General features: G+C 39.7%; 2 protein-coding genes across 5 annotated transcripts; one reads left to right on the plus strand and one right to left on the minus strand.

Annotated features, from left to right (window-relative positions):
- Positions 1-6772: 6772 nt before the first annotated feature.
- LOC131018698 (uncharacterized) lies at positions 6773-9276 on the minus strand. The gene is made up of 3 exons (XM_057947412.1): positions 9053-9276; positions 7013-7792; positions 6773-6971 (listed from the first exon to the last, which is right to left on the minus strand). The coding sequence occupies exons 1-3, from the start codon at positions 9274-9276 to the stop codon at positions 6773-6775; spliced, it is 1203 nt and encodes a 400-aa protein (XP_057803395.1).
- Positions 9277-10073: 797 nt separating this feature from the next.
- LOC131016430 (uncharacterized) lies at positions 10074-13517 on the plus strand. Of its 4 annotated transcripts, none has more exons than XM_057945122.1 (4): positions 10074-10476; positions 10585-10654; positions 10815-10906; positions 13201-13517. In XM_057945122.1, exons 1-3 carry the CDS (start codon positions 10201-10203, stop codon positions 10868-10870), a joined length of 402 nt encoding a protein of 133 aa, XP_057801105.1. In that variant the 5' UTR covers positions 10074-10200; the 3' UTR covers positions 10871-10906; positions 13201-13517. The 4 variants fall into 4 exon arrangements, 3 of the variants coding, with proteins under 3 accessions (XP_057801105.1, XP_057801106.1, XP_057801107.1); XM_057945123.1 differs by having other exon boundaries at positions 10077-10476; positions 13177-13517; XR_009098993.1 differs by having other exon boundaries at positions 10102-10476; positions 10815-11827; positions 12227-13517.
- The last annotated feature ends 58572 nt before the right edge of the window (positions 13518-72089 follow it).

Below are 72089 nucleotides of genomic sequence, written 5' to 3' on the forward strand. Positions count from 1 at the left end.
GGTGACAGCCTCTACTTCGATCCATTTAGAGAAGTAATCTACAGCAACTATAAGAAAGCATTTGCCTCCCGGAGCAGTTGGTAGTTTACCCACAATGTCGATTCCCCATTTGTCAAAAGGATGCGCAGCATACATGATCCCCATTTCTTCCCCAGGTATGTTGATTTTGGGAGCGTGTTTCTGACAAGCCTCACATTTTTGCACGAAGGCCTTCGATTCTTTGCTGATTCTGAGCCAGTAGAATCCTGCCCTGATTATTTTCCTTGTCAAATCCCTGTGTCCACCGTGGTTACCACAGCACCCCTGATGGATCTCTTTTAAGGCGAACTGTGCTACTTCAGGGGCCAGGCATTTCAAAAATGGGTGTGTGAAGGACCTCTTATAGAGCTGATCGCCGATGAGGCAGTAATTCTCGTATTTAGCGTATCATGAAGTATCCTCTTTCATTCGTTTGCCATTTTTCAGATAGTATATGATGGGAGTTTTCCAGTCATCCTTGGTTTCAATGTTATATACCTGCGCAACCGCTTCTCTCTTAGGTTCGAACACCAAGGTAATGTCCTCGCTCCAAGTTTGTTCGACTGCGCTGGCTACTTTGGCCAAGAGGTCTGCTCGCTGGTTTTCCTCCCTCGGCACTTGTTGTATTTCGAGTTTCTCAAACTTCTTCCCGATCTCTTGGATTTTGTCAGAGTAATATTTCATTCTTTCTTCCTTTATCCCGTAGCCTCCTGTTAATTATTATACCACCAATTGAGAGTCGGTTTTAATCACCACATTGTCGGCTCTGAGTTCCCTGAGTATGTGGGCTGCCCTTAACACTGCTTCATATTCGGCTTCATTATTGGATAACTTATCTTCGAACTTGACAGCGAATTGATAGACTTCCCCTTCAGGCGAGGTGATGTAGATTCCCACCCCACACCCTTCTTTAGTGACCGATCCATCGACCTGTGCTGCCCATGGTCCCCTCATAGGCCACCTTGTTGTTTCTTGAATAAAATCCGTTAGTGCCTGCGCTCTAATGGTAGTGCGCGGCTCAAACTCGACCTCATATTCTCCCAGCTCTATGGCCCATTTCACCATCTTCCCTGCTAGATCAGGTCGCCCTAGGATTTGTCTGAATGGTATTATTGTCCTTACAATGACCTTGTGTGATAAGAAATATGGCCTTAACTTTCTGGCCGTGATCATAATTGTGTATGCGGTCTTCTCAACCTCAGTATAGCGCAGCTCTGCACCCTGGATGACCTTGCTTACAAAGTATATCGGTTTTTGTTGCCGGTTCTTCTCTCGGACCAGCACCGAGCTCAGAGATTCAATTCCCACAGAGATATATAGGTATAGTGGTTCTCCCGAAGAAGGCTTTGTCAGTACTGGTAGTTTGGTTAGGTAGGCCTTTAGGTCTTCGAAAGCTCTTTGGCACTCGCTACTCCATTCAAATCGACTTCCTTTCCTTAGAAATTTGAAGAACGGGAGACTTCGCTCAGCTGAGCGTGAGATAAACCGACTCAGCGCGGTAATTCGACCATTGAGTGTTTGGATTTCTTTGACATTCCTGGGTGGGGTCATGTTCAGGATGGCTTTAACTTTGTCAACATTGACTTCAATCCCCTCTGGCGTTACCCTGTAACCCAAGAACTTTCCTGATTGCACTCCAAAGGTGCATTTGGGGAGCATTAGTCTATTCTTGCGGACTACTGAGAAGGTTTCCTCCAAGTCGGCCACGTGGGAGCTGGCCTTAATGCTGCGCACCAGCATGTCGTCAACATACACTGAGATATTTCTCCTTAGCTGCGTCCTGAAAATTTTGTCCATCATGCGCTGGTATGTGGCCCCTGCATTCTTGAGGCCGAAAGGCATGCTTTCCCATCCGAAGACTCCTGTGCATACTGCAAAGGCAGTTTTGGCTACGTCCCCCGGGTGCATCTTTACTTGATGGTATCCTTGGTAGGCGTCCATCATGGACAGGAGTTCACACCCTGAAGTAGCGTCCACCAGCTGATCTATCCGAGTGAGTGGGTAACAATCCTTAGGACAAGCTGCGTTGAGATCTCTATAGTCCACACACATTCTCCACACCTTGGCTTTCTTCTCTACCATGACTGCATTAGATATCCATTCAGGATATTGGATTTCTACAATATGTCCTGCTTCTAGGAGGGCTTGGACCTGTTCCCGAATTGTTGCATCCTTCTTCGCGCCGAAGTGTCTTGTTTTCTGTTTGACAGGTTTAACCATCGGGTCCACATTAAGACGATGTTCAGCTAACTCTCTGTCTATCCCTTTTAGATCGGAAGTGTTGAATGCAAATACATCTGCATTCCTGCGTAGGCATGCGGTGACTTCCCTTTGGAGGACGGATGTCATTCCTGCTCCAATTTTGGTGGTGTATCCCTCCTTGTCAAGAAAAAGTTCGATGAGCAAGCACGCGTCACTCGTGGAAACAAGAGGTTGTTTGTCAGCTCCGTCTCTGAGTTCCATGATTTCTCTGCGTTCAGGCTTTGACGCGGTGACTATCCCCACCTTCTCCTTTCTTTGATCGTTGGGTTCCCCCGAAGTTTTTGCTTGCTTTCGTTTCTACTTTCGAGTGTTGGGGTCGTCTCTGGTATTATCCTTTTGTTGCGCAGTTTGTTGGGTTAAAGTTTGTACATGGCATTGCTTCGATGTAGCTTGGTCCCCCCACACTTCCCCAATCCTTCCACCGTCTATCGAAAATTTCATTTTAAGGTAGAATGTGGAAACCAATGCCTTAAAGGTGTTCAGAGCAGGCCGCCCCAAAATGATGTTATATGTGGGCTTAGGAGCATCTATGATTAAGAATCTGATTGTTCTGGTTTTATAACCATGCGATCGTCCCATGGTGACCGGTAGTTCTACCATCCCGATCAGTACTACTGATTCTCCTGAAAATCCATAGAGTGGTGCATTTGTTGGTTCAATATTGACATCCGAGCCAAGAGCCTTCCAGCAGTCCCAATACACAATATTCACCGCACTGCCCGAGTCTACGAAAACCCGATGGACCAGGCAACCGGCCACGTCTGTTGAGAAGACTAATGCGTCATCATGGGGGTACATTAATGATCTGGCATCCTCCGGGCCAAAGGATATGGTGGGTTCGCTGGCTGCGCTGGTAATAGCCATGACCTTCGTGTTAAAGTGTCATGTTCTTACAGCTCGGATAAGTTGTTTCTTCGCTCTGTTTGATGTGGGTGTACCATTTTCTCCGACGATCATATGAATTTCCCACTGGAAAGGTTGTCACTCTGGTACATCATTCCTTAGTTCTCCTTCGCGCCTGTCATTCGCGCCATTCCTCATCTTCCTCCCGTCACGTCTATGATTATCATGATTACGGTTGAGCCGTTCTCTGTTCATTTTCTTCGGAGGTCCAGCGACGAATCTGTCTAATCGACCTTGTCTCACCAATATCTCCAACTGGTTCATCAGGTGTCCGCAGTTCGCGGTTGTGTGTCCATAAGCGTTATGATATTCGCATAACAGATCATTTTTCCCCGGCTTGGGATTACCGCGGGTGTAGTTCCATGGGGCTCGGAACCAAGTTTCATCTTTGACAAGATGGAAGATCTCATCAGCAGGCCTGTCCAACGGATGTCGTTCATATATATCACCGCCTTTATTGCGTCGATCAGTCTGCGCAGGTCCTGGGGAAGGGGACCTGGTTTCTACTGCCATGGCTGGTATTCTTGGTGGTAGACCCTTGTATGGTGTTCTCTGAGAGTGCTTATCGCTAGGATTCATCCCGTTGTCACTTTTCTTTACGCGGAGTTTATTGGCTTCGGCCCTTCGTGCGGCCTTGGCGTCCTCCAATTGCAGGTACCCTGGTAGTATGGCCATGATATCGTCGAACTCCTTGGGTGGTGTTATCTGTAACGCGTCAAAAAGAGGACCTTGCTTTAACCCTCGGACAAATGCATAACACTTGATTTGTGATTCTGCCTCTGGTGTATCCAGCACGGCCATGTTGAACCTGGCCACGTACTCCCTTAGAGATTCCTGCGGTTCCTGTTTGACATCCATCAGAGATATAGCAATCTTTCCCATTCTCTTGGAACTAGCAAACTGTCGCATAAACATGAGGTATAAGTCCCCGTATGAGTAGATGGAGCTACTTTTCAAGTTGTGGAACTATCTTTGGGCCATTCCTGATAAGGTGGTGGCAAAAATTCGGCATTTTATGCCTTCTCCATATTGGTGTAATGATGCCAGGCCTTCGAACCGTGCCATATGCGCCTCTGGGTCGGTGGTCCCATCATATTCGAGGGAGACTGGGCGATAGTTCACGGGTAGGGGTTCTAGTAAGATCTCATCTGAGAATGGACTATTGCTTAATCGCGGCACCTGTCGGTGAGGCGCGTTCCTCTTTCTTCCCCCTGACGTAACCACGACCCTGCGTTTGTTCTGAATTTCCTTTCGGGGTTCTTCCCCCTGGTCATTCGATGAATATGCTTCCTCGTCGGAAACTTCGTTCCTTACGGTCTCTTGGGGGTGTTCTCTCAGTTCCGTTTCTAGGCTCTTCAACTAACTTTTAAGGAATGATACTCTCTCTTTGAGTCTAGTGTTCTCCCTTTGAGTGCCCCGACTGCGCTGTGGAGTGGTGCCGCTTGTAGAGTCACCTACGTCTTCGATTTGGACACTGTTAGTGACAAATTTTCTCTTGTTCTTCCCTTGTCCTTCTTCGGTATTCCCCATTCCCCTTTGCATGACTGGTTGTGATATGTTAGGTAATTCGTGTTCCCTGTCCTGGGCTGGCACTGTGGTGCTTTTCTTGTGTGTTACGGGCTCGACCTCTCTCAATGTGGTCGGGGTAATAAGAGGGGGCTGCACCCCTGCCAGCTGACGGATTGTGGCATAGTTAAGCATCACCAGCATTTGCTCAGTGATCGTGACATTAAGGAGCCCTTGTGTGGAGGTAGGCACTATGCTGACTGGTGCTGAAGTTCCAATCAGAGACTGTGTTGTCCCTGGAGTGGCCCCGGGAGGCCCCGAGGCCGGATTGTTAAAAGTGGTGAAACCTGGTGGTGTGAGTTCAGACAAGTTAATCCCTTGGGTCAAAGGGATCCCAGCCTTCCTATTTCCTGACTCCTCCGTGACCGTGTCGAAATCTTTAGCCAGATTCCTATAAGGATCATCAGTTCCCATGGTTGGTACCTGAAGAATAAGAGCATTAGCATAAGTATATATGAATAATTATTCCTGCGCAGTCGTCTTGCGCAGCCTTGTTTTCTCCACTCTTAGAATCATTGACTGCAATGGTGGGGCCCGTAAAACCCTAGAGAAACCCTGAAAAGATTCTTGAAATGTACAGTTCATAAAAGCCCAGGAACTTCGGCCCATAAGATAATTTAAGATCAAACATACGGATTTATCGAAAACAAAAATTGCGTAGAAAATCCTTCCTTATGACTGTTTATGATGGATATCTAATTTTTTGGGAAATAAACCCAGGAAATCATCGTCGCACCTGTTCTCCAAGATGCACCAGAATCACTAAGATGATGAAGAGCTCAATCGCAAAGTAACCACGACGAAGGGAAACAGATATTAGATAACGAAAATATCAAGAGGAAAGAAAGAGTTTAAACAACCTCCCATCGCACACCAATAGGGAAATTGCAATGGTTAAACTATATGAACACCTCCTGACAAGGGCTTAAGCATATTAACAGAGAGTCCACCATGGGCTCACCGGCCAAACACCATTCGGGAGAAAGAGAATGCACAGAGAACCATTTGTGAACGACATGTAAACATAACAAGGAAATGTTGACGAGAACCTCAAAAGATAGAATAAAGATAACTTTACCAAATACATCAGGGATCACATAAACTCATTACCTCCAGTACTTATCAAATACCGAAAATTTCAACTCATCATGTAACGAAAATTTCGTTTTGCCATCATTCGAAAAGGAAAGTTTTCATGCAAACATTCAAAGGGAGGCCAAATTTGTGTGCATGTGAAGGGATCCGCGCTGATTTGTGTTCACCTACCACGGATCCATGTTGAGGAAGAACAAGAACAGGAAAAACAGGACTCACAAATCAACAACAACTCACGCCTTAACTCAAATTCCCACAGACGGCGCCAGTTGGTAAGATGTCAACTCACCAACGTCCTAAAACTAGAAGATTAATGGAAGATCGGAACCTGAAGAATAAGAGCAGATGGATACTTCAACGTTCTTGAATGGAACAGTTCTTCAAGAATACAAACGTATATTGGTAAAAACTAGAATTTGGTCCTCTATTCTATTACAGATGTGTTATTTATAAGGGACAAAGATGGAGGGGTAGAGTTGTCTTTTTCCTTCATGGCACGTGCTCGGTGCGTCCTTGACGTCGTTGTCATCGGTAACTGTCCTTGCTCCATCGGCCTTGCAGCTTTTGCATCCTCCAGAAAGTAGTTGGGAAACTCTTGCCCGCGCTAGCATCTTCGGGCATTCACATAGAGATAAGCCTGAGCTGTCTTCTTGGCTATGCTGACGTCTGCACTGCCCTCTTGGCTACGCTGAGGTCTGCGCTGCACTCTCGACTACGCTGAGGTCTGCGCAGCACTCTCGGAGACGCTGATGTCTGCGCTGTCTTCTTGTCCACGTTGGCGTCTGCGCTGTCTTTTAGTCAGCGTTGGGATCTTCACTCTTTGTCCTGCACTGTTAGTTTCCCAGTTTGTACAATAATCATTATAATAGTCAATCGTTAATGCTAGCAAAATGTGAAGTACGAATCAGGTGCTGCGCTGATGAGGGCCTTATCCCTCATCAATATTATTGTCTTCAAGCACACCACCACCGATCAACTGATCTATATTATCTCCTTTTGGGTCTTCAAAGAAGTCGGAGACATCTAAATGAGTAGTATCAATTGGACCGTCAAAGTCAACATTATTGAACTCCTTCTTGCCTTTTCCCTTGATTGAATCTTGATATAGATCTGCAAGGTGTTTTTTGCTGTTCGGCAAGTACGTGCCCAATGTCCTGTCATACCACACCTTTGGCATTCACCTTCCTTTTTGTATGAATTGTGCTCGTTGGATGCTTTATGCTTTTTGTTGCTAGAGGTTGCATCATGTGGTTTACCACGTCCATGACCGCGACCATATCCACGTCCACGTCCACGTCCACGCCCACGACCACGTCCATTATCATGGTTGAAAGTTGCATTGACTTCAGGCAATGCAGCGGAACCGGTTGGGCGGAGTTCGTGGTTTTTCAAGAGCAATTCATTATTTTGCTCGGCAACCAACAAACAAGATATTAATTCTGAGTACTTTTTGAAACCACGCTCTCTATATTGTTGCTGTAACAGCACATTAGAAGCATGAAAAGTGGAGAATGTTTTCTCAAGCATATCAGCATCACTGATTTTCTCTCCACAAAGTTTCAATTTAGAAACAATTCTAACTAATTCAGAATTATAAGCACTTACAGACTTAAAGTCTTGTAGTCTTAGATGCATCCACTCGTAACGAGCTTTAGGAAGGACGACAGTCTTTTGATGATCAAACCTTTCTTTGAGGTTCGTCCACAATTCTTGTGGATCTTTGATAGTCAGATACTCTGTCTTAAGGTCATCATGAAGGTGATGACGAAGGAATATTAGTGCCTTAGCGCGATCCTGGTCGGACGCTTTGTTTCCTTCTTTTATAGTTTCTCCTAGACCCTTTGAGATCAGGTGAATATCAGCATCAAGAGTCCATGACATATAATTCTTGCCCGAGATGTCAAGGGCGATGAACTCAAGTTTGGCTATGTTTGCCATCCGTGCAATTCTGCACAAAATAATCAAGGATATGTTATCCAAATGTTTAATTTATTTTGCTCATAGAGCATGCAATATTCTTCAGGAATATTACTTGTGCTACTTTAATAGCATCAATTTAAGATCTTGAATGTAATATTCTTCAGGAATATTACTTGTGCTATTTAAATAGCATCAATTAATTTTTCAAGATTATTTCGGAAGAAAAAAATATATATACATATATATATCTAATATATTTCAGAATATAACATGTCAAATAACGAAATTAAAGCACAAAAAAAATACGAAATTTGACATATAAAAAATTGACAATAAACTTCATAGTAAACAAATTGATTTAATTTATTTTAATGAATATCAATTCGTCGGATTGAAGAAAATTATAAAAGAATAAATTTGATATGTGATGTGTATCTTTAATGTTTTATCTTCTGTTAAGCTAATCTTGTGTCTAGGCAGAATCTAAATTAACGAAATTTAAATAATGCTTTTAAGTAATAATCAACAGATTTAGATTAAATCTCGTATCGTGTTTTATTAGTAATTTAATAAATAAATAAATAAAAGAGTGGATTTTGAAAATAGCCACTTTTATATAGTAAAAATAAATTTTACCCACTAATATAAAACTTTAAAAAATACCCACATTTACCATTTTGCCCTTACATATAAAATTTTACAAATACCCACTGTTCAGTGGTTGTGAATTCAACTCGAATTCACAACTAAATTCAAGTATTGGTTGTGAATAACAAGTGTTGGTTGTGAATTCGCGTGAATTCACAACCAACACTATTTCGAGTTGTGAATTCACAACCGATAAAACTTGAATTCACAACCAACATTATTTCAAATTGTGAATTCACAACCAATGAAACTTGAATTCACAACCAACACTATTTCAATTGTGAATTCACAACCAACGCTGATAATTCAGTTGTGAATTCATAAACCTGGTTGTGAATTCAAGAACATTTGTACAAAATTGCGCGATTTTCATCAATTTCTAAGTTATGTGTCAGCTGCTTTACATTATACCGCATATTGATCAAAATAATTATGAAAGTCAAATAAAATGATACTAATAAGTATTCGAAATCCCAAGAAATAGATGGTGGATAAAGATGACTGATGTCTGACTCGTCTCGCTAAAACAACATAAAACAATGATTTTCGCCACCCGGTTTGGTTTTAGTTGTTTTCAAAGCGAGGCAATCAAATGAACAACACAACCACACATTTGATTAATTAATCAACCACCGATTACGGCAGTTGGCCGGGGAGGATCTCGGCATGCTTCGCACCTTCTCTTCCACCATCATCAACTGCTCGAGATCTGATCGCCGAGATTGATGACCTTCTCCGGAGCCTCGACCGCGGCGAGGGGGCGGACAACGCCGGAGGTGCGTGTAGACAGAGGAAGAAGGAAAGAGAGACGCCGAGATTGGAGATGAGGAGAGGAACGCGCGGCGGCAACGCCGATGTCGCCATGGCCGTCCTCGACCGCCACCGCTGTGCTCCAGTCGATCCGCCGCCTCAATAGCCGCCCTCGGCCGCCACCGCCGTGCTCCCGTCGATCCGCCGCCTCAATCGTCAGAGAGAGAGAGAGAGAGAGAGAGAAAGACAGAGAGAGAGCACTGAGGAATGAGAGAGAGGAGAGAGCGGGTAGAGAGAGAGAGAAATGAGAGAATGAAATGAAATTAGGGTTTGCCCATTTATATAGAAGGGTAATTTAGTCCTTTAACACAAAAAGTGGGTATTTTTTTATGTTTTTATTTGAATGGGTAAAATTTATTTTTACTATATAAAAGTGGGTACTCTTATATATTAACACTAAATAAAAAGCATTTGTCTTCTTTTCAGTTTTCTAAAACAAGCAGTAGTCAAGTAAATAGATTGAGAATCAAATCGAAGTATGACAATCACATTACACAAATCAGAAAAACATACGAATACGAGAATTTTGTAAAATCAAATAGATATGAAGTTATTTGATTAACACTCTTGTATGATTCACATAAAATCGACATATATTGATAGCACAAAAATTAAAGTAGAATTACGATTGAAGGAAGATGAGAGAATTAGAACTATCGTGCTGATAACGTGTTATAAACTAGAGAGAAGCGAGAGAATAGAGAAGAGAATACGAATCAAGTGTATTCAATATGGAGGCTAAAGGGCTCTATTTATATAAGTAGGAAGCTAGGGTTGTAGGGAGATTTCTTGGTCAACGCATATAAGATATATCTTATAGATATATTTACAACAAGATGGTAAATATAATTGTTAATAAAATTATTTTTGAAATAAGTTAGCAAGATGTTTTTGGGAGCTAACCAAAATGTGGAGAGGAAGAAAAATATTTGGGAGTAGTAAATTGGTGCTATTTTGTTTGTTCCTCCAGTCCACTACATGGGAAAATCATCTCCGCAGTTGAGCGGAAGGCGGCGGGAGCTAAAGGGCGAAACCTCCGACGACTCCAAGGGTAAGAAACCGGAAATGGAGCCTGAACGCGGCGGCCAGGTGCCGGAGCAACGAAGGCTGCCGCTATCGGAGGTGGTTGACGACTGCATACACCGCTGGTTCCAAGACACGCTCAAGGAGGCCAAAACTGGCGATATCAACATGCAGGTGCTCGTCGGCCAGATGTATTATTACGGCTATGGCATCGCCAAAGACGCTAACAAGGTTTAGTTGCTAAAGCTTGCTCTTTCCCCCCCTCAATTTAAGATGCTTGATTTCAAATTCTTTTCGCTTTTAGGGATTTTTACTCAATTCTGAACTCTGATAATTTAGGGGAGGATTTGGATAAGTAGGGCTTCGAGAGTTAGGGCTTCGGTGTGGAAAGTTAGCAATAAACGACCCGGTTAGCTCTCTATGCTCTCTGTGTTTCTATATTTGTGTTGGCAGAATTCAACTTGATTTTCTTATTAATATTTTTGCTGCGTTCCGTTTCGTGTCATGTATTTGTTTGATATGGATAGAAGTTGAGTGTGAGAAGCTGTGGAACTTGTTACCCTGTACAGGTTATAATGCGAGTGATTCAGATTCAGATTCAGATGAGTTGGTGGGTAATTCTTGATCCAGTCAGCTCTGTGCTTTGTTGATCAATTTGGAGGTGAGTAGCTATTCAACTTCTTTATGCCTGTCTACATCAGCGTAGCTTGATTTCAATTTTCCTTTTAAACTGTAACTTTGTTTCTGTGATTTCATCAGTTTTTGTTTTGGCTTCTGAATCTACTCGACATCTTATTTCTTGCTTCTTGTTAATTGATTATCTTTGTGCCGGTTCTACTTACTTATATTGATGTGCTTTTTTCCAATTAAAAGAGAAGTCAGCTTGTCTTATTTCCAATGGCATGGCATTTGGATTTTGGGTCTGGGAAAGGAGAGTCGTAGGTAAGTAGCATCATTATGGTGTTTAGAATATCTCAGTTGGAAATTACAGACTATACACTTGGTTTGGTTGTTTATGCTCACTTAGAGGCCAATAGGGATAGGGTATTGCTAACAGTTTACACTATCATTTTGTAAAATTTGAAGAGTGTTTGAAGAAAGTTGTTTGTGGGAATTGATAGGGCAGCCTATCACACTCCAATAGTCTCCTATCTGATGCATGATTCCCATTCTGAATGAGTTGATGTGCTTCATGAAGCTGATACTAGTTTGTGAGTGATATCTTGTACTTTAGCAACTGCTGCATCCAAACTGAAATAACAATCTTTAAAAATAAGTTAGAAGTTATTCGTGGTATGCATAAAAGCTTCAGAGAGAAGATTTCGTTTATGGATATCTCAAGTGTTGAAAGAATTAAGAGGTAATAATAAAGTATTACTATTTGCTGCGGACAGAAAACTTGAGGAGAAAAAACCCGTTGCCCTTAAAAATATCCAATTCAGCCACCATTTCAAATAATTTCACATTGGAAGTATATACCATATAGTACTAGCTGCCATAATGTGTTACAACGGATTCAGATACTCCATCTTGTGCCTTTAAATTTTAGACACTTGCCTCCTGTATAATATTATTTTAATGGGTTAATTGCATCAAAATACCTTACCTTTTCCCAAAATTTGGTTTTTTGACAAACTTTTTAATTGTAGCAAAAATTTTAGCTACGTTTCAATTTATTGCAATGTCCGTCCTGCGTATATTTCTGGCCAAATCCATTCATTTCCGGCCAATTTATTTTAGCTACGTTTCAATTTATTGCAATGGATTTGAGACGATAATGTTTCATTACCCGGCACGACATGCCACCTAAGCTTTACGGAGGTCCACCTCAACATGGATTTGGCCAGAAATATACGCGGGACGGACATTGCAATAAATTGAAACGTAGTTAAAATTTTTGCTACAATTAAAAAGTTTGTCAAAAAACCAAATTTTGGGAAAAAGGTCAGGTATTTTGATGCAATTAACCCTATTTTAATAGTTGAGAGCATGATGAGTGCATTTAGGGAAAATAATTTATTGGTGTGTGTCTACTTACACCCATGTAATATCTCCATACACCCACCAATTGATGGTATATGAGGGGCCTTTTACTCAATACACCCCAAACTATCCACTCAACTCAAATGATAAGGATCCTCTTAATTCATCTAGTCTTGTTCTTTATTTATCGCAAGTTCCTCTTGGATTAGTTATGAGTTGGGATATTTCTGAAGTGTAGGTATTAAGTAGTATTTAAATAAGGCTGAAATCATTAGTTAGGATTTGGCTGGGGATTAATTTTGTAATCGGAACAATTGCTGGGCAGGTGGTACACCTGTTATTTATGTTTCTTTTCTATTTCTTTCTTCTTTGTTAATAGAAACCATCCACCTAGTGCTATATATTTAGGGAGTTGATTAATGATATACGGCAGGAATGGGGATGGTGTTGGCTTGTTCCCGTTAAGGAATTCATTAGCATGTAGTTTGGTCATTATAGAGGTCACTCTTCTCTTGGTACTCTTTGAGTGTATGGAGATATATTCCGAATGTGTAGGATAGCACACTCTTCATTTAATGTGGTAGACTCACAAATGAAGAATAAAAATTGCTCCAAGTCTCTTAGAGAGTACAAATAAATGTAATCAGTCTAACAGTAAGTCATAATTAAGCAAGAAACGTACAACTGAGATGGAGCTTTCGTAGTGGTCTTCAGTCCTTATTCAAGAAGTGACACGTTTGAAATATTTTCCACTTCTCTCCTTTTCTCAGAGCTTACATTTTGTCTTGCATTTGTTCTCCCTTTTTATGTTATGCTCTACAAACTGTGAATGTGTAGTTCCATAGAGCACAGAACTTGCACAGTCAACGACTGTGCATTACCTGCCTTCGGTTGCAGGATACTTGAATCCTCGATTTTCTGATTTGAATCGGATTTTTGATGATCCAGTCTGTGGTGGGAAATCTAATGCAGGGTGATAAAGATGTTGATTCAGTTTGTGCTAAATTTATTCGTCGTGTGCTTGATGGCTTCCTTAGCTTGCAGTATCCTTGTTGAAGTTGCTGCGCCTGGCGAGCAAATTAGGATGCTGCTGTGTTTGTGTACTCATATGTACTTTATTCATTTGACTCATGTCAAACTATTATTTAGCAAATCTTTTTAATACGCTTGAACGATAAAGAATGTAAAATTAGTTCATGTGTTTTTCAATTCTTTGTGTAGCTTGAAATTAAAAGCTTCAGAAGATGATTGGAGCATATATTATTTACTTTAATATTATGATTCCAAAACTGAGATGAGCTTTCCTTAATCTTTTGTACTTGGATAATTGACAAAGATTATGGTTTCTGGGCCCCAACCAAATTCAGATTTGCTACTAAATCATAATTCGGACTTGTTATTAATAAGTTGTAACATTGCAGGCTATGATCCAATAGTTGCCCCGACGCATTTCGGGTTGCTTAATTAGTGGAAGGATTTCATAACTTTAAAAAGATGTTTAATTAAGTGGTGTTTGGTTTGATGGATGAGACACTCTTTTTGTCCATGATATTGTTTTTATTTTTATCATTTTGATCCGTCTATAATATTATTTTTACTTTCATTCATAATTATGAGTTCACAAATTGCACTCACAAGTGGGACCGAAATTACACTCACAATAATATCCACTATTATCTACTGCTTTTTTAAAATTTATGTTATTTATAAAGTGGAAACGATATCGTGGACGGAGGGAGTAGATAAAATTAAAGGATGATTAAATAATTAATCTAACTTTGGAATAATATAATTAAATGATTAGAGTGTATGTTGAACTATTTATTGTGTGATGAATTATGCAAATCAAATATTTGATTAAGATGAATTATTTCATCAATCATGTCTGTATCATTTAAATTAGATGTTTCCTCAGTGGAATGGACGATTTCATGACATAAAAGATCACGAGACTGATTTCAGCTCATATTTTCCAAGTCGATCTACTTGAATTGCACTATTCTAATTGTTGACGATCTTATGCAACTAGCGCTCAACCTTGAATAACATCACACCTCCTATTAAATACTATAAAATCTAGACAAAAAAAATTAGCAAGTTGCAAATTGGGACACAACATCTGACTCATCACTATCATAGGATAACACTGTGGGAAAAGAAATTGATTACTACTATTTAACTCATGACGGAAGTTTCTGTGAAACTCAAATCTATAGAGTTGAATTGGTCTCAAAAAAATAATTACTCTCTAATCTCCGTGCATGATTGTAGATGATGCCGTACAAGACGATTATATCGTACGGTGTTGAAATAAATCATCATCTGACTTGTAAATTATAATGCACTTATTCGAACTTTCCAATCACTGAAACGGACCTTCTATTAAAGTAAGTCTTTTGTATACATACTTTTTTCAAAATTGATTACTAGTATTTTATAATATTTGGAGTGGTTTGTCTGAATTCAAATAATCAACTACAATGAAAAGTTGACATTCAAAGATGATGAGATTGCCGACTCTTTGCTTACTTGGTGATTTTTCTAAGTTGGGTGGTAGCTGGTGTAGGGGATATTTGGTGCAAAATCATGCTCAAAATTATAAACAATTTTTGTCCAGATAAACCCATCTTTCTTTATTAATTTAATCGGGCTGGATGTGAACTTCATTGGATTCATCACATGCCTTTTGGTATGAATAATTGATAATTGAGAAACATAAATTTCTTTCTCTTTTTTTATTTATAAATTAACAGTATTAAATAAAAAAAAATTAAAGACCGTGCCAACAGAAGACTCGAACCCAAGACCTTTGACCTTAGACATTAATTTCTTACCGCTTAGCCAACACACGTACACTAAAACATAAATTTGTATTTGCACATTCCAGAGCACTCACATAATTTAGGAAGATAATTATAAATATTATATTAAAATATACGAGTGTTTCTCACATAAAAAAAAATTCAATGATAAATATACATGATCTTGTATTGTGGAATATATACTTATAAACGGCAAATTTCATCCATAAAGTAAGCGTGCAAATCAAATATTTTCTTTTGAATTCTTGAAGTCAAAATACCCTCGGAGATCATTGTCTTTATATAAATTATTACACTGAAGTTGCTAATATCTTGTCTTTAGAAAATATTAGTATGTCTTTATTCCTAACTAACTAACTAAGTTATTTATATTCTCAACAGAAGAACTTATGCAAAATCAATAAAAATTACTCCATTCGTCCATGATAAAATTTTTATTTTTATTTTTTGAGATGTTCACATAAAAACTTTATACTCCCTCCGTCCCAAACGAAATGTCCTATTTCTGTTCGGCACAGAGATTAAGAAATGTATATAAAGTAGATAAAGTGGGTTGATGAAAATTATTTAAATATTAAGTATAGAGAGAGAGTGTATTGCCAAAAAAGGAAACAGGACATTTCGTTTGGGACAGCCCAAAAAGAAAAATAGGATATTTCGTTTGGGACGGAGGGAGTATATTATTTTTGTATTATATCTCACCACTTATAATATATATTTATTTTTAATTTTTATATTTTCGCTTCTTTTAATATTAATTATAATATATTTTGACAACTCGCAATACACTCAACAATCAATCCCTCTTTTGGCGGCTTCGAAATCGGACTTCAGATAGATCCCTCCTTGGCGATTTTCTGTCGGAGATTCATCACACATGTGCTTCTTTTGGCTGCTATGTTTTTAGCTGGACTTCACGGGAAGGCAACTCCATGGCTGATAGCTTAGCTAAATCTGCTCTTTCAGATTCTGTCCTTATGTTTTCTTCTGAGGTGCATCCTCATGTGTTAAACTCTCTTGTCTATATATATATAAAAGTGGAACCAATATGCCTATACTATTTTTCCGCCCAAAGTGTAGCATTAATTTTAACCTTAATTAATCAATTTACACAATTCAATATTAATTTCAACATTTATTTACATAATTAATGCTGATTTTTATTTATACTAGCAAGTTCTATTTCTGATCTATTAAATTACGACTACAATTTGTTCTCATTTTCAATATAAATGCTCAATTGAATTAGCATTTATATTTATCTTAAAATATTGGATTTCATGATAATCAATACTACAAAAGTATAAAGATATTTTTTTGGTAAAAACTAATCTCTCATACAATACACTTATAACATTAGGTTCTTAAACCACATTAATTTATTCTAAACTTAATAATTATCGTCAAAATATATAAAAAATTGTTTTCATGTAAAATGATTATATGGATAGGAAGTTAGTTGAAAATATGTTCACTGAGACATAAATATAATTAAAAAAATATTTAATTATTTATATAGGTTAAAAGATTAAAAAAATAAAAAATCAATTTCACCCTAAAATTGAAAACGATGACATGGAAAAAAATAGTTAAGATAGAGTATTTTTTTTAGGTAGTATGCATTTTCTTCATGAAATTAGATGATAATTGTTAAATTGTTTAGATTTTGAAACAAAATAATCAGCAACACTAATTTTTCGTTTATAAAAATAGGTAAACAATTAAACAGAACACAAAAACTTAGGTGCTATTGGGTGCACTGTAGAATCGGGTTACACCCGCACTCAGACTTTAACCTGCATTTTGATTTAAATCATGTAAATGACACTATTTAGTTATACAAATGTCACTGCCTATAATTGACATTATTCAGTTATACAAATTACACTATAACATTTTGAAACATTATAGTGTCATTTACAATTTTATGATGTCAATGACAGGAAGTGTCATTTACAATATTATAATGTCAATTATATGTGGTGTCATTTGTATAACAGAATATAATCAATTACAGACAGTGTCATTTGTATAACTGAATAGTGTCATTTACAAGGTTCGAATCAGGAAGCGGGTTTGTATTTGAGCGCGGGTCAGAGTTTGAACGCGAGTGCAACCGTCTAATCAGAAAGCTACATTTATATATAAAAGCAGATCATGTGTTCATTGAAAAAATTGTAAATACATTATTTTTAATGGCTATGATAAAATCAACAACAAAATATGTTTAATTTTATGGATTTCAATAATAAATTATCGTTTGCATAATTATTATTAAATTTTAAAACAAGTGTATAAAATAAATGTTGTGTACATAATAGTGAAGCTCAATAAATATGATCGCAACTCATCGTTTAGTTAATTTCACTTTAAACTTTTTTTTAGACAATTTCACTTCAAACTATTGATATAGTATATGATTGGTGATTTCATGTCACTTACAAAGATATATTCCTAAATTTATACCACTTCAAAAAATAATATTAACTCATCACAATCACATTATTTTTATATAATATATAATTTAATACTAATATAAAATAAAAAATATAATAATTTTTTTAAAGAAAAAAATACAAATTATAATATCTAAAAAAATATAATACCCGTGCATCGCACGGGCAAAATACTAGTTTCTCTTTAATGCAAGCTTCCCCTTTTTCTCTCAAAAAAAAAAACAACCCCATCTTAAAACTTGTGCCACCTCCTCCTATAAATTTTTATCACGGAGAGAGGGAATACAAATTAGTAAGGATTAGAACATATTCCCAAAGATATAAGAATGCAAGATACCTAGTTATTTAATGTTATTTATTATCAATGAATTATGAATATATGTGCTCACTAAACCTATTCCTAATTGTTCAAAAAAAAAAAAAACCTATTCCTAATTACCAATTATTATAAGGGGAAGGTTATATCCGATTTTTAGATTCTACCAACATCACGTGTGAGCAAATCCGAGCAATAAACTTTCTACGATTCTGCCTAATCTATATGAGATCAAATCAAATTCTAGTGCTTAGTGACTCAACCTAAAACACCTTTAGATTGACTTGCAATAGGACAAGGACACTCTAGCAATGGTAAGTTGACCCAATGTCGTCTCTCAAGGAAGATCTTAAAGGGCTTCTAATTGTATCACAAGAAAGCGGTAAAGATCGGATTGAAAACAGTAAAATTAAACTAAAGCTTGGAATTAAAACTTAACTAGAAACTTAAACTTAAGAATTAACTAGGCAAAAAAGAATCAACTAATGCTTGTAAATTAAACTTAACTTAAAATTTAATCTTAAAATTAACTAGGCAGAAAAGAACCATTAACTAGGCAGAAAAGAACAAAACGTAAATATTCAAACATAAATAAATTACTAACCCTAGGCAGAATTAAACGATCAAGTAAAAGCTACTAAGAATTTAAACGCTACGAGGCTAAGAATTTAAATAACTTTAATTAAAAGCTTCTAATCTAAACTAACGTAAACTAAATTGCATAATCGAAAGCAAAACATAATTAAAGTAGAAGCAATGAATTAACGTAAATAAAATAAATACCGAAACCGTCGAGAAGCAAATCTGTCACTTGATTACAACTCAGACAAAGAACTAACTAAAACTGAATTGAATGCTAACTAAGAACTAACTAAAACTCGAAACTAAAGAACTATGAAAAACTAGAATTAAACTAAAGATTGTTTTGATTGCCTAAGGTCTAAGCTATTCTTGTTCCGAAGGCTAAAAGATTATTTTTCATGAAGAACATTAAACCCTATATATAGACTACCGATCAACCCTCAAACTGGGCCTAAAAGATAAACATCAAGGCAGCGTGCGCGCACAGGGGATTGCACTGGATAACTTGCTGTAGAAGTAGTCAGCTCTGGAGCGTTTGGTCAGCTCTGGATTAGTCGGCTCTGGAAATGTAAGTTCAGCTCTGGCATATGAAATTCAGCTCTGTCGAGCTTGGTCAGTTCTGGCATTCCACTTGGTCAGCTCTGGAACTTTAGCTCTGTCGATTTTGGAATTCAGCTCTGCCGACTCTGGAATTGTTAGCTCTGGCTCTGGCACGGGAAATCCACTCTGACGATTGGACTTCAGCTCTGTCAGCTCTGGCGAGGCAGCAGAGTATGCGCCGTCAGCTCTGGCACCACTTTAAGCCCAAAATACGCAATTTTTGATCCAAAAACTCCAACTTAGCATTCTTCCTTCTGTTTTATCAAAAGCTCCTACAAAGCATTAAACAGCCCATAAACGCACCAATTTCTAGAATATTTAGTTCAAAATTGGCACAATCAAACTCCCAAAATATGAACAATTAGGCTTAAATCACTTAGCTACTTCAGGAATTATCAAATAGAATTTTGACAAATTTTAAAATATTTATATGAAATACACAAGAAAAACCTTTATTTTGGAAATACACCTCAGAAAATCACAACACGAAAGTTGCATTTTCCTGCCCAGCAAAAGCCATCATTAGTCTCGACCTCCCTAACAAAATCTATCTCTCTCTAGAGATTTGCTACACATTTTTTTAAAAAATCGTCATGGTTCATGCGATCATATATTTTAGGATTAAGCACCGTATATATTTTAATATTTATAATAAAAATAAATAGATTTTTAATGTTATACTTTGTACGATTAGATTAATAATGTTCATAAATTAAGGCAAATATGTTTCCGATATTTATAAATTATGACAAATAAGTCTCATCGTGTAACCGTTGTTAATTCCCCATCAAACAAATGGACTTATTTGGCCCAATTCGTAAACTTTAGAGACTTATTTATTTTTCATTCTAAATGTTATAGTGTTTATATAGGATTAGACTCTATGGAGAATTATATTTTTCGAGAGAATTGAGAATAACGAATAAATTTATAAATTTTAGGAACAAATCAACATTACTAATGAACAGACGTATTTTTTTTTTTTTTTTGAAGCAAAAAATATAGCCTTGTATTAAGAAATATCAAGAGTTACAATCTCCCTCAACCATGAGGGGAAGTCCTCCGTCCAACTGACAGTATCAGGACAATTCTTAGCTTAACTGAGCGAGCATATGCGCAACCATATTAGCCTCTCTATACACATGTTAATTAACATTGAGGAGAAAATTATCTCGCGCTACATCAAGGATATCTTTGAAATCGTCCGGCAAACATCGCGTCTCTTCCTCTTTGCTCACCATTGTTCTCACCGCTATGATTGAATCAGAGAAAATTTCCACAGGAGCAAGCTGGTGTTCGACGCAAACAATAATGCCTTGAATGATTGCCATAATTTCTGCCCATCATCACACTTGACGTGGGATTCATTTTCTTCGCTACCGCCACCTTCACCACACCCTCGTGATATCTCGCTATAATGCCCACTCCATATATTCCTTGATCCAGGTCAAAGCTCGCATCAACATCCACACGCAATCTACCCCGAGGCGGTCTTTCCCAAACTTTCTTCCCCAACTTAAACCCCAGTCATGTATCCGTCATATACGTTGGTCGCGCAACCTGGTAAACCTCCAAAAAAGCACAACAATCCTCTTCCTTCGGGGCTTCATAAGTCTCCTTACTACCATGCTTTAAATTGCATAAGTAAGTTCAAGTTCTCCACAACAGTACACACCAAACATCATACTCATCTTAATTTACCGCTCTCTTCCCATATTGCCTCAGCAACATCTCGAAGCTCAAGACCTTTAGCTCGTTTTAATAGTTCCCAGAACAGACGTATTTAGTATATATAGTGAAAATCTCCCCCCCCCCCCCCCCCCCCGAGGATTCGAACTCAGGTCAAAATAATATGCTTGTTCATATGGTACATTGATTTGTTCATCGAAATTATAGACTTCTTCACTATTTTTTCACGCATTCTCCATTCTCTAAATATTTAGCATTCTGCATGGAACCTTACTCTCTCTCTCTATCTCTTTATCTCTCCATGGGCTAAAATAAATACACCTCTTAAAATATAAAATAGGAACCATTTTCGGCCCTTAGATCATCAAAATCTACAGTTGATTCATCACCTTGTTAGATAAATTCATGGTCCTGAGTTCGAATCTCATATGTAGAGATAGTCCTTAAGTCGGTGATGGCCACTAAAAATTCGATATAGGATTCAATATTTTAAAAAATATATATGTATTAAAAATGCACAAAATGATAATTTTAAGATAAATAATATGAATAGATGGTGTAAGAGATACCACGTAGGACCTTGAATTAACGAGAATGCTCAAATCACTAATTTTATTATATATATGATTATATAGTATCACAATAAATGATACATTATCTTGAATAAATGCACAAATTACGCTTAGTGCAATAACTTATTCATAAAATTACTAGAAATATAATATGAAATTAAGAAGACATAACTTCAAATTTTAGAAGAAGAAAGAAGAATGATTAAGTGGCAAAAACACCTCCAACATTTTCAGCAAAAAATAATTAAATTTCTATCGTTTACAAATAGGACCAAATAAATCTCTTATATCTAGGGATGTCAAAAAAATTAAAAATCGACGGATCGACCCGAATAGACCGATAATTTAAAAAAATAGGATCATGGCTGAAACTTTTTAGCCCGAATGGCCCGAACCAAAAATAGCCCGAGCCCGATAGAGTTGGCCCGAAAATCGAGTGGGTTGGCCCGATTAACCGAACACTTTCTCAATAATTGATTTTTAAACTTTAATACTTTACTTTTTAATTCGATAATAACATTTTGATGTTTCTAGAATATGTTTTGATTTTTTCCAACAGTTAATAACAAACATCTATAATATAAAAGTCAAAAAATGGTAGTTATTTATATTAAATCTATATATAATTTTTATCGGAAACAAAGTGAAAGTTAGATATTATGTAAACGTACTTTAAAATAACATTAACTTTTGTATCTAAAACAAGACGAAATGTCTTAATTTAAAAAATACGACATATTTTTATTACAAGAATATGATTATCTATAAAAAAAATTTAAACATATAACAAAATAATAAACTTGCAGACGCGAACGGGCTAGCCCGAAATCGAGTGGGTTAGAGTTAGGGTCGAAAAATTTTAGCCCGAAAAATAAAATAACTGACTAGTCGAATCGAAAATAACCCGAAACTGAATGAGCTGGCCCGAAACCGAGTGAGCCGACCCGATTGACATCCCTACTTATGTCTAACGAGGAGTTAACAACAGTTAGACATGGGGTACTTATTTGAACCAACTGCACAAAATATAATACTCCCTCCGTCCCACAAATCTTAACACGTTTGGTTTTGGCACATGAATTAAGGAGTTGTAGATTAGTGTTTTAAGTGTGTAGTTAATAAAATATAAAAGTGATAAAGTAGGAGAGCGAAGATAATAAAAGTGATAAAGTAGGAGAGAAAATGTAATAATTATTACCTTATTTGGAAATGTGTCAAGATTCGTGGGAGGGAGGGAGTATTAAAGATCTATTTAATTTTTGCTATTATCATTAGGGATGTATTTATTATTTAATCCTGTATTTTATGTAATTTTCTTATTGACGACTTGTGTGCTACTGAGAGTCTCTCCATCACACGTATTTGACTATTAAAAAGAAAATCACCATTTTTGAAGGACAAAAAATGTACGGGTGATGAGTAGAAGTCTTCGATCTGTTTCAACCATTTATTTGCAAAAGTTAGATAAGAGTATAATTGAGTTAATTTGAAACAGATATATTTATGAATAAGATTCGATTGAATGTACAAATTAGAAATATGCCCTGCACATATGTTTACAACTCTCCAAATAAGTTATCCTCATTTTCTTTACGCGATTCTTGTTATCCATTTAACTTAAAAAAAAAAAAAAAACACTCTTAATCACTGTCAGATGTTAATTTTGATAAATAATACTCCCTCTGTCCCATTATTCATAGCACACTTTCCTTTTTGAACTGTCCAATTATTCATGGCATGTTTTCTTTTTGGGAAAAAATAAGGGGTGAATTAAGCATTAAAATACTCCCTAATTACCCTTAAATAAATCATACTCCACCGCCTAACTCTATTCTCTCTATCTCCTCCCCCCACCAGTCGCCGCCTGCCTCCCTTCTCTCTTCAAACACCACCGCCCGTCGCCTCCACCGCCACCATCGCCCTCGCGCCCCCACCACCCGGTCGCACCCGCGTCGCCGAAGGAGGGCGGCGCCGCCGACAAGAAGAAGAGGCGCGCCGTTCATCTTCTCCTTCATCCCGCGTCGTCCTTCCACGTCATCCACGTCCGCCGTCCATCTTCTTCTTCCTCCAGCGCGCCGCCCTTCTCTAGGGCTCCAATTTGTGGAGTTGTGGATTCGAGAGGAGGCCGTGGATTTGGGAATATAGGGCTCCGATTTGGGGATTTAATTTCGAAACTTGTTTGGAATTAATTTCGATCTGGTTTCTGAAAAATTTGTTTGGTTTCTTCGATTTGATTTCTGCAATTTCTTCAATTTTGGGAAGAATTTTTAATTTTTGTTTGGTTTCTGCCATGGAGAGAGGGAGAGAGGGAAGGGAGAGAGAAGACGGGGGGGGGGGGACGGAGAGGAGCCGACGAGGCGGCGCTCGCCGCCGGCGCCGCCGTGTACCGGTGAGGCAGAGAGAGAGGGAGTGTGTGTGACTGTGTGTGTTTTAATTAAAATAACACTACACATCTAATTCCCTTAATTCTACTCTTCTTAATCTCCGTGCCGAACAGTAAAATCTCATTATAAATTTTTTTTTTGGTAAGAAAAGATTTAATAAAGATTAAAAGACGGTACCAGAGGTACCAAGGTTCAGTTACAACAACCAAACCGAAAGAATACAAGACATCCAAGATTTCAAATTCACATCACTCTCAATGAAATTAAAGATTTTGTTCCAGCTCCACATCGTCGCCTTAATCTCCATGATTGCTTCCTTGACGTCCCAATTTTTTCCTTCCCACCTACTCTCATTTCTCCACTTCCAGATCAGCCAACACGTGCAACACCATACAGCTTCTAACAACTTTTCCGACCTCTTCCCCTTTCCGAGCTGGACGAACTGAGTGAAATGTGAGGCGACACAAGAAGGGCGGATGAAACAAATCCCCAACCACTGAACAATACCTTCCCAAACTTTTACCGTCTTTGGACAATGAAGAAAGGTGTGATTTGCTGTCTCCAGATTCAGGATGCAAGCGTTGCAGCTGCAATCCGTTTCCTCCACCAATATATTTCTTCTTTTTAAATTGTCACACGTTGGAAGTCGGTTTCTCAACAGCCTCCAAGCCAATACCATTGCTTTGTGAGGAACCGCCATGCCCCAAACCTTTTGCAGAATATCCTCGAGAGGGGGTTGGACTATCACTTCATTCTTTATCTCTCTAATGGCTTCGTACGCCTCCTTCGTTGAGTAACATCCGTCCCTAGCACCGCTCCAACTCCAGCTATCAAGGATTCCTGCGCTTGGAGCAAAGTTAGTGATAAACTGCAGAAAATCATTAACTGCTACCTTCTCTCTCTCCAACAGTTCCCTTCTCCAGTTAAACTTCCACTCCCATCGCCCATCTTCCCACTTCCCCATTTCACTAACCAGCGCTTCTTTGTTAGTACTCATGTGAAAGAGTCTAGGATAAGCGAGTTTAAGAGGTGTCGAACCAGCCCAAATATGACTCCAGAACTTAACACTCTCTCCGTTCCCCAACTTACGTCTGACCTTATCAGCAAACCAAGCAGAATTCTGGTCTCCCCCCACCGCCACTATCCTCGGCCACCATCCGAAACCGGATCTACCTAGCCCCGAACATTTTGGCCCCTGAACTCCCCACTCGACCTCACCATGAATAGATCTTACCACTCTAGCCCACATCCTTCCTTCCCCGTTCAAGTATCTCCACACCCATTTGACAACCAAAGCCAAGTTAAACCACTCGAGATTTCTAAACCCAAGACCCCCCCTATTTTTTGGAAGGCACAGCGCACTCCATTTAACCCACGCGACTGTCCCAGTGTTCGTCCTCCCACCCCAAAGAAAGTTACTGAAAAGAGAGTTGAGGGTTCTTACAGTTGTTTTTGGCATGAGAGAAAACGAGAGCTGATAAATGGGTATAGATTGCAGTACCGCTTTCACCAACGTGATACGCCCAGCAAGGGAAAGATTCGAATTTTTCCACCCTCAGATCTTTTTTTTGACTTTTTCGACCACGAAATTCCATTCCGCGACTCTATTACTCCGACTCCCTACTTTGATACCGAGATACTTAAGTGGAAAAGATCCCACTTTACAACCCAGAACCACCGCCATTCTTTCAACTTTACTGTCATCAACTTCGATCCCCAGCAAGGTGCTCTTGTTGAAGTTAACAGACAAGCCTGAGAGGAGTTGGAAAATTTTCAGAATGCTCTTTACCGCCCCTGCATTACCTTCATCATCCCCTAAGAGGAAAATTGTGTCATATGCGTATTGCAGATGTGAAATCATCAAGTTCTCTCTTCCGATGACTGCCGGTTGGACCAGAGAACGATCAACTGCTCTGCTAATCAAAGAGTGGAGGCCCTCTGCTGCGATAAGAAAGAGGAATGGGGAAAGGGGGTCTCCTTGCCGAAGTCCTCTCTCTAAAGAAAATTCTCCCGATGGGGATCCGTTCACCAACACATTTGCCGAAGCCGAAGAAATGCAACCCCTAATCCACTTTCTCCAGAGGGGATCAAAATTTAATCTATCCATCATGATATCCAAGAAGTCCCATTCCACAGAGTCATATGCCTTCGCAAAGTCAATTTTGAAAACGATCCTATGGGACGGAGGGAGTAATAAAAAAAAAGTCTTTGTATTGTAATTGACGAATTAAACTACTTCCTCCTACAAAAATTGTGTATTTATTACTATTATCGTCCGTCTACAAAGATTGTGTTTTTTCTTTTTTTAGAACCCATTTTTATACTTTAAATCTCATTCACACTCAATATTTTACAAAATATTTACCCTTTACTTTTACAATTTGGTGGGCCCAACACTACCCTTTAATACTAAAATCACATCTTCAACTATATTATTAAAACTCGTGTCATCCACTCTACCACACACTCTTCGTGGACGAAGGGAGTACTTATTATAAATAAATTGCACTAAATTCTTTTAAAAACGATAAAAGTCAGTAGGAAAGTTTGATTTAGAAAATGATTAATCAACATTCAACTTATTCACAAAATGTCTATAATTAACATTTTTTATTCAAAATTCTCGAATTTTAGCATTTTTCAAAAATTGTACCATTATACAAAATTTGACGACAAAATGATAAATTAGTTGATGGAGATATTAGATGCAAACTTTTTTTTTTTAACCTCACTCAATAAAACGACATTATAGCAACTAAAAGTTTGACTAGGTTATCGTTCCGTCGTTAGATTTTGTATAAGAAGTCATTTTTTTGAAAAATACCACTCCCTCCGTCTACCAATCAACTACCCATTTGTCTCTAAAATTTTGTAGACCAATTAACTACCTATTCTGCTTTTTGGACATATATACCCTCCCTAACTTTTTAAATTACACTACCTTTTTAGTCTTTTTAAAAGTAATCAAAATATATTAACACTACCCTTTTAGGGCCTGTTTGATTTTCAGTATTGGATTAATCAGGATATAAATTATCCTGATAATTTAGTGTGGATTAATCATGATTTCTAATCTCATATGGGTGTTTGATATCATTGGTAATTAATCCCAAAAGGTGTTTGGTATCCATTGAAATAGGTTGGATTAACATATCAAATACCTAAATTAGTAGCCTATAGAGGGGGTGGAATAATTAGTGTGGGTTAATCCCATGGGAGAGGTGGGATAATTAGTGTGGGTTAATCCCACAAAATAAGCTAGGGTCTTGGGATAAACCTGGAGTTGACCATATTAGTAACACATAATATCAAACACTACATAAATCCATATTAATTTAACTTATCCTGCTTTTAAACCCATATCAAACAGGCCCTTAGTCTTTTACACCACTTTTACACCACATTTTTTTGCTTTCTTAGTTTCCGTGCCGACCATCAAATGGATAGTTGATTGGTGGACGGAGGGAGTAACAATTAAAGGTTTTTAAATAAATTACAAAAAGATATTTTTTTAGAAATTGTTAATTTTAAACATAATTAATTCTAATGTTAGCTTTGTTAATTTCTTTTTGAAAATCTCGATTATGTGAAACAATACATATTAACTTCCATTCATTTTCTTTTGTTTATCTCTTGGACCCTAAACCATCTTATTCCCGGCCCCATAAATTCTTCAATCTTGAAGAGATCGATGTCCAATTTGTATTTTACTCCTTCCGTCGTTATACTGTACACATTTTTCTTTCATTTTAGCAGTCTTATAAGAATGTCATTTTGATAGGCACATTTTTTTAAGCACACAAATTAAGAAGCTTACTTTTTACGAGAAAAGTGGTGTGATCTAAACTAATTAAATATATATTTTTTTTGCTTAGAGTTTACTAGTGGGACGTCCCAAAAAGAAAAACGAGTCTATTAAAATGAGACGGAGCGAGTAATATTTTTATTTTTAAATACGAATCCCTCTGTCTCATTAGACTTATCTCGTTTCTTTTCGACACGAAAATTAAGAAAAGTTAAATTAGTATAGTGAAAGTGTGTAAAGATGTGAAATCATATTATTTATATTATAAAATAATTACCAAAAATAAAAATAGAATAAAATTAATGGAATAACTCAAAAAGGAAAATAGAACAAAATTAATGAAATAGATTGAATATTTTACTATAAATCTCTTATTTTTTATCCTTATTTTATCAATCTGTTCGCAATTCTACCATACATGACCATTTTAATTTTTTATCTCACTATTATAATACTATAATAAAAATTGATCTCATTCTCAACTCTAACAGACTAATTTAAAACTCCTATATTTTGTTTGTACAATTTAGTCAGATTATTTTGATCCTATATTTGTAGAAGAAAACACACCATGGCAACACGTGGGTTACTGACTCTATCAAAGACAAATAAAAGTCGTTTGAGTGAGTGTGCGAGTCACCGCCGTTGTTATCAGTGCGTCAATGCATAAGTACGGCCGTCACACCCTACCTATAATGTATTTCCATTCTACTTGTGTTTCTGGATATAAATATATAATTCGTCGCTCTTATTCTCAAACTTATCCACATTTTTTTTGACTGAAAAATTAAAATGTCCTATTCTTTAAGTTATACTCCTTTCGTCCTATTATTGATGATTCGCTTCTTTTCCACACAGATATTAAGAAGAGTTATATTAGAGTATGTTCCATAAGTTTAATGAATCTTAAATATTGTTAACAAAGGAGACCTTTGTTTTTCCAAAAATAAACTACCGTCGTCACCGACAAGGCCGGCGCCGCCGCCGCCGTCCCTTCTCCTTATCTGTGTTTGTCGTGTCCCTCCACCTCTACACACCATCCTTTGAACAAACAAATACAGAACCAGTGGCGGAAATCCAAAAAATTAATTCAATAATAATAAAAAAAAACAGAAATCCAAGAACCAGAAAAGCAATTGCCTCCTAAAGAAATTGTCATCCAAGAAATTACCTCCAAAAACAAGAAATAGGCGAAAACATTTGCAAGAAATTAAAGAAATTACCTCATAATCGTCCTCAACAACAGAAAAGCAACAATTAAAGCAATTATGCAAATTTCTTCATCACGAACTGATCTCGAATCTCGCCGCACAGAGAGTGGCGAGAAATGAAGGCGGTGGAGGGTGGAGGCGGAGGGCGGTGCGGGCTGCATCGATGAGCGGTCGTCTTTTTGGAGGCGTAGATCTGATGAGGAAAGAGGCGGATGGAGGCTGCCGGTAGGTTTTTTTAGGGAGGGAAGCTTGGGGGGAAGGCGACGCGAAGGTGGAGGCAGTGCAGTACAGGAGGTGGTGCTATGGTGGAGGAGGTGATGGTGGAGGCGGCTGGAGCGAGAGAGAGGCGAGACGACTGTGAAGGTGGAGGAGACGGCGGAGACGATGGGTGTACGCGGAGTCGCCGCACCGTCACCGTGGAGGAGGAGAGGCAGTGAGGGTGTAGCATGAGTGAGAGAGAGAGTTAAAGTGAGAGTGCTTTGTTTTTATTAAACTAGGTTTTATTAGGCATTTAATTAGTGCTTTAATTAAGATTAACTATCCCTTATTATTTCCTAAAATAGAAACGAGCCATTATCGGTGGGACAGCCCAAAATGGAATACGTGCCATGAATAGCGGGACGGAAACAGTATATTAAAAATGCTCTTTTTTATAAACATAAGCATTCTATACCTTTTTTCTTTAAATACCCTTTGATTTGATGAGTTTGCTTGATTTTTTGTGAAAGTCTTACACATTTGACCGATTTGACAGCTATCAGTCAAGAATACAATGACCGGTGGGTGGCTAGATAATGTGATCGGCCGGACGGACATATGATTTTACTGGTCGGACATATGATCTGGGTGGCTATATAGATCATGTGTCCAGCCGGTGAAATTATGTGTTCGCCCGACCAGCCACACGATCTAGCTACCCACCGGTCATATGTACTCTTAATCGATAGCTGTCAAATTGTTGATTTTATAACTGATAGCTGTCAAATCGGTCAAATGTGTAAGACTTTCACAAAAAACCAAGCAAACACATCAACATCAAAGGGTAAAATAGGTATTTCACATAATTTGGGCATAAAATGCATAAGTTTATGAAGTAGGGCATTTTTCATAGGGAAAAGGTGCAGATACACCCTTATAGTAGTAGCCCCTATAGTGTATAGCTCCCCGTACTCAATGTGTGTGCAAATAGGCCCCCGAAGTCTTAAAAATCGCTCAATTACACCTTTTTTACTAACAAATATTTTTCTTCCGTTAGTCAACCTTTCTTTTTATTTCTTAATTAAAATGTGGAACCCACGCCGCCACCGTGCGCCTCCCTCAGAACTCCGCCCGGCTTCCTCTGTATACTCCGACGGTGACACGGTCACAAGTCGCGACCCCACATATAACCCTGACACCCTAGACACCACCTCTCCTCCTTGATATTCCGGCGACTGCAGCTGCAAGTCCGCCATCGCAGCACCCGATTCACGACGACTGCACCGCAACCACGGCCCTAAAACCCCTCGTTGAGAATCTAACGACACCACGGCGGATCTCTCTCTCTCTTGAGCTCCGACGAAGTGGCAGCGACAAGCCACCACTCCGCCTCACATCTCTCACCTTTTGTCTCCCTCATTATACACGCACACCCAAATTCACTCCGGCCAAGCAGCGGACCAGCCGCTGCCCGTGGGTCAAGCGGCACCGCTCCCTCCAGTCTCGACTCTCTCTTTTTCTCAAGCTCTGCTGGCGATACCTAGTGGCTTTGTGCCACCGCCGTCCACCGACTAATTGTGGAGCCAAGAGACACATTGGTATAAGTATTGGGGAATCCAATATTGTCGAAAAGTTGAAAATCAAGAGTTGTAGCTCCAACAACCGCGTAATAAACCCCTTTGTTGAAGCTCCGGCCGCCTTCTCCTCCCGTAATGTACGGCTGCACCAATGGCAACCCCAACCTTTGAGCTGGATAGTCAATTAGCGGAGAGATGAGATGGATTCAACTACTTTAAATTTTAAATATTATTAATATAAAGAATAAAAAATAAAAAAACAAGGTTGACTAACAGAAGAAATACGTCTGTTAGTCAAAAGGGTGTAATTGAGCGATTTTTAAGACTTCGGGGCCTATTTGCATACACATTGAGTATGGGGAGCTATACGCTATAGGGGCTACTACTACAAGGGTAGATCTGCACTTTTTTTCCTTTTTCATATACAACATAATAAATAGGTCATTTTTGCAACACTTTTTTTTAGCTTGTGGTAACGAGAATAGTAGACTTAGAACCCTAAACTTCTGATCAAGTCCACAACGTTACTTCCTCCCTCTTTACGTCAGCCCCGTCGTGTATAACATCTGAATTCTCCTGAAATGGCCCTGCTGCTTCTATCCTTTATGTTTTCCCCGAATTGCACTATTCAAACCCTTCGCTCTGCCTTCGTTCCCAGTGCTGCCAACCCTGGTGTTTTCAAACCTGCCTCATGCATATTTTACTCCTCATCAGCTACTCCCCCCAGTCTGATTGAGTGTTCTTGTTGCCTACGCTCAATTATTTCTCCTGTTTCTTCTTTTCATGTTCAACGCTGCCCATTTCTCTCTGTTGCGCATTAAATGCTCGCCAGTCGAGTGGGAATCGGCCCATCTAATCATCCGTCCTTTTTCAGAAAAGAAGCGCCTCCTCAGTTGCAACTTCCATTTTAAAATGCCACGTGTCGTTCCTTGACTGGACCGGTGTAACCTTCGTTCTCTGCGCCGCGCATCAGTACATATATCCATTCTTTGTCTTCTTTTCACCATTTTCCATCTTCGTCGCTCCTGTTCATTGTATGCTCTCATCATTGGCTCGACGCCTCCTCGGCGGTTGCTGAACTTTGCTCGTTCCAATCTCATTCCTGCGACCAGACTTAGGTACCCATCCGTCTTTCATCGTTCTGTGTGATTTGTTGAAACTATTGTCCTCCCCATCCATTCTTAGTAAAGTGGTAAGTATAGCCATCTTAGAGATCATAGAGATGTCGTCCTATTCCGTTCCTACCTCGATCATGACGTTCAAGGAGATGCAAAGACTAGAAAAAGCCCTCCGGGGACCTATCCTCGGTTTAACCTTCCGCTTGCCGGACAATAAGTCTCTAGAAGATATTGGAACCACCAAAAGCAAAGAAAATATGAGACTTGACAGGATTGCACACCTGTCCTGAAATATCCCCATACAAATCAAAAATCTCCTTTATTTTACGGGCATTCCTCACCGAAGCCTTGCAGAAAATCAGAATACCATCCGCATAAAGGAGATGAGTGGGAAAGTGAGAGGCACGACTAAAATCCATAGGTACCAAATATCGCGAGTGGACACAATTAATAAATAGATGGCTGAGCACATCCTCAACAATACCAAATAGAATAGGTGAAAGAGGGTCCCTCTGACGCACTCCTCGAGAACAAGCAAAATAACCACTCAAATTGCCATTATACAGGATGGAGATTCGAGCAGAGCTAAAAATAATAGAAAAAGAAATTTTACAAGCCATATTCGAACGACGTCCGGTTCGATTCATGCAGCTAAAACCCTCCAAACCCAACATAATACAATCATGAATCGAACGACTGCTAATAAAACTAAACTGGTGAGGCGAGACACAAGCAGCAACCACCACACTTAAGCGTGCCGCCAAATTTTTTGAAATAATCTTGAAAAAGAAATTCGAAAGGATAATAGGACGTAAATCGGCCATAGACTCAACATTATCCTTTTTAGGGATAAGGATCAAAGTGCTGGCATTGCAACCCGCTAGCAAATTAGAACTAATAAAAAAAGCCCGAACAACGATGATAATGTCGCATTTAATAATACTCCAGCAGCTTTGAAAAAGCAACCAGAGAACCCATCCGGACCAGGCGAGCTAGAAGCATGCATCCCAAAAACCGCAGCCGCACTCCTCCTCATTTGGAATACGAATAAGGCTCGCATTCTGCTCCTCCGAGACACAATCATCAATGATAGCCTTCAACAAAGTACGATCAACACTGTCCTTTCGTTCCTCTAAAAAAAGATTCGTGAATAACTCAATGATATGCTGCTGAATCATATTTTGACCATAAGACATATTATCACCAATCTTGAGATGGTCAATCCGGTGACTTTGCTTCCGATATCTAATAAGCCGATGAAAGAAAGAGGAGTTTCTATCCCCATCCATCAGCCACTTAGCTCTACTCTTCTGCTGTAAGAGGCTGTTTTTTCTTCCTCGTAGAACAATAAGATTCGCCTGCGCTGCAATATCCTCATCAAAGAGGGAGTTCGTGTAACCCGAACTTGAGATACGAAGCTGCACATCCATGAGATTACTCTGATGCTCCGCAATCTACACATCCACATTACCAAAAACATCTTTATTCCAAGTTCTAATGTCCCCTCGAAGCCTCCTGAGCTTAGCCATCACCCTAAAGATAGGGCCCCTGGTATCCGCAATACCAGTCCAAGAGGACGCCACCAACTCTTGAAAACCCGGGTAAAGAGCCCACATGTTTAAGAATTTAAACGATCTTCGTCCAATATTTGAACTCAAACGACATTGGAAGATCAAAGGAGAATGATCAGAAGAAAGTCGGGAAAGAGCATAGGTAACAATGACTAACCACAAATCTGCAAAACTTGCCGAGAAAACCAATTTGTTAAGCACCGACTCCACGTGCCGAAGGAGAAAACAACGCCCAGACCAAGTATACTTTAAGCCCGAAACTGGAGACTCAATCAAGCCAGAAGCTTCAATAAACTCACAAAACTCACAACAAGAGCCTCTATGGGGAATAGCCAGACTGATCCTCTCATGAGCCCCCTTAACGGCGTTAAAGTCCCCAATTAAAACCGTGTTTCCATCAACATAAGTTAAGAGATCAGCCCATAAATAACGGCGAGTAATCTGGTTATTGGTACCTTGAACCACCACCACCCTAAAAGAGAACGACTGCCAGATGCAATAAACAATAATAGCTTGATCCTAAGAGTGAACCACCTGTGTATTGACCGACGGATGGGCCAATAGCCAAATATTAGAGCAACGAGGCTGCCTGCAATTTTGGTGGCAATGAACCATGTTAATAAACCTCCAAAAACTCCGTCGAACCTTGTGAAATTTTCTTTTAGGTTCGATCAAACCCAAAATAATAGGCGAAAATGAGTGGCAATGCTCCTTAATAAGAAGTTTTGAATCGTCCGTCAGACCACGGACATTCCAAACCATAATATTGATAAGATTAATTATTCCACGTGTGCTGGGTTTCACTTCATCTCCCCAACGTTTAGTAGCAACGTTATTCATAACACGCGATCTTGCAGTGTTTTTGTAATCAATAACATAATCCCGCGGCTGGTGGCCTGCATCCACCGACTTCCGAAGATGACTTTTAATACTAGCCTCCTGCTGCATCAAAGCTTTATTATGATTTCGTGCAGCTTGATCCTATTTTGTAGGGCGTCATCCCCCTCTCTTGTGCACTTCCGAGGTATGCTGTTTCTCTAAAATATTCTGTTTGAAATGCTGCACTTTCATCTCGTTTTCAATAGCGAGAAGTCTCTTCTCTTTAACCCCCTTCTATCCGTTGCTCTCCTCTTCCAGAAAGGGTTTTTCGTGAGTACTCTCCTCCATAGTCGAAGCTGACCTCAGAGTGTCATCCCTAGTCACCGAATTTTCCAAAACCAATTCAGTAAAACGTGATTTGTCCGGTAGATGCTAGAAGGAGTGTTGTCGTTGTGATTGCCTACGATCATATCCTTATCTGTGAAAAATGATGGAAACCAGCTTTTAAATTGCCAGCTCTGAAACATCTGGTCTGTTCTGAAAACGTGACAGCTCTGAGTCTCTGCTCCTCTAGTCTAACTATGAATATGGGAAACCACGTGAAAAGACTTTGGATTACATCCAAATGGTTTTTATTTCATGAATTATGGCTCAACTATCGAAAACTTAATTAGCACAAAGTGTGAAAAATGGTGATATTGATTATAAACGCGATCATATTAGGGAATTCACTTCTAGCGGAGAATTGGGTCTGATCGAATTACTTGCATTACCGTTTTGTTGCATCATAAACTTTGAGTTACTTGCATGATCGAGAGATGTGTGTTGATTGTAAAATTTTGAATTGACTTTGTGAATGTTTGGATGGAAATAAGCATCGTTGAAACCAATTTCTTCCTAGGATTTATACTGATTTTGCTTGAGGACAAGCAAAAGGCTAAGTGTGGGGGGGGTTGATTTATGCTTAATTGTTCTAATTTTAGGGGTTTGCATGTGCATATTTTAAGCTAAATATTCTGAAAATTGGTGCGTTTTATGGTTTGTTTTATGCTTTGCAGGAGATTTAGGTTTTATAGATGGAAAGGTGCAATTTTGGAGATTTTAGGTTAAGAATGGTGTTTTTAGGCGTACTCTGGTGTGCAGAGCTGAAAAGCCCGTGCAGAGCTGAAAAGCCCGCGCCAGAGCCGAAAAGCCCGCTGCAGAGCAGAGCAGAGAAGCTCGTCAGAGCAGAGCTGCGATGATAGCTCTGTAGCAGAGCAGAGCTGACTTGCAGAGTCAGAGCTAACATCTCCAGAGCTGAACTTCCCTATACAGAGCTAAAATCTCTAGAGCAGAACAAATGTGTCAGAGCAGAGCTAAATCAGCAGAGCTGAACTCGACAGAGCTGACTTACGCACCAGAGCTAACATGACAGAGCAGAGTTAAGAATTGACAGAGTCAACTTTGCAGAGCTGACTTTCAGCTCTGTCATACCTTTGCAGAGCCGAGTTCCAGAGTTCGCTAATGTTGCAGAGCTGCGATTTTCGCCAGAATAGAGATGATTTGCAGAGTGCGTTGCCAGCTGAAGTTACCTTTGCCTACACGATTCTCTTGCCTTTAGAGTCCAACTTTGCATGGCAATTTTGATAGTGATCAAGAGGGATTTGAAGTCTATAAATAGGGCTTAGTTATTCATTGTAATATCATCCCTTGCCCTAATCTTTAGTTTTCGCCAGGCAGCCAAAAATTAGGTTTATTGCTTTCTTAGTCTTAGTTTCGATTCCTGTTCTTAGTTAGTTTAGTATAGTTCTTTTAATTCATGTTTTAGATTAGTTCTTCGTTTAGAGTTGTAATTACGTGACAGATTACTTCTCGAGACGGATTTACGGTATTTCTTTAATCAAGTTTATTTATTTGCTTTTACTTGTGTTTCTTTAAATTCTGCAATTTAAATTATGCACTTTAATTATGCAATTTAGTTTCTGCCTAGTTAGATTAGATTAGAAGTTTTAATTAAAGTTATTTAAATTCAATTTGCCTAGTTAATTCCTTTACTTTAAGTTGGTTTAATTCTTGCCTAGGGTTTTATAGCTTAATTCGCCTAGATAATTTTAAGATTGAATTTTAGTTAAGTTTAATTTACAAGCATTAGTTAATAATTCCTTTTTGCCTAGTTAAGTTTAAATTCATGTTTTAGTTAGATTTATAATTTACAAGTTCTTAGCTTTAAATCCTTAGTTTACAGTTTTTTTCGTGACATAATTAATTGCCCTTAAAGATCTTCCTTGAGAGACGACATTGGGTTAGCTTATCACTGCTAGGACGTTCTTGTTCTATTGCAAGTCAATCTAGAGGTGTTTAGGTTGAGTCAAGCAGTGTCAAGCAGATCCAGACCTGAAAGCTCCTCCCTCTTGCCATTATCAGTCATGATATTTTGGTCCCTCGTATCATCAATCACCAACCCCTCCAGAGCAGCGAACCTATTCACCCTAGGAGATAAAGGTTTGTCCTCCAACCTGCTCGGCCTAGGGGATGGAGGTTTCTCCACAACCTGCCACATATTGTCAATATGTTCATTCTCCTTACATTTCGTTAACTCCTCAACAGATGTCATGGCCTTGGTCCCTTTGCGACATTTATCCGCCGAATGACCTGTAATTTTGCGATGAGTACAAAAGAGAGGTAGATATTCATAGCTAAACTCAATGTGAAAGGCCTGGTCTCCTCCATCAATGGACATATATTCTGGTAAAGGCTGGGAAAGATCAATTTCCACCAAAATACGGGCATAATGCGCCACATTGTCCGTCATAGAGTTTCCATCAATTTTCAAGGGCTGTCTAAGTCAACGTCCAATGCCCGCCAGCACTTTAGGATGCCAGAATTCCACCGGTAAATAATAAACACGCACCCAAACTTGTGACAACGATGATGACTCCTTATACGGATTAAAATATCAAACCCATTCACGCAACCTTAAGGACCCCATCGGTAACTCCCATAGCAAGTGAGATTTAGCCATGACTTTATCTGCATGAGAGTTGAATTTTAAAGTAAAATAGCCTTTCCCCATTGGCATGAGATGCCCAAGAGATTGCAACTCCGCCTTGAGTTCGTGGGTAGAATGTGGGTTTTCTCGTTTATTTAACATCAATCTTCCGATGAGAGCATGTTTAAATTTGATCGCTTGGTGAACCAAAAGCTCTCGTGGAACGACAAGGGTTTCGTTGTCTCCATGTCGTATCGGCCGGAGGGCTTGATATTTGTGGGTTGGAAGGTCATGTTTTCTCTCCGTTTGAGGGGCAGTGACTCGCGCATACGAGGTTTTGAGTTCATCAGATTGATTCGTAGACGGTGGAGCAACCTGAGATGTACCAACGATAGCTTCCGCAGAAGGGGATATCGCTTGCTTTCCCGGATTTCTGGGCAGGGGTGGCTTGATAGGACATTCAAAGTTCAGTGACACAAGAGGGGGTTGAGGCCTCTCTTATCAACCGCAGGGTGGGATGCAACGTCGGAGTTCATCGTCGGACAGAAAGAAAACATCGGCAAAGACTAGGGCTAGGATTAGGGTTTTTCGCCAAGAGAGAACGTCATGCTTTTTAGCGCCTTAATTAATGGTGTTGTAATAAAAGATTTAAATATCAAAAAATAAAATATAAAAATAAAATAAAAAAGAAATTAAAATAAATTTTTGAAGAACACTATCATACATGACGCTTTTCATAAAGTGTCATCTATTTTAACTGAAAAACACGCACATAGATGACGCTTTTCATAAATCGTCATCTATATCAATTCAGAAACACGTACATAGGTGACGCTTTTCGTAAAGCGTAAGCGTCATCTATGTTATGAATACATGACACTTATGCATAACGCTTCTTGTACAAACGTCATCTATTTCAATCTTGACACTTCATACATGATGGTTTTTTTTACAAAACGCCATCTATATCTAGTGTCATTTATGTGAATTTTTCTAGTAGTGTGTAAGTTTTTGTCAAAATATATATATATATATATATATATATATATATATATATATATATATATATATATATAATATCACTCATGAGAGAGAGAGGGAGAGAGAGAGAGAGATGATCCAATAAGAATGATATCTTCCGTGAGTATGAGAATTGATATGAATAACCCAGTATATATGGTTGAATAAATTATTTGTAATGCACGAATAACCACTCAAACCTTGATTTGAATTGTAAATGGGATAAATTTTTTACCAATTAACTGAATTACGGCTATTCGTTATTTTCATTTCTCATAAAAATAGTTATTCTCATTATAAACAGATCATATAGTACCAAAAGCTTAGATAATATGTAGTACCAATTATGGACCATATATTTTGTTCATATGGCACACTAAGAAATCGACTCGTGACAGAGGCCTTCCAGGGTAAAGTATACACAGTGGGTAAAATAGAAATACAAATTTTGGATATTAAAAAAAATTACTCCCTCCGCCCGCTAAGATTATGTCAAATTGCTTGGGCACGGGATTTAATAAAATTGGTGATGATTTTGATGTAGTGGAGAGAGGGTCCCACCACTTCATGAGATGTGTGGTTGAGATTGAATTTTGGGTGGGTTTTTTGTAAATAAAGAGTGTTAGTAAGGATAAAATATTAAAGAGGATGGTGGGATCATTGTCTTAAAAGGAAAGTGACATATCTTGGCACAAGTTACATATCTTTGCCGAGGATTCGAATCTGATGGGCACAAACACTTGTTTGCGTGTGTTCTCTATGGTTTTAATTGATCTTATGATGGGGTATTCGCTGGGATCTTTGTTGTTGCACATACTTTCTACATGATTTTTGTGTTAGTGTATCTTTTGTGTTACTATGTGGATTGCTGTGCTAATCTCTGTTTGATTTTGTGTTTCACGGGGTATTGGGAGTCTCTCGATGGCAGATCTATGGAATGCTGGGGATACGATTTTCTGCCACTTTATTTGTGGTAGAGATCCGTTGGATCCGTGGGATTTTGGGGAATTTTTCTCGCATGAGCTACTATATCGGACGAAAATTGGCCTTCTTATGGGAATTCTTCGTGATATTTATGGGCTACCTTCTTTGCGGATGGAAACATATGCTATTCAAGACATTAGCTTGATATTTTTTCTTTGAGATCGCTAACTTTGACACTGCTGGTCATGGAGGACACAAATATCATCAAGAATCTGATGGGAGATTTCGCGGGAGAAGACAGAGCTCCTGCTCCTGACATAAACGCCACTGTCACAAATGAGGGACTCAGGGTAGAGGATTCCACCCCTATTGGTCCGCTTAGGCCCATACTTCCAGGGCTGCAAGTTACTCCGACTGAACGAAGGTCATCTGCACAGGGAACAGGGCTGGTTAACGTTACTATGACTGAACAGATGCTGTCCTTTCTGAGCTACACCTGCATGAGACAGGTTTTGGGAACGTCCACACTACCGCCGAACTTAGGGCTACCGCCAAGGTTGGGTGCATCAGAGCTGCTGACTTAAAATATTCATGGGGGATTCTCAACAGGAAATCAACCGCCTCTGGTAAAAAGCACTGTTGTCATTCCCGCAAAGGGAGCTGAAGGGAATAAAGTTGAGAAAGTTAGAGATCTGCGCCGTGCGGGACCTTTGTTCCCAGGGGATATGGAGGGTGTTGAGGACGTTGGGGATACTTCTAGTCAAACTAGACTTGTCGCTAAAAGGAGGGAAAAAGATCCAGCGATGGAAGACCCAGCTCAACTGCAATAAAGGTTCTCAGCTATACAACGACACCTTCAAGAATTGGAGGAAGTGTTGGAAGAAAAAGAAAACAAGAAAGCAGGGTTGTTTCGCGAAAAATGGGGCGATATGAGGGTTCCACTCGCTCCAGGGCTGCGAGTTGCCAAGACCAACGTGATCATCCCCGGGAGAAAAATAAGCATGCCAGCAAAGCTGGTGAAAGTAGGCACAAGCATTCTAGTCAGCACTGCACCAGGGAGGCCAAGGACAAGGGCCGCCGTAAATAGTATTATCCTGAAGCTACTAGAACGGGGTCAAGTCCGTTCTCGAACTATATCTTGGCAGATCCATTGCCTCATCACTATAAGCCCATCAACATGGAATATGATGGATCGGATGACCCGGAAATACACGTGGCCAGGTTTGAAACTATGATCACGCTGCATCAATACACGGAAGGAATCAAGTGTAGAATCTTCTCTACCATATTAACAGGGATGGCCCAGCAGTGGTTCATGGCTCTGGAGCCAGATTCTATCCATTCCTTTGAGCAATTGTATGATGCTTTCATGTGTCAGTTTGCTAGTTCCAAATGTGCTGCGAAAACTGTTATGTCATTAATAGACTTAAAACAGGAACCCACTGAGACTTTGAAAGAGTTTGCTACCCGGTTTACCAAAGCATCCTTAGAGGTGTGATTTATGCTTAATTGTTCTTATTTTGAGGGTTTGATTGTGCTATTCTGAGCTTATTTTGTTTTGGAATCTGGTGCGTTTATGAGTCTGTTGATGTTTTGCAGAAGATTCTGATAAAATAGAGAAAGAATGTTATGTTGGAGATTTGGATCAGAAATCGCTTATTTGGGCTCAAAGTGGTTCCCAGCGCTGACAAGGCCACAGCGCTGGCAATCGCCAGCGCTGACAACACTTCCCAGAGCAGTCGAGGCAGCCAGAGCTGACCACACTCGACAGAGCTGACTAAAACTTGCCAGACCTACTGAACTCCAGAGCTGATTACGTCTCCAGAGCTGACTACTTCTCCAGAGCTGCTTATGTCTTCAGAGCTCACCGTATCCAGAGCTGACCATAGCCAGAGCTGACCGCATCCAGAGCTCACCTTATCCAAAGCTGACCGCATTCAGAGCTAACAATCCCTAGCCAGAGCTGGCAATCACGTATCCAAAGCTGGCAATCACGCGCAAGGCTGCCAGCACTGCTCCAGAGCTGGCAATCACTCGCCAGAGCTGCCGTGACTTGCCGAGCACTTCTTTCCAATCTGCACTCTCCTGTGCGCGCACGACTCTATCTTTTAAGCCCAGATTTGATGGGCCCTCTTGTTCTCATTAGGGTTGATGAACGACAGTCTATAAAAGGGCTTAACTACGCTTAATCATGATCATCTCAGCCTCCGGCACCAAAAACACTTTAGCATTTTTATAGTTTCTAAGTTCTTTGAGTTTTCCGAGATTTTATTTTAATTAGGTTTCAATTTCCGTTTCGAAGTTGTGATCAGTGACAGTGATTCGATTCTCGCGACGTTGTTGGTATTTCTTATTTACGTTAATCTCTTTGAATTTGCATGTATTATGTTTCGCTTTCAATTTGCAATTTCGTTTCTGTCAAATTAGATTAGAAGTTTTTATTTGCAGTTATTTAAATTGTTAGCGTAGTAGCTTTTAATTCCTAGTAACCTTTACTTGCGCTTTTAATTCTGCCTAGGGTTTAATAGTTTATTTTTCTAAGTTTAGTTTTAAGTTGAGTTTTAATTACAAGCATTAGTTTAATTATAATAATCAAACTTAAACTTTACTGCTTTCGTTGTGATACAATTAGGATCCATGTTGAATCTTCCTTGAGAGACGACTTGGGTTAGCTTACACACTACAATAGATCTCGTACGATTGCGAGTCAATCTAGCATAGTGTTTAGGTTGAGTCAAGGTGCCCAAGGCTGAATCCCAGATTAAGGGCTATGCTTTTGTACGGGGCTAAGACCTGGGGCTTTCTTTGACAACCAAGAGACTTTGATGATATCTTAGCCCGGCTCCCGGGATACATACAACTCGAGGAAGCCAGGGTTGCCCGAAAGACAGAGTACGGCGGAGGTAAACCTAAAAAAATGGAAAATAGAACTGAAGCATCGGAGGCTCGCCCTCAAGGGAGAGTACCATACCGGGGACTGCCACCCCAAGTACTGCCAGGGGAAGCGTAGCCGGCATATCAACCACCTCGTAATGAACAAATCTATAGAGGAGTAAACAATGTCAACCGTCTCACTAATCAGACTCCGCTGAATAAACCCCAAGAGGAAATTTTCCACTTAATCAAGAATGAACCATGGTTCAGGGCTCCGCGGGATTTTACAGCTGGGGCTCCCAAGCCAGGACCGAATGGGTTGTTGTGTCAGTACCACAATCATTACGGACACCCTACAGAATATTTTGGACATCTGCGTAATCAACTGGAAATATTGGTAAGACAGGGAAAGCTTGATCGATTTGTGAAACAAACACCACCCCTGCATCTACAAGACAACATTTATAATCCCAGGGCTGAACGGGAACAGGGAAATCAAGGAAATAATCGTGAGGTTGTTCCACTCCGTGGAAATGAAAGACAAGTACATATGATTATTGGCGATGAGAATGGGCCCACGTCCAATAGAGCACGGAAGTAGCACATCCGCTCGTGCAGAGCTGGGATTCTATCGGGTTAGGTCATGAGTGTCCACAGAGCTGTGACAAGAGAGCCAAGTATTTCTTTTGGGCCTGAGGACCACGCAGGGCCGATCAATCCGCACGACGATGCCCTAGTTTTCTCTGCGGACATAGCAAATTGCACAGTGCACCATATATTTGTTGATTCGGGCAGCGATGTAAATATAATCTATAAAGATTGTTTGACAGCGATGGCTTTAGACGCTACTTTGAAACCGTCAGGTAATCCACAGTTTGGATTTATCGGGGAATCTATTTTGTCATTGGGCTCTTTAGAGCTACCCATGACGTGGGGAAAAGAAGGGGCCTCACGGACTCGCATCCTTAAGTTCTTGGTGGTGGACTTTCCAAAACTAAGTTACAATATCATCATCAGACGGCCAACGCTGAACGCCTTCCAGGGTGTGATCTCTATGTACCACTTGAAGATGAAATTCTCGTTGGAAAATGACAGGGTAGGAGAAGTGTCAGGAAATCAAGTCACATCGAAAGAATGTTTTGTTAAGAGTTTAACAACACAGGTCGGAACCAAGAGGGCACAAAGTCTCCAAGGAGGGCCAGCAGAGAAGGTCGCCAGAGCTGGAGATAGTTATGAGAATGCAACAGAACGAGCCGAGGTTGAAGAAATCAGGAGATCCCTGGAAAAGCAACCACTAATCTCAACGGATGATAGGTGTATGTTGGTGGAATTATTCTCGAGAAAGACGAGTTTTACCACCCGCGTGGGCATAGAGACGCCTACAGCTCTGGAGGAGGAGATGATCGAATATTTGCGGCGCAACGCTGATGTGTTTACTTTCACCACAGCTGACTTAAAAGGAATTGATTGAACACTGGCGGAGCATCGCCTAAATGTTGACCCAACAAAGAAACCAATTATTCAAAAGACACGGCACTTCGGGCCAGAGAAGGACGCAGCCATCAGGGAGCAGGTTAGGGCTTTGCTACATGCAGGCCATATAGTGGAAGTACAGTACCCGGTGTGGTTATCCAACGCTGTCATGGTTTAGAAAAAAGAGAAAGACTGGAGAATATGTGTGAATTACCGGGACTTGAATGTCGCCTGCCCAAAGGCTACCCTCAGCCTCGTATTGATCGGCTAGTTGATTCAACGGCTGGGTGCGAATTGTTGTCCATAATGGACGCCTTTCAGGGCTATCATCAAATCAGTATGCATCCGAAAGATATAGCAAAGACAGCCTTTGCAGTATGCTGTGGAGTTTTTGGTTTTGCGAGGATGCCTTTTGGGCTCAAGAACGATGAAGCTACATATCTGCGCATGATGGATACGATATTTCAAAATCGGATTGGGCACATCATGTCAGTATATATTGATGATATGATAGTGCAGAACATGGCTGCCGTTTCTCATCCTTCAGACTTGGAGGAGGTGTTCAGGGTCATCCGACAGAACAGATTAATGCTAAACCCGAAGAAGTGCACCTTTAGTGTCAGGGCTGGGAAATTCCTGGGCTACCGAGTGACTCCGCAGGGCATTGACGTAAACAAGGACAAAGTGCAGGCCATCATAAACATGACACCACCTAGAAATGTTAAAGAGGTACAAATGCTGAATGGGCGACTCATGGCACTCGGACGATTTATTTCAAGACCGGTGGACCGGAGTTTACATTTTTTCAAAATCTTAAGGAAAGGAATCAAGTTCGAGTGGACTAAAAATTGTCAACATGCTTTTGAACAATTGAAACAATATTTGGTGGGGTTACCGGTGCTGACGAAACCAAGGGCTAGAGAAACTTTATACTTGTATATCGCAGTAAGAGCAGAATCTTTGGGATCAGTGTTCATCAGGGCAGAACGGGGGCAACAGATGCCAATATATTTCGTTAGTAAAATGCTGCAAGGGGCAGAGCTGAACAACTCTGAGGTGGAAAGAGCAGCGCTGATAGTGTTGGTCACAGCCCGAAGGCTAAGACCGTACTTTCTGGCACATAGAGTCATACGTCATTGCCATTCAAGCAGACCTTAGGGCGACCAGATCTGTCGGGTAAAATGGTCAAATGGGCAATCGAGTTAAGTGAATATGATGTGGATTTCAAGCCACGGACTGTAATTAAAGCGCAAGCTCTGGCAGACTTCATACAGGAAACTACCAGGGCTGAGAAACAGAGCCCCTGGAGGGCATTCGTGGATGGTTCTGGCACGAAGGACGGGTGCGGGGTGGGCATCTATATCCAGTCCCCCACTAATGATGATTTACAATTTGCAATTAAATATGAGCAGCGTCTGTCCAACAATGAAGCCGAGTATGAAGCTGTTGTCAGGGCCTTATCCATTTTATCAGAATTAGGGGCTGAATCTGTACAAGCGGTCCTTCACCCACCCACTACTGAAGTGCCTATCTCCCGAGGAAGCACATTTTGCTCTCAGGGAAGTTCACCAGGGCTGCTGCGGAAATCATGCCGGATATAAAGATTTGATGCGAAAAATTGTCAGAGTTGGGTTTTATTGGCATACAATGGCAGAAGATGCCATGCAATTTGTCAAGAAATGTGAAATTTGCCAGAAGTATGCTCTGCGCATCAATATCCTCGGAGAAACTATGGGTGCCATGTATGTCACTTGCCCCATTGATAAGTGGGGGATTGACATTGTAGGAAAGCTTCCAACAGCTCCCGGGGGTAGATGTTTCTTGATAGTGGCCGTAGATTACTTTTCTAAATGGGTGGAGGCAGAGGCAGTGACGAAGATAGATGAATGTACCATTGAGAGGTTCTTATGGCGCAAAATTTGTTGCCGATATGGATCACCACGAGTACTAGTCTCATATAATGGGACGCAATTCATGGGGCAACGCATAGCAGACTTTTGTCACATAATGGACATCATTCAACGCTTTGTATCTGTGGCTCATCCACAAGCCAACGACCAAGTAGAGCTTACTAATCGCACAATATGTGAAGGGCTGAAGAAGCGGTTGGAAAAAAATAAGGGCAAGTGGGTGGAAGAGCTGGACGGGGTCCTTTGGGCCCATCGCACTAGCCCTAAGACAGCTACGGGAGAAGCACCGTTCACACTGGTATATGGATCTAACGCTGTGATATCAGCCGAGGTACGCTTAGCATCACACAGGGTCTTACATTATGACCCCATACAGAATGATGAGCTTCGACGTCTAGACCTGGATTTCATAGAGCTGAACAAAGACACAGCTGTTCTCAGGGCTGAAAAATATAAGAGCATTATCAAAGATGGGTTCGATAAAAAGGTGACAGTCAGAAAATTCAACAAGGGAGACCTAGTATTAAAGTGGACGGACGCGCTGCATCCGACCAAAAAATTTGATCCCACTTGGGAAGGCCCTTTTGTGGTAACAGAAGTGCTGGGTGGCGGAGCATATCACTTATCTGATAGTGAAGGAAGGCCTCTCACTTGGCCTTGGAACATCAATACTTTGAAAAGATTCTATGCTTAAAGGGCTTATAATGTGAACTTATCTTTGTAGACCGAATACTCTTTTTCCCCACATGGGTTTTAATGAGGTTTGGGACCAAGTCTCTTTAATAAAATGAGATTCTTGATTTTAGGGTAATTACCCGTGTCTTACAGTATTCTTCATTTATACTATGATATCTATATATAACCAACCAAGATCTGCAGGGCTGTCAAATAATTGTGCTTGACTTCTAAAGTACACGCACGATACTGGGGGGAGTAGGGGTGTATACCCCGTATACACTTGATACATCACGACACATCCTATTTTTTAGGGATAAAAAATTCATACTTTTTTAGAATGCCACCTAAGTTCGAGCTCCCAGAGCTGGCTTAGTGTGGGCAGCTGCCTACACCGGATCTCAATGCTGGTAGTAGCGTGAGCACATAGGACCTAGAAGTTACCTAAGCGCGAGCTTCCAGAGCTGCCTTAGCGCGGACATTAAAGTGGAAGAAACTTTTTTAGAATGTCACCTAAGTTCGAGCTCCCAGAGCTGGCTTAGTGTGGGAAACTGCCTACACCAGATCCCAATGCTAGTAGTAGCGCAAGCATATAGGACCTAGAAGTTGCCTAAGCGCGAGCTTCCAGAGCTGCCTTAGCGCGGACATTAAGTGGAAGAAATTTTTTTAGAATGTCACCTAAGTTCGAGCTCCCAAAGCTGGCTTAGTGTAGGCAGCTGCCTACACCAGATCCCAATGCTGGTAGTAGTGCGAGCACATAGGACCTAGAAGTTGCCTAAGCGCGAGCTTCCAGAGCTGCCTTAGCGCGGACATTAAGTGGAAGAAACTTTTTCAGAATGTCACCTAAGTTCGAGCTCCTAGAGCTGGCTTAGTGTGGGCAGATGTCTATACCATATCCCAATGCTGGAGGTAGCAAGAGTACATGGGACCCAAAAGTTGCCTAAGTGCGAGCTCCCAGAGCAGCCTAATCACGGACATCAAGTGGAGAATTATTCCTAGAGGTTGCCTAAGTGCGAGCTCCCAGAGCTGCCTTAGCACAGACGACAAGTGGGAAGGTAGGCCAAGGAATTGCTTAAGTACAAGTTTCCAAAAACATCTCAATGCGGATAGCCAGGGGGAAGGTACTTCGAAAAGTTGCCCAAGTCAAAGCTCCCAGAGCCGATTCTAGACAAATATTCAGAGGGATCAAAATCATGGGGGGGCGCCTAAGCACGAGCTTCCAGAGCTGACTTAGCACGGACAACCAGAATGCCAAAATACCAAAATGGCACGCATGGTCAAATCCTCAATAACAATCTAAAATTTAATACTCGTTTGAAAATAAGGGAACAACACAGAATAAATGGAGAAATAAAATTCATTCCATTAACTAGTGCACGAAAATAACAAATTGAGAAACGAACATTCCATACGGGGCAATAAGGTTTGTACATTTACAAAATCGAAAGGGACACCTAAAATACAAGGAAAAAATACATATATGTTGTCTAAGAAGGAGGGGCTTCAGGCTGGGTAGAGGTCGGAGCAGGAGTAGGGGCAGGGCCGGAGGTGCTGGAACTGGGAGCAGAAGGAGCAGGGCCCTCAGAGAAAATAGGCAAGAGCCTGGAGGCATCAACATCGGGGAAGGGGTCCGAATCCTTGGACAAATCTCCAACCAGAGAGAGCATGGAGTTGGCCTTGTCCTTATAAAGTTTGGCCAACTCTGCCAGGACCTCCTCTCGAGAGGTAGAGGGAGTAACCGAATCAGAAACCACCGGGGAAGGAGGGTATAGCCCAAACTCGGCAAAGGACCGAGGAGCAGCCTTATCCCCAGAAAGATCCTGCACAAATTCCCGAAGGGACTCAAGAAAAGGGCTGGAGTATACGGGCACCTCTGGGACCTCTTCAGAGCATATCCCCACGGTGAACTGTTGCAATGCCCGGTCCAGCGCTGGATACCACCATTCTGGGCTGGCGGGGGCCTTGGGATCTATCCCTAGTTTTACGCACAAAGCATTGTTGTCAAGAGACCTCATCAAGGCCCTCAAGTCCAGCTTGGCAATCTACTCAGGGGTGGCCCCAGTCATCTCTGCCCCCCTCCGGCCGATTTCTATGATCATGTAAGCCAAGACAGGGACAAACATCTTTAGAAAATCAAAGCGTCCACTGTCCCTTGGAAAATGAGCTTGAGGAACTGGTGGTCTTGGGGCGATAGGAAAAATTCTAGCCGTTGATCACGGGCCCCGAAGATATACCCTTCCCGATGAGCCCTGATACGGGCTTCTCTCCATCTTCTCTTGGACTCCTCGTACTCCTTGGAGTACCGCTCTTTAAATCGGTAACCCAATTCACGGGTCTCCCGCTTAGCTTTCTGGAGAGCAGACTCCAGGGAGTTCTTCTCGACCTCCAGCTCTTCGAACCTAGTCTGTGCATAACTCAGCGCTGCCACCGCTTGGGCAGCTTCTTTCTCTCTCAGAGCCAGCGCAGCTCTAGCCTGGTGCAGGCTCTTCTCCACTTCATCGAAAAGCTCTACCCTGCGTAGAGCCTCAGCCTTCTGAGCCTCCTCCTGGAAATCAGCAAATGATTAGCAAACAGATAAAGGAAAAACACAAAAACATAAGAGAATGAGGGAAAAATGTACCGTCATGTAGGTGCGACTCAGTGATTCAACCAGCGCCATACCCGACATCTCACGAGCAATGGCCTGATGATCCGGGTGGACCCGAGTTAGCATTTGTTTATAGTATTCCCGCCTTTTCATAGTAGAGACGAGACATATCAAGACTGTGGTTCGATCTTCAGGACCACTGTGGGGCAGCTCTGGCTTTTGAGTTGCCGCCTTGCCGATGCAAATTGCCCTTCTTTTGCGGGCAAGGACCTCTACTTTCTCCTTAGAGGGGTCTTTCCTCTTCCTCTTAGGAGCAATCTTGGCCACCCCTGGGTGGAGAGTAGAAACAGGCTCTAGTCGAGGACTTCAATGTCATCGTCGACCGGCTCTTCCTCATCTTCATCTCTCAGCTTTGTCTGAACGGTGGAGATGGTAGTAATTTACTCCAAAACAAGGCTGGGCGGCGGGGACCAGGGTGGAAGGATATATACATGATCGGGATTGAGGATAAACCCTCAGACAAGGGAATGTTAATAGAAGACGAGAGCTCTGTCGGACCCCCGAACTCCGGGGCATCGCTGACCGTCTTAGACGTGTCAGCTTCCGAAGGAGTGACCCGAGGATTGTCGTCCCAGGGGCTGTCAGCTCTGGAGGTGGCAGCCTTGCCCTGATCTTCAACCTCGGGGTCTGGAAGAAGGCCTTCACAATCAGCCATCCAGTCCATTGCTGAAATTAGTAAGAGAGGATCAAACACATCTAAAAAAAATACAGAGGAAACAAAAGAAAAGAGACATGATGGGCAACTTACTTATTCGGGAGTTGGGGAAACGGGCAAGCAGCCCGTTTGCTGTTAGCGCTGAGTTGTTCTCTACTAAGCGTCGGGTAGGAAAGGATTGTTTGGAGTGAAAGGTGTTAAGCCGGTCAAAAATTTCTAAGTTCCGATCTAAAGGAGGGGGTAGAGTGGGAAGTGGCTGGTGATAACACTCATGTTTCCATTATTTTTAGTGTTCATATGATGTTAATTTTATAAGAAATTGAGTGTTGGATTATTGTTTTGTGCTTAATTTGCTTTATCTTTTGAAACATGATTCTTACTCGAACTTTGAAGGAAATTTCAAGTTTATTTAATTCTAATTTGGAAAACTTATCTGAAATAGAAGTTGTAGACCGTCTCGATACGAGTTCGTGAACGCAAATGGATCATAAATCGGAGTTCGCACGAGAACGTTATGACCAAAATAAGAAAGTCGCGCGCAGCAGCGAAACAGCGGCGACCCCGCGGCGACCGGGCGGCGACCGCCGCCTGAAGAAGGAAATTTGTGAAGGAGCCGGCGACCGCCGGGCAGCCCGCCGAGTTTTCGGCGCCAGCGGCGTCCGCGCGGTGAGCGCCGACCGATCGCCGCCAGACCGCCGCGCCTCCATATTTTTACATTTTTTATGCGTTTTTCAAGTCCTTTTCGAGCTCAAACTTTGTATTTTACCCTGGTACTATAAATAGGTCTTCTTTTGACCTATTTTGGGTTCATTTTTCAGTTCCAAACTTTTATTTTTCAATTTCATAGCTTTAGAATTTATTGCTTTCCAGTTTTAACTGCTTGGATTGGATTTTCACAAGATTGAAGATTCAAGCTGCTACAATTGTTCTTATTCAGTTTTTATATAATTCAGTTTTTCTAATTGTGTTCTTTTTAATTATGTTTATGCTTTCTTTTGCTATGTCTGGCTAGTTTCTTTTTCTGATTCTAGGGTTTGTAAATAGTTAATTTAATTTATGTGATTTATTTGTTAATACATTTGTGCCTTCCAGTTTATGATTCATAATTCCTGGTGCTTAATTTCTTGTGAATTATCTGATCAATAGTTTGCATGTGTAGCTATTCGGTTTGAGACCTAGCGGAGATAACTGTTTAGCGGATTCAGGATTGTATGATATGATTTTAACCTTGAGACCTAGTGGAGATAGGTGGATTATAGGGAGCTATTCTTAGGAGCTATTGGGAGTTAGTAGATTTTCTTGAGACCTAGCGAAGATAGAGAATTTACTAATCTACGATCGTTGTTGCTCTAGCGAGAGTGATTGATTAATTAAGTGATCTCTCATCATAACTGGATTAAACTGGTACATAGGATTAATAGATTTACTGCATAGATTTAGTTAATGAATTTACTATCCTAGGATCAGTTGTCTTTTAATATTTGATTTTTCTACGTGCTTTTATTTGCTACTGTTTAAGTTTAGTTTTAATTAAACCTTTTTTTTATTTGTTTACCTGTCTACTGTTATAGTCTGTTTAGGATATAGCTAGAGTTATTTCGTTGTGTCAGTCCCTGTGGATACGATACTCGGTTACTGATTATTTGCTACAATTGCACCGTGTTAGTTGCGGTATTTGTTGCTAAGAAATTAGTGATCAACTTTTTGGCGCCGTTGCCGGGGACTGATTAGAAGTTACTTTAATATTTCCGATAGGACTTTATAGTACTTCAGGTTTTTATTTGTTTTTATTTTTTTCTTTTCTAATTTATAAGTGTGATTTTGTAGGTTTTGTATGAACACAAGATCTCACGGGAATCCTGTTTTTGAGCTTGATCCTGAAATTAACGCTACTTTGCGCAATCTCAAGAAGCAAAAGAATCAAGCTGAGTCGGATACGATGGCTACCCCTGAGCAAATTCAAATTGGAGCTTTGCAAGATCAAATGAAAAAGCTACTTGATGAAAAGGCAGCTGCAGAGGCTCAGAAGCCTCCGATTAATGAGGCATTCATACAGCAGTATATTTACCAGGAACCTCCACGTGTCAATGTTAATAATTTCGAGCTGAAGACTGGTTTGATCACAATGGTCCAACAGAGTCAATATGGTGGACATGCGATCGAAGATCCTAATGCGCATCTGGCGCATTTTCTGGAGCTATGCAGCACGATGAAGATGAATGGTGTTCCCGATGACATTATCCGTCTTCGTCTTTTCCCTTTCTCACTGCAGGATAAGGCGAAGTCGTGGTATCATACACTGCAGCTGGGAGAGAATATCGTGTGGGAGGATTTAGCTCATGTGTTCCTACGCAAGTTTCATCCGCATGGCCTTACTTTGAAATTGAAGATAGACATCGTGCAGTTTCAACAGTACGAGGGAGAAAAGTTAGCGGATACTTGGGAGCGGTATCAGGAAAAGCTCAGAAAGTGCCCAAGCCATGGATTTGATGAAGGCACACTCGTGATAATGTTTTATAATGCCTGCGGGGAGCGTACACGGATGCACATGGATACAGCTGCAGGTGGCTCTCTACTCCAGAAAAGCAGTTCTGAAGCATGGAGCATTATTGATAGTATGGCTTCTACGAGCTACCAATGGCCATCAGAGAGAATACAATTGAAAAAAGTTGCAGCTGCTTCCAGTTCTGATCCTATGGTAGCGATGGTTACACAACAGGAAACGATTGCTACGCAGCTGGCAAAGCTGACTACAAAAATTAGTGAGTTGAATGTTGGACGTCCTGAGCAAGCTGTGAAAGACCCATCAGGCTTGGAAAACGTCAATTATATCAACGACAGAAATTATGGGAATTTTCAGCAAGCACAGCCAGGAGTATATAGCAGAGGTCAGCAGTATCAGCCGGGTCAGCAGCAATTCCAGCCAGGAGGACGCCTGCATCCGAATCTTTCTTATGGCAACCCAAACAATATTGTGCAACCTCCACCAGGATTCTTTGTTTCTAGTGGAGGGGTAATCAATGAGCCAAAGAAAGATTCGATGGAGGACATGATGAAGCAGATGCTCATGAAGATGACTGGGATGGAGATAAATGTGGGAAATAAGATATCTATCATGGAAAATAATTTCTCAGCACTTTCCAAGCAAGTGCAGATGTTGGAGACTCAAGTTGGTCAGATGGCCAACCAAGCAGCTGCGCAGGACAAGCCAGGCCAATTCCCGAGCAACACTACTGTCAATCCTAGGGGCCAATGCAATGCTATTTTCGATGGCACTCTGTCTCCAAAAGATAGGAGGATGAGCAAGGAGAACGAACAACCAAGTGAGGAACCATACAAGGCTCCTGTTCCACTTAGGGAATACATCCCAAAGGTTCCATTCCCCCGTAGGCTAATGAAAAGAGAGGTGCTTGAAGAGCAATGTGCTGTGAAGCCGAGCAAAAAGGTGGATGCCAAGGAAATCAAGCTGGAGGTCTCCCATTGCAAGAATGAGAAAAAAATTGCCAATCCCGAGGAGACAGAGCATAGACGTATGTGGATGAGCTAGAGAGACTACTTAAAGAATCGGACCGGCGTGCACAGCCTAAAACTCTCTCACAATTGCATGATACCAAGGATAAAGAAGAAAAGGCAGTTGTTCACACCAAGAACATGGGGGATGAGGATAAGAAAATCTTGCAGGCGAAAGCTGTGTGCACTGAGCTGCCAATGAAGCTACTTTCGAAGAAGAAAGATCCGGGTAGCTTCACCATTGAGTGCGAGATTGGAGGAGAGCTCTTTCCCGAGGCTCTTTGTGATTTAGGGGCTAGTGTCAATGTGATGCCCATCTCTGTTTTCAAGCGGTTGGGAATTGGAGATCTCAAGCCGACCTCGATGGAGATTCAGATGGCGGATAGATCAAGAGTGAAGCCGAGAGGAAAGCTTGAAGACATCTTTGTGAAGGTTGACAAGCTCGTCTTCCCTACGGATTTCTTAGTCCTCGATATTCCTGAAGATGCAAATCCGCCGTTGATTCTTGGTCGATCATTCTTAGCTACGGGGAGGGCTATGATAGATGTGCCCAATGGAAGCGTCGTCTTTCACGCAGCTGATGCGCATGAGTCCTCTGTCTCTGTTCGTGTTAGGCGGTTTGTCACGCCCGCTGCGTTTGATGTTCATTGAGACCATGAGGTATCGTCAAGCTCTAGACGTTAAATTAAGCACTTGTTGGGAGGTAACCCAACTGTTTTTCTTTGTTTTGTTTTTCTTTCTTTTAGTTTCTTTTGGTTTCTTTGTTTCTTTGTTTTCTTCGTTTTGGGAGTTTAGTGCAATGTTGAGCTTGGAAGATGCGGGAACTCGCGCCTTGTTCATACCACCACCATGGAGCATGTATTTCTGTGAGTAGTGACACACATATCATCATCCCTCCAAACTTATTTTCGAACTTATGTTCTGTAATAAGTTTGGGGGAGGGGGGTGAGAGTAGATATGTGTATCACTTTTATCTTTTTGTTAGCTTTATTGTTTTATCTTGCTTGGTTGGTGGTGTGTGTTTGGTTTGTTTTTTAGTTGATTATTGCTCCATTAGATTTCTGGTAAGATGCCAATGATGATTTCTGTGAAAAAAAATTTGGAATTTGATTTTTCTTCGATGATTTGAGCATAATTGGAACTAATTTGCATAATTCTAGAGTGATTTTTAACATTGACTTTTAGACGTTGAATAAACCTGTGAGATTTTGAGCCATAACTGTTTATCATACACAGTTTATTCTTTATTGTGAGTTTTGTCATGCATGTGGTGATCTTCTAGAACTTGCCATGGTTTCTGTGTCGAGGTTGCTGTTGTGCCCAGGATTAGGAGATGATTTTAGGCCATCTTTTGTTAGCCACATTATTATCCCAAACACTGTCCTCGAAAAAAAAATTATCCTTTGTTATCCACTTTGAGCCTATTTAGCTTTTATTCTTTAGCCGGATGATATGGGGTGATGTAGTATATGGGGATCCTTATGTGGTGAATGTTCAAAGTGGGTTGTGAAAAAGAAGGGATGATATTGTGCTACTATTTACTCTTATAAGCTCTAGAAAGTTGTGAAAAGAAAAAAAATTGTTGAGAAAAAAAAGAGAAGAAAAAAAAAAGAAGAGAAAAAGTGTGAAGTCGAGTGTATATTGAGAAATTTTTTAGAAAATCGACTTTGTTTGTTGGAAATAAATGGAGAGCATAAAAGAGTGTTTAGTTATGTTTTGTGATGATTAAATCCCTTGGTTGGAGTTGATTATGGTGACATAGTTGGTGGAAGATGGAATTTATTCCATACTTGCTTTGTGAAGTTATAAGGTTGGTGTTCTTAATTTATTTGAGTCACTTAGCCTATATTTCCCTACCTTAACCAATGTTCCTATATTATAACCCGAAGAAAAAGATCTTTTTGATCTTAGTCCTGACACACTTTTAGCGATGGAGATTGTAGACGATTGGCAAGCCTATGGTAAGAGATCTGCATTGCATTGAATTCGATGAGAGCATACACATCCTATTCCATCAAATTGAGAGTAGAGTGATACACATACCTTGTGAGATTCAATTGTTTGGAATGTCAAGGTTGATTTTGCTATAGGTTGTGTTTATTGGTGAATTTTGTGCTTGATTATTGAATATTTGAGAATTCCATTATCCTTTATTTTTCGGAGGCATCGATGAGCTAGATTTCTAACCCATTCGTGTTATTGATTGTGTTCTTCTCATTATTCGAGGACGAACAATGACTTAAGTTTGGGGGAGTTGATAACACTCATGTTTCCATTATTTTTAGTGTTCATATGATGTTAATTTTATAAGAAATTGAGTGTTGGATGATTGTTTTGTGCTTAATTTGCTTTATCTTTTGAAACATGATTCTTACTCGAACTTTGAAGGAAATTTCAGATTTATTTAGTTCGAATTTGGAAAACTTATCTGAAATAGAAGTTGTAGATCGTCTCGATACGAGTTCGTGAGCACAAACGGATCATAAATCGAAGTTCAGACGAAAACGTTATGACCAAAATACGAAAGTCGCGCGCAACAGCGAAACAGCGGCGACCCCGCGGCGACCGGGCGGCGACCGCCGCCTGAAGAAGGAAATTTGTGAAGGAGCCGGCGACCGCCGGGCAGCCCGCCGAGTTTTCGGCGCCAGCGGCATCCGCGCGGTGAGCGCCGTCCGATCGCCGCCAGACCGCCGCGCCTCAGTATTTTTACATTTTTTATGCGTCTTTCAAGTCCTTTTCGAGCTCAAACTTTGCATTTTACCCTGGTACTATAAATAGGTCTTCTTTTGACCTATTTTGGGTTCCTTTTTCAGTTCCAAACTTTTATTTTTCAATTTCATAGCTTTAGAATTTATTGCTTTCCAGTTTTTACTGCTTGGATTGGATTTTCACAAGATTAAAGATTCAAGCTGCTACAATTGTTCTTATTCAGTTTTTATATAATTCAGTTTTTCTAATTGTGTTCTTTTTAATTATGTTTATGCTTTCTTTTGCTATGTCTGGCTAGTTTCTTTTTCTGATTCTAGGGTTTGTAAATAGTTAATTGAATTTATGTGATTTATTTGTTAATATCTTTGTGTCTTCCAGTTTATGATTCATAATTCCTGGTGCTTAATTTCTTGTGAATTATCTGATCAATAGTTTGCATGTGTAGCTATTCGGTTTGAGACCTAGCGGAGATAACTGTTTAGCGGATTCAGGATTGTATGATATGATTTTAACCTTGAGACCTAGCGGAGATAGGTGGATTATAGGGAGCTATTCTTAGGAGCTATTGGGAGTTAGTAGATTTTCTTGAGACCTAGCGAAGATAGAGAATTTACTAATCTACGATCGTTGTTGCTCTAGCGAGAGTGATTGATTAATTAAGTGATCTCTCATCATAACTGGATTAAACTGGTACATAGGATTAATAGATTTACTGCATAGATTTAGTTAATGAATTTATTATCCTAGGATCAGTTGTCTTTTAATATTTGATTTTTCTACGTGCTTTTATTTGCTACTGTTTAAGTTTAGTTTTAATTAAACCTTCTTTTTATTTGTTTACATGTCTACTGTTATAGTCTGTTTAGGATATAGCTAGAGTTATTTCGTTGTGTCAGTCCCTGTGGATACGATACTCGGTGACTGATTATTTGCTACAATTGCACTGTGTTAGTTGCGGTATTTGTTGCTAAGAAATTAGTGATCAGCTGGGTATGCCTTTTCGGTTGCCAGATCATATTAGCAACTAGGGGTGTAAATTCGGGTACCCGCGGGTACCCATGGAACAAAATCGTCCGAAACCCCCACCCTCACCTGTCCCGCCTACATGTTGCGGGTACCCGAAAACCCGCAGCGAGTATCCGCTGCGGGTATGAGGGTACCCTCATTTCTCGCAAGTTCTTGATTGTTTTTAATTTTGCGGATTTTTTTGTCCCGTTGGAGGGTATTTTGTCCCGCCGGAGGGTATTCTTGTCCCGCAATGTGCGGGTACCCTCTTTACCCGTGGGTATTTTAGAAAAAAATTGAAAATATCATTTCTTTATCAACGATTATCCATAAAACCTGTGACGAAGAAATAATAAATTAATTATTAATTAGAAAAAAATTAAAAATATCCTTTCTATTTCATATTTCCTAAAAATTAATTAATAATTATAAAAATTATTTATTTAATTAAAAATCACATGCGGGTATGCGGGTACCCGCGGATACCCCGAGGGTACCCGATACCCCCAGTTTTTGAGAAAACAATACTCGTTCCCGACCCTCTTCCTTGATTTTGCGAGTATCGGGGCGGGTGAGGGTATACCCGATACCCGCAACCCGAATTTACACCCCTATTAGCAACCGCGGCAAAGGCACGCCAGGTTCCTTTGTCAGTAGAGACTACGCAATATTTATTCACAAAATTTTTATCCGTGGAGGGCAGTTTACTCATAAAGTAGTCTTATATTTTTTATTGGTAGAACAACTATAGTGGGTGTTGGTTTTCTTAAGGACCTGGGTCTAGCAAAACAATTCTTCCGTATCTCGGCAGCCGTGGTGTTTCACTAATATGTGAAAAAAGAAAGCTCGCCACAGGGCTGAAGGAGCGAGTTGGTAGAAGGGAATGCAGAAATGATTGCAGATGGACACGAGAAATGGAGGCGGGGGTAAGTGCAGCCCTGCGGCCACTTGTTGTTCCCAAATAAGGATGTTGTTTTCTCTCAAATTAGAAGGGGGTATTGTGAGGGAGCTTGGTTTCACGATTGGTTCTCTGCCGATTAATTTCTTGGGTGTCCCTATTTTCAATAGTAGGGTTCGTGTCTCTTACTTTGCTACTATCTATGATAGAATTCTCCATAAGTTTGCCAGCTGGAAAGGTTTACATCTTTTCATTGCGGATCGTATTTGTCCGGTTCGTTCTGTTATCTAGAGCTCGGTTGTGCATTCTATGATGATTTATCATTGGCCTAAATCTCTGATTTATAATCTGGATAAAAAGTGTTGGAACTTTATTTGGATCAGGAATGTTGATAAGAAACTATCTTGTCCGATTGGCTGGGCACGGGTGTGTGCTTCTCGTTCTGAAGGCGGGTTGGGCATCCGGCCTTTTTGACTATGAATAAAAGTTACCTGATAAAGATGGCTTGGCGTTTGATTCAGGGGCAGGATTTCTTAGCTTCGATACTGCGAACTCGCTACTTATCTACTTTTGGTTATGTCTAGTCGTATCTTGCTTCTTTGCCTGTTTGGACCAGTATCAGAGAACATGTGGATGAGTTGGTTGATGACTAATATTTGTACATCGATAATGGCACGAACACTTATTTTTGGAGGGATGACTAGTTGGGTTATAGATTAATGGACAAGCTTCGAATCCCTCCTTTTATGCACGAGTTCTTGAACCAGGCGGTGGAAAAGTATTTTTTCGATGGCATTTGGCACTTTACAGAGGACTTTCTCATCGCTTTTCCGGATATCATGGTGGATATTTTGCTGCTTCCTATTGGGGAAGCGGATGATACTCATTTTGGAAGCCATTGGTAAGTGGCAATGTGACCGCGGCATTGGCGTACGCGCAGAATAATGCAAGCTTCCCTAGAGTCTCTTGGGGGAATTGGATTTAGGAGGATTTCATTTCAGAGCGTCGTTCTTTGATTTGCTGGAGGATCATTCATAACCGCCTTCCTACTCTTGATGGTCTCATCACAAGGGGCATGATGAGGCCTAATAGGTGCATCCTTTGTGGCGTGGCAGTAGAATCCATTGCCCATTTATTTTAGGATTGTTTGGCGATTCAGCCGGTTTGGCGGGATTTCATGACTTGGTTTGGTAAAGAAGATTATATTCAAAGTATAGACATTCAGAGTGTTCTTGTGGCTGCTTGGAACACAAATTTTAGCTCTCAGGTGAGCTCGTTCTGGAAAGCTGGCATTATTAGTTTGATTTGGAAGATTTAGGAGTGTCGTAATCAGGCAACTTTTAATGATATTAGGTTTCATCCGCGCACCATCATTGGTTTTCTTAAAGTTATGTTTAGAGAGATGGAGTCTAATTTTGTCAAGCTTGGTCACTCGGACAATTCTTGGTCAGACTATCTTATTTTGCGACGTATAAGGATCGCGACATGTGTTGCTCTTCCTCTGACTATGATTGAGGTTCACTGGTGGCCTCCGGTTGGAAGTTGGATTAAAGTCAATACCGAAGGCTTGCCTACGGGTGCGCTGGGCTGCATTGCTGCTGGAGGCGTGTTTCGTGATAATTAGGATGGGTCCGTGGTTGTTTTCACTTGAAGGGTGGGAAGGTTTCGCTTTTGAAGCGGAACTTCTTGCGGTCATTTATGCGGTGAATATTGCGCACCATAGAGAGTGGCGATCTCTTTGGCTTGAAGTCGATTCGGCTTATGTTGTGCAGCTCTTGAAAATCCAATCTCTTGACGTCCCATGGCGTTTTCTGGCAAGTGTAACAAAATCCGATCTCTTGGTACTTTTGACACTAATAGTGACAAGTGTAACAAACCCGAATCCGATCCGCCCTAATTAAGGGCAAAACAATCATAAAACGTAAAAAAATGGCCAAATTTTATTTTTTTTAGATGGATGGCCAAATATTGAGTTTCATCTCTCAATATGGATATTTAACAAGTTGACTCTTTAAATTAAGGGTTTGCTTACTTTGATGGAAAGGAAAAAAAAAAATCACAATATTTTTCCACCATTTTCACATGTTTACTATGATAGAATATTTTTTCGGGTAGGTGGATAATTTTCTCGGGCAACTCATTTTCTCTCAAATGTTGGATAATATTATCTTTAGGTAGTGGTGTGAAAATATTTTATAATATTTTCATTTTAGTAAACACGCGATAAAAAGAGAGGAAAAGATAATATTTTCACATATTTTCTTATCCTTCATTTTCCATTGAAAATTTTGCAATCAAGATAAACGCACCCTAAGTGATTGTGAAATATTATTTAAATATTTATAATATAATTATATTTTCAATTTAATGGTTTTATGATAATTGAGTTACTATTTATTTTATATCAGAAAATAATGTTTCCCATATATTACACAAATATGAATTTAAATATGAATACAAAAAATGTCTAATAAATTTTGTGCGTGAGGCAACCAGACATTAATTTTTGACATGATTCCTTAACAGAATCTGCATCAAATTCTTTAAATCTAAATTTCATACATTCAAATTCTTTATATTTTCTTGTATCCTTATTGAAATAATTAGATACGTGACTTGTTCTCTACTACTTTTGGTTATTAAATTAGTGTCTATTCTTGGGATTGTTACTATAAGTATATATTGAGCCAATGTTAACTTCGACAATGTTAGATTGAATGTTGATAATATTTTTGTTGTCAATATTTCTGGGAACCAGTCAACATTTCGGAGTCTGCCTTGAAACTGTACTTTGATTTTACATTGATAACTGTATATATTTAATATTTACCTTTCTTTTACGGTTTATTATTCTTGGTATTAGAATAAAGATTTTATACTTGTTGACCACGTTTTTAATAAGTAGAAAGGTGGTTTATCATGGTCCAAAGTAGTGGACTGTTAGTTCCTATTTTTCAGGACCCATAATCTCTTCAACCAACATTCCAGACTAGTCGACTCGTAGTTTTCAGAGGTGGATTGCGGCGGTTATAGGAACGTTCTGGAAGTCGGGAGTGGAGGAAACTAACCACGACATGAAGGTCTATAAAAGCAGCAAGAAGCCTAATTCATCCTCATGTTTTGAAAGTGCAAAATTAGCGACCTAACATTCACTCACAATCATCTCGTCATTTTCCTACTGCAAACGTGATACCGGTTCTTCAAGGATTGCTTTGACAAAGGAGGCTTAGGCAGCTAATCTGTAAAGTCTCTTTTTGTATTGAGATGTGTTTACTTTGTTATTCAGATGTGTTTACTTTCTGTGTTGATTCGGCATTCTAGTGCAGTGAGTAGATAGATAGATTTATCTTAGACAGTCAATCTGTAAAGATAAATCACAAAGAGATCTAAATTTGTACTTTGTATTGTTGATGATCATAGTAATTTTAGTCTTGAGGCACTCGCGGATTATAGTTATATAATCTGTGAAAAAGTTATTCTGTGTGTTATTAATTTCCGCTGCATGTTGGTTTCAATGTTATTAACATTTTGTTGATAACATTTCTATCAACATTACTCTACAAATTACACAGTTTTTACTTTTTGGTAATTTGTGGCACTAAACTCTTTCAGTATTGGGAAAGCATAAATGAACGACGAACGTTTATTTGGTGAATTATCGGTGAATTGTGGGTTTTACCTAGAGTTTGATCGGAAAAGTGAAAGGAGCTTGCTAAATTGCTGAGAGCACGAGAGAATATAATTGCAGTAGTAAAAGTATTGAAAGCGTAAGGTTACAGAGTGTGTATGTGCGACTATTTATAGATTACATGCTAGGGGTAAAACAGTAATTTCGCCTTCGAAGCATGCTTCCCGCGTGGTCAAGGGCATAGTGGTAATTTTGCCCCCCAGGCGGGCGATTCCTCCGCTCTTCAGCGACTTCTCTGGCATATGTGACTTCTCTGGTGTAAACGGCTTATCTGGCATAGGTGACTTTTCTGGCAAGGGCCATTTCTCTGGCCAGAGCCATTTCTTTGATCGGGAATGATTTCCCTGACATATCCGCTCCTCTGGTGAGGTCCGTTCCTCTGATAAAGACGATTCATCTGCTTTGCATATATTACTCCTCATCAAGTATAAATAATTTTTTTTATTTTTTTAAATTATGAATGACATGAGTATAATTAATTTTTAAATAATTGTTTAGTAATTTTCATGGAGAAAAATGAGTTTCTATAAATTTTTGGTGACGATTTGTCAATCGCTTTCGTCGAAAAATAAATTAGACATCTATATATTTTTTTGTTATTTTGGTATTTATGACTTAAAAATTGAACAATTATTAAAATGCGATTATATAAAAAACGAAAAGAAAAACATAACCACCATAATCGCATAGGGAAAGCTGACTAAGGGCCGAGCCTCATTAAAACCTCATTAAGGAAAACCCAGTGGGAAAAGCCTTAAGGAGGAAAAAGAGTACTCGTCTATCAAAAGAATAAAAAAGCTAGAGAACCAACCAAAAAGAGCAAAGAGAATGTGGAAAAACTTCAGGAGCTCCGGCCTAACCATCGCCCCTAAGTAATCCCGGCCATTCCATTGCTCGAAAACCCTCAAAGAACTCCAAACAAGAAACCAGATAAGCAAGGAAGTAACTAAAAACCCAGACATTGGCAAAAACCGCCAAACTTCCAGCACCTCAATGACCAATCTGCCAGAAGCAAAATAAAAGGCTCGATGCCGATGAAAAAGGAGCTCCATCGCCGAGCACCCAGCAGAGCCCGACCACTCAAACCCCAACTGTGAGCGCACCCAACAGTTGTAAAAAAGCCCGAGCGACGCTCCAATCCCAACCACCAAACAGAGAATCATCTCGTCTTCAATCTAACGTGGCTATGACAAGCCATATCCAACCTAACCGCCTTCTTAATCTCCTCCACTTCATACGGCCACCAACCCTCCGTCATATTCTCACTCGCCATAATATCAGCCAGAACGTTACCCTCACGATAAATATGAGAGATCTGAATATTGAAATCCTGGAGAAGCACGAGAATCTTGTTCCAAGAAGCAATAAATCTCCAAGGAACAATAGTAGAACGAGTATTAAGGAGATTAACAATATAGGTGGAATCAGACTCAACCCAAAGAGCAAACCAACCACGACTATGAGCAATCTGAATTGCCATGATAACCGCGAGAAGCTCAGCTTCGAACGCAAAGCCAGTACCACCATTATAGTGAAAACAGCCACGAACCCAACCGAAATTATCTCGAAAAACACCGCCAGCAGCAAACTTTCCCGGAGCTCCCAAAGCGGAGCCATCCGTATTAACTTTAATCCAGTGCGAAACAGGGGGCCACCAATGGACATTAATCATGATAGGAGGGGGGCTCTAGTGGTGACATCAATAGCTCAAAGAATCAAATAATCCGACCAAGTGTTGCTCATATGCCCTATTTTGGCAAAACTACCATCAACCTCTTTGAAAGCAACTCGCACGATCTGAAGAAGATGTTTGGCATAGAAAACTTGTCTTTGAATATACAATCATTACGAAAAGTCCAGATCGCCCAGATAAGAGTGATGATACCAATTTTCCAAAAAGTCCGCACCTGCGAACTAGTGTCACGATTCCAAGCAGCCACAAGAAAACTATGAATATCATAAGAGAAATCGTCGAACTTAAACCACTGAAGGAACTCACGCCATATAGGCTGAATATTGCTGCATTGCCAGAAAATATGATCGGCAGTCCCCTCTGCACTAAAACAAAAACAGCAATAGGAAGGAGCAATAAGACCCTGTCTCCGCAGATGATCGAACGTTGGCATACGATTATGCAGCAACCGCCAACAAACAAGAGAACGCCTAATGGAAATATGGTTTTTCCAAATCCAAGGACCCCACAAAACTTTAGGAAAACGATGACAATGCTGAGCAAAAGCAAGACCAGCAGTTACCTTACCATGCACCGAAGGCTTCCAGAAACAAGTGTCTGAAGCCGAACCAATAGGATGAAGCAAAATGTCGCAGACAATCTCCGGATAATTGTTAAGAAAATCCTGAGTTAAATGCCAAATGCCGTTATAGAAATAATCAGCCACAGAATAACTCAAATAATCCAAGACATAGAACGGAACGCGACATCTATCCACAAGTTTATAGCCAAGCCAATCGTCTCTCCAGAAATTTATCGAAGATCCATCACCGATGTAGCTATAAGAGTCCTCAACCAAACCCTGAATCTTTGGACGCAAACCAGTCCAAATCGAGGAAGCAACCACATTGTTGGCCGTACAGAAAACATTCAAGTAACGAGACTTGATAATACGGTGGCCAAAGTTCTGGCCACAAATGACACTCCAAGCCATCTTCATGAAAAATCACTTATTCAGCAGAGAGAACGAGCGAATATCGAACCCACTTTCTTCCTTAATAGCATAAATTCGATCCCAGCTAACCGAGCAATTGGGTTTTTTCATGATATAACCAGTCCAAATAAAATTACGACATTTACAATCCAGCTCTTTAAGCAAAGTTTTAGATCATCGATAAACCATCATCGAATGAGTAATAGAGCTTTGAATAATCGATTTCACCAAACAAATACGCCCAGCCATAGAAAGATGCAAGCCTTTCCAACGAGCAAATTTATGCAGAATGCGATCATTAATAGCTCTCAAGTAAATAGCCTTAATAGCGCCCGCAAAGATCGGGACCCCAAGATAAACAAAAGGCAAAGACCCTCGTCTAAACTTTAAAATACCCATGATGGAGCGGCGTAAACGGTTTTGGACCTTATTCCCAAAGAAGACATGAGACTTCTCCATCGAGCAAATTTGGCCAGAGAGCGAGCCATAGAAATTCAAAATATGAAGAATGGTCCTCGCGTTAGCTTCCGTGGCTCTACCAAAAACCAGAATGTCATCAGCATAAAATAAATGAGTCGGAAACAAAGTATGTCTACTCATCCGCATAGGGTCAAGATGCTCCGACGCCACGCAGTTCTTAAAAAGAGCACTCAAAACATCTTCAGCAATACCAAATAAAATGGAAGACAGAGGATCACCCTGGCGAACGCCGCGAGTGCACTCAAAATACCCATGCAGCTGACCATTATAAAGGATCGATAAGAGAGCCGAGCGCAGAATGATAAAAATCCACTGCATAAAATTATCCGCATAACCAGCACCCCGCAAGACTTTGAGCAAGAAATCCCAACGCAGCGTATCAAAAGCCTTCTTGATATCAATTTTACACGCCATATTGATACCGCCATTACTTCATTTCATGCAATTCACGCCTTCAGAACCTAGCATGATGCATTCGTGTATCGATCTGCCGCTAATGAACCTAAATTGATTAGCAGACACACAGCTCATCGCAACGAGGCTAAGTCTCTTGGCAAGAACTTTAGAAATAATCTTAGATAAAAAATTAGAGAGAACAATCGGCCTAAGATCCGTCACCGAGTTCATCACTTCTTTTTTAGGAATTAAAACCAAAGTATTGGAGTTGCACCCACTCGGCAGATATGAGCGCATGAAGAAAGCACGCACAACATTCCAAATATCTGTCTTGATGATCTGCCAACAAGTTTGGTAGAACTTACCAGAGAAACCATCTGGACCCGCAGCACTATGAGGATCCATGTCAAACACCACAACAGTAATCTCATCATTCTCCGGAATTCTCGTAAGCATGGCATTCTATGAAGGAGAAACCACATGATCAATAGTAGCCTCCAGCGCCACGATATCAACCTCCTCCATATTATCCTCAGCGAATAACGTAGAGAATAAGTCCACAATATGAGCACCAATCTCATCCTGGTCATAAACCATACCGCCCTGAATCTCCAAATGGGGGATAATATGAGGACGCCTCTTATATCTCAACATGGCATGGAAATAAGCAGTATTCTTGTCCCCATCTCTAAGCCACGAGACCCTACTCTTCTGCTTAAGTAAACTGCTTTGACGACTCAACGCCACATTTATTTTAGCTTGAGCGAGAATCTCAGCGTCAAAAAGGCTATCAGTATACCCCTGTTTAGAGACCAACGTCTGAATCTCTAGGAGTTCCTGCTGTGAAGCAGAAATAAACTATTCCACATTACCGAAAACCGTTTTGTTCCAAATTTGGAGCTCTTTACGCAACCACTTAAGCTTAACCATGACTTTATAAATGGGACAGCTGACATCAACCTGGCCATTCCAAGAATTCTCCACCATCTTCTCAAAATTCGGATGCTCCACCCACATGTGAAGAAACTTTAAAAATTTATGTCTCACCTGAGGAGAGTGACGACACATAAAGAGCAACGGTGAATGATCTGAAGTGACTCTGGCAAAGCGTGCGAGGAAACATTATGTCAAAGCTCAACAAAAGAATCAGAAATGATAGCTCTATCCAAAACAGGCTCCACGTGAGAAGGCATAAAACGTCGACCCGACCACGTGAAACGCAAACCAGTAGTCGGAGGCTCAATAAAACCTGTAGCTGTAATAAAATCCCGAAACTCCTGGCAGACAGTATTATTAGGCAAGCAGGCACTAATACGTTCATGTGCACCTTTAATGGCGTTAAAGTCACCCATGAAAATAGTCGAGCCATCAACATGATCGAGAAGATCTAACCAGAGACGATGTCTAGCAACATGACAATTAGAACCATGAATGACAGCAATCTTGAAACAATAATGCATCCAAAAACATCGCACGATAACCACTTGATCCGAAGACATAATTACCTGAGAAGCGATAGAAGGGTGAGTAAAAACCCAAATATTAGAGCGCATATGATCTCTAACATTTTGATGACACGCCATCAAATTAATAGATCTCCAGAAGCTCGTAGAAATATCGTCAAAATCAGACTTAGGCTCCAGAATACCCACAACAACTGGTGAAAAAGAAGCACAATGCTCTTTCAGAATAAGTTTGGATTCTTCCGTGAGACCCACATTCCAAACTAAAAAATTCATCACAAAAGGTTTGATTGTGTGGCATGGGCAGACCCCATCTCCACTTCGTTACTCCATCTACCCGATGCAACATTACTCATAGTTCTAGCACTGTGGGTCGTATGCGAGACAATCTAAAAATCACGTGGATTTTGGCCAGAGTCCACTGCCGCCTTCATACGATCCGTGATTATCTGTTCCGATCTTATGTTGGGCGTCGTCTTCGTCGCATCATTCTTTCTAAGACGTCCCTTTATAGTGTTCTCCGGATGAAAAATAACCTTGCGCGCCATCTTCTCGGAGTTTTGCTTCGGAGGCCTGCCTCGTTTCTTCAGAGGGACCTCAGATTTTTGAACCAAAGGATCAGCAGCCCGCTAAATCTTCATGTCTCTCTCCACCTGATGAATCTGCCTTTCCTGAAGAAGAATCATAGAGTTTTCCCCATGAATTTCCGGAACAGCCTTAGAAGAAGGCGTAACCATCTCTTGAGCAGTTTCCGCCAACCTGTCATTAATCCCCTTCTCAGCAACTATTTTCTCGTCAATCTCTTCCTCCTGCTCACTCTGGTGACCGTCCTGATATCGTGAAGGAGTAAGCACCGAATACAACAAATCTGGACCATAATTGGGGTCCAAATTTTTTCGCATATCATTGCACTCCATCTGCTCGATGAAATGCTCCCGATGCTCTGACTCCTGAATGGTTCCAGTCTCGTGCTCGTCGGACTCCTGAACAACAATGGAGTGTCGTTGTTTTTGCTAACTTCCCATCTGCCCAGACTCTCTCCTCGGGGAAGAGAGCATGTGCATCTCCTGTGAATGCCTGCCCGCCTCTTGTTCGATGGAATGTTGGGTTCGCTTCGACCCATTATCTTGTTGCTCACTCATTGCCAATTCTTCGTCATCCACAAGAGTAGAAAATTGATTGCCCGAGAGCAACTTTGGTGACTTTGTTCCAACCGTTTTGAAGTTCCTAGAACCTCTTTGAACCAAGGTAAAATTCGGCTGTTCACTTCCATGTTCGCTCCCTCTTCGAGAATTCTCTCCAGCGAACTCTTGATTCGCCATCTCCTTTCCTTCCCTCATGCTCTTGCTCTCAGCAATAGGAACAAATTCTTGTACAACTCTCTTGTGTTTAGTATTCTCAGGCTCGACACGACATTTACATTTGTCCAGCGAGTGCCCAGTTAACCTGCATCGTGAGCAATATAACGGGAGTTGCTCATAGCTAAACTCGACATAAAACGAGTAATCGTCACAGTTAACCATGATCGAGTCACGAAGGGGCAAAGATAAATCAATTTCAATAAGCACTCTAGCAAAATGTCCAAACTCCCTTTTAGTGGAAGCACCATCGACTCGAATAGGAAGACCAATAAATCTTGATATTCCGGTGACAACCTCCGGGTGCCAATACTCCACCGGCAAATAGTATATACGCACCCACACTTGGCAGAGAGAAGAAACTTCTTTATAAGGGTCGAAATTGCGAGCCCATTCCCGGACGCGTAGAGAACCTGTCGACAACTCCCAAATCGTGTGCTGTTTAGCTGAAGACTTATCCTCAGCCGACGTAAACCTCATAACGAAAAAACCTTTGCTCATTGGAATAACTTGCCATTCATTCCGAATATGCCACAAACGTTGAAGTTCGGCTTTCAAGTCAATCGTCGGACGCGGCTTATCCCCTTTACGAAGGAGTAGTCGACCAATAATGGCAAACTTGAATTCCTCAACTTGTTTTCTGTAGAAGTCCGAAGGAAATATTGGTTGGCTCGAGCAATCCAGCCCACAGGATCAGATCCATCGAATCCGGGTAAGTCAGATTTTTGAATCGGAATAGTGGTGGGGTTGGTATTGTCGGGAACAAACGGCTGTTTCCCAGTGGAAGAGTCGTCGGGATCATCTTAAAAATTGAACAATATTACAGAATACAGTAGTTTTAATATTTAATATTTTTTATATTTATGTTTATGTAATTATTTATCATAATCTCAAATTCAAAATCATAAACATAGCGATCACGAATTCATTCAACAAAAATATATATCCACAGTAATTTTTCACGATCTAAAATTATAAATGATTCATAAATTATGCAGTATTTTAAAATTGATTTTTATTTAAGAAAGTAGATCGTACCTGTCCGCACAAAAATAAAGTAAGTCCTTCCTCACATATATTCTCCACCGGATACACCGAGTCTACTTATCAACCTCCCAAGGTGGAGGACAACGACTTTCTTTTTTTTCCTAAACTACCCTTGCCCCTTTTCATGTCCTTTCCCGTACGCCACTGTCAACCCCTTCTAAAAAGACTTATATACCCTCCCGCTTTATTCATTATTCACACGCATATACTATAATTTCATTTCATAAATTCATGTGTATATGTTACATGCATATTTATGCATCACATAATCTTATATCACATGATCTTTCGCTTTTTTATGTTTACAATAGAATATAATTAGCTAACATTTCTTCTTCATACAAACAAGTATTATTAAGATCAAGTGCATTTGTTTGATTTCATTGAGTCTTAAATTATACGTTGATTTATGTTTAAAGTAGGCATTTGCTCGATTTATGCTAGCCTTGTATTGTTGTGACTTGTGCAGTGCTACCCTAATATCAAGGATATATATTTAAGGTTTAAAAAAAAGGATATATATTTAAGGCAAACGGAAGTCTTAAAATTTAGCTATTAACAATTTAAAATTTTAATTCAGATACAAGACTTATCTATTAATGATTTAGGAATTTAATGCAAATAAAAGTAAATGTATAGAGACTCGAGTTGAAATAAAAATTGGAAGTATATTGATTTAAATTCTATTATTAATTATATAAAATAAAATATATTAAAAGCACCACATTCATTCCAGTCAAGTCATAGGTGATATCTATATCTATAATAAGCAAAGTAGTCTGCATGAAAAATCCCTACAAAACATTATTTTTCCCGCTCAAAATTAGGTTTCCACGCAATTTTTTTATTATTTCAATTACTTTCCCCATACACATTTGAGTACATATTCAGCTATTCCACAAAAAAATTCTCAAATCTGATGCAGGAAACTGTTCAACTACCCAAATTAATGTTTTAACACTTTCTGATATTTTCAATTTTTTTCTTTCTCCACATACCGTATTCTCTCTCTCCTATTTTATTTCTCCGACAAAAAATCAGAAATTAAAAGAAAATGTTGATGTTAAATTTTCCTCCCTCTTTCTTTGCTTTTTTGGTGTTATGTGATGTGGGTTTGGTTTTATTTCTAGGAAGATGTTTGAAGCAAATAAATTCCCACTTTTCCTTTTGGTGTTGTGTGTTATGTGATGTGGGTGCTGCTATGAAGATTTTTTAGGCGAATAGATCCATTTCTCTTTAAATTATATTCTCTCTCTCTAGAAACACCCATCTGCAAATCGACGAGAGATAGAAATGAAAATAGACTTAGGGTGCTTGGCTAATGTTTGGCTAAACTTATTTTAAAGAGCTTATAAGCAAGAGCTTATAAGATGTAATTTTTAAGAGCTTATAAGTTGTTAAAGTGTTTGGATAATTGAGCTTATAAGTTAGAGATAGAAGTTTTTATTAGAGAGAGAAAATCGAAGAAAAATGAACTTGAATTATATATAATGAAAATAATAAATTATAGTTGAAAAATATTTATAAAATAATTGTTGCATATAAGATTATAAAAAAATAAGTTGAGTAGAGGAACTTATTTTTTTTAGAGCTTAAAAGTTGTTTGGAAGCTTATTTTGTCAAATACTTTAAAGGAGCTTATAAGCTCAGCCAAACCGCCTCTTAATTGCATTTCTTTAATTTCGAGAGAAAAAACAGTAGATTGATGATAGGATGAGAGAGGTGAAGGATCGATATTGCTTTTTAATGTTACTTTGTTGTTGTGGAAGTTTGCTGATTTTTATGCTAATTGAAATTTGTCTATATATTCATTGGGGATATCTAGATAGAAGTAAGTATTTCTTTTTCTCCCCTCTTATGTGATATAAGAATATTTAATTGTGATTTATTGGGAAAACCTGGATAGAAAGTAATGTTTTTTGTTCTCCCTTCTTATGTGACACTATATTAACATGCATTGATAGTGTAAATATTTTGTTAGAACATGTGAATATATTTAAATGACCTCTCCTTGTGTCTACTTTATATTTAAACAATATGCTTATGAGTTGAATGAGTATAATTATGCCAAAACGACATCATGTTATTTTGTGCCTATGGTTTGATTTTTGTCATTTTTTGTCTACATTTGGTGTGGGTTGATTCTAGCTATAATTCATAATTAATTCTGCAAAAAAAATTGTTCTCTTTTAATTAATTTTAACTTTTTGTGTGCAAATAAAGTTTAAGTTTATAATAAGTAAAATGTTTATAAGATATTTTAATGCGCTATTCATCCCCCAAAGAGACATCAGGCGATACAAATTCATGTCTGCGAACAATGAGATTTAGGTTCAAATCCCATCGCTCCCCCTCTCCCAAGTAAATAAAAAATAAAAAAATCATCTATGAAGCGTCTTCTTGAAAGTAATGAAAAGTGGATTAGTTCGTACTCGCATGAAGATGTGGATGTCGTATGCGGTTTACTTTGATTTCTTCTCTTAAGAATAATTTCAGGTCGATGTATAATAAGAGAGCAATTTAATTAGTGGAAGCCAGAGAATTTTGGTGGGGACGAATTGGTGGGGGATGTGAAGTGGAGTAGTGGGAGTATTAATTAGAATTGTATTTAGTGGGAGTTTTAGAAAATGGAAGTAAAATGAAATAATTTTCTTTTTTAGATTAATTTTAAATTTTGAACAGATAATTATAACATACAAATTATTTTTGAAAAATAAAATAAACTAAAACAATCCACATTAATTACTTAATAAAATCATGAATTTAAAAATATAAAATTTTAACTTTGTACAAAGCATAATGATAATTAAAGTTGTTGGAAAAATATCAAGAGTTCTAATAGAAATATGACTCCTTTTATATTTATAATAGGACTATATATAATTACTTCGTATTTATCTTCATATATAATCTTCTCCTTTGAGATTTAGGGGGTGTATTCGTTCAGGATTTTTATAGATTTCTACATACTTTTAAAGTCTGAGTGTATTAGTTCAAGACTTTTAAAAGTATTTTAAAGAATTTAGTTGAGAAAATAAAGGGATTAGAATATATGAAACAATTTTATAATCTTTTTTTTTATCACTAAACAAAATTTTCAACTTGATTACACTCCTCCATTAATTCGGATGGATCAATTATTCATGATAATCATGCCAAAAACCGAAATCCAATATTCAAAAGTTAAAAAAAAAATTATAACATTATTCTTCCAAATTAATTCCTCAATATTTCAAGACTAATTAACCTAAAATATTATTATGCGATATAATAAAAATACGAATAGGGTTATTGGTGTAGTGGATAAGTCTAAGTTGTTCAACCTATTATATAGGGTTCAATCCTTGTTTCTGCAATTTGATTTTTTTAAAGGTTCAATCCTTGCTTTTGCAATTTGATTTTTTTTAAATTAAGTTTGTGTTTAAAAAATAAAAATTAAATTAAATTTACTTTAATTTGTCAAAATATAAATATAAAAAATATTATCCGCACATATATAATTGATAATTAAATGTGGTTAAAAAAAATTAATAAGTTGCCACGTATACACACCAAATATAAAAATAAATTTCATTAAATAAAATAAAACTTAAAAAAAAATGACCGCCATACAATAAATGTTACAAATTATTTTCTGCTACACATTTTAAATGTCAATAACTAATTAAAAGTTTCTAATTGATTCACCAACACATTTTCCAAAATATGTATGGGTAATTATTTGTGGGTAAAACATCAATATAAATGTGGCTAAAAATATATTCCCACGTTTCTT

The sequence above is a fragment of the Salvia miltiorrhiza genome, chromosome 3, assembly GCF_028751815.1.
Source record: "Salvia miltiorrhiza cultivar Shanhuang (shh) chromosome 3, IMPLAD_Smil_shh, whole genome shotgun sequence".
Classification (NCBI taxonomy): Eukaryota; Viridiplantae; Streptophyta; class Magnoliopsida; order Lamiales; family Lamiaceae; genus Salvia; species Salvia miltiorrhiza.

Coding starts and splice junctions, on each gene's coding strand:
- LOC131016430 (XM_057945122.1), top strand. CDS start 10,201: ATGGGAAAATCATCTCCGCAGTTGAGCGGAAGGCGGCGGGAGCTAAAG. Junction 10,477..10,584: donor TCGCCAAAGACGCTAACAAG/GTTTAGTTGCTA, acceptor CTGATAATTTAG/GGGAGGATTTGGATAAGTAG. Junction 10,655..10,814: donor AGTTAGCAATAAACGACCCG/GTTAGCTCTCTA, acceptor TACCCTGTACAG/GTTATAATGCGAGTGATTCA.
- LOC131018698 (XM_057947412.1), bottom strand. CDS start 9,276: ATGGCGACATCGGCGTTGCCGCCGCGCGTTCCTCTCCTCATCTCCAAT. Junction 7,793..9,052: donor ATCCTCCCCGGCCAACTGCC/GTAATCGGTGGT, acceptor TATTTTGTGCAG/AATTGCACGGATGGCAAACA. Junction 6,972..7,012: donor AAGGAAGGTGAATGCCAAAG/GTGTGGTATGAC, acceptor CTTGCCGAACAG/CAAAAAACACCTTGCAGATC.